General features: G+C 36.7%; 1 protein-coding gene across 1 annotated transcript; it reads right to left on the bottom strand.

Moving 5' to 3' along the window:
• Positions 1–31,752: 31,752 nt before the first annotated feature.
• Positions 31,753–32,631, bottom strand: LOC111894392 (uncharacterized). The gene is made up of 4 exons (XM_023890465.1): positions 32,519–32,631; positions 32,340–32,413; positions 32,015–32,264; positions 31,753–31,855 (listed from the first exon to the last, which is right to left on the bottom strand). Exons 1-4 carry the CDS (start codon positions 32,629–32,631, stop codon positions 31,753–31,755), a joined length of 540 nt encoding a protein of 179 aa, XP_023746233.1.
• Positions 32,632–72,089: the final 39,458 nt, after the last annotated feature.

Below are 72,089 nucleotides of genomic sequence, written 5' to 3'. Positions count from 1 at the left end.
TTTATAAAAGGAACATTGTTAAAATGTGATTTTTTCATAAAATAAGATTTTTAAAAGGTATACCATGGTTTATTAAATTCATGCAGTAACCATGATATAACATGTTTTTTTTTAAAAAAACTAGAAATATGAAAACATAAAAGACCCCTTACAAACCTCAAATCTATGCAATCATTTTTAAAGAACACTCGCACGTCTCTTGTATACACTAATGGGATAAAGGATACCTAACCGCTTGGTGTTATCTTTTGATGGTCAGGGTGTTTTCGCGATTTCTATAACCAAGTTATAGGCCGATTACACAAGTTTTTCAAATTGGATAATTTGATAGTAAATCTTTTGTGATAAAGGATACCTAAGCAAGAGAGTTCCGAGGCATAGATAGGATCAAACATGCCTAATTAAATTTGTTATTAGCGATCCCATAAATCTAGGAATTATATGGTAAGATATAATTGATAATCGATATCTACCGGTTTGAATTCGGATGGATGTGATAAAGGATACCTAACTATTTATATGTTTTGCAACTTGGATCCAAGAAATTGATAATTAATGTTTTTAGAAACTAAAAAGGTATTAATTATTAAAGATTAAATATTGAAAATACTAAATGAATTTTGTTAAAATTTTGTAGATATATAATCCACTCTCATAACCATGAATTGTCATTTCTCTTTAAATGACTTAATGAAAACAATAACATTCAATAGATACAACTTCAGTGAATGAGTTCATGTCTTAAGAGACAATCTCGTGAGAGATGTGTAATTGTATACACTTAAATAACCTATTCCTAAATAAATTGCTTTGAGCAATAACCTAAATATGATCCTAGTAAATGCATCATAGTGATGTTCAAGATGCTTCTAACATCATACTTGGTACTTGAATGTTAATCTAATATTTGTAACTTGATCGCAAATATTTACAAAAGAGTAACTAGTTGAGCACAAGCAAGTTGGAACTACACTCTCGAAGTTTAGTTTATTATTTATGCTTAGAACATAAATTGCTTATAATATAAAACAATGTTTGTTTTGGAATAATGTATGTTTTAAATTTAGCATGTCTAAATATTTATGTCTCAGTTATTTGTTTAAATGTTTGATTATTTACTAGATCGTTTTTCATAACGATAATACTCATATTCTGAAACGGTTGACTTCTATTTTTGATACTAGATCTCGTAATAGAATTATAAAGTAAATATCAACATTTTATAAATAAAATTAAGTTCTATATACAAGCACTTTTGACTTAAACTTGTTTTAAATCAAACTTATCCATGACATTGTTATCTTTATTGTATAAATGAAATCCACATATTCCGACTTCAAGAAATGGATCTTTAAAGGAAAATAATGTAGTTTATTTGACATATGTGAATCTTATTTATATATAAAAGAATCCTAATAATATTCACTAAAGTGTAGAGAAAATAATTATTAAGGAACTATACACTTTGGTGTATGACTTCCTTTCTAATGAATGTCTATGATTAATCACAAGATACAACCCAGTAGTACCATCTAAAGCCTTTGTGATGATAAATGATGAATTAAACTTTACTTGATATAGTTTATTTTCTAATCGGTAGAAATGTCCTCCTTTTTAATCTTTTTGGGATTATACTTCAATCACTATTAATTGTATCTAGAATACAAACACCAACTAATTACATAATTGTAGAATATTATAAAAGGGCATTTAGATTATTATATAAAAACCCGCCAAGAATAAGTTCATTTATTCCTCTAAAGGATGAGTTAGTAGGAAGCAAGCTTCTAATGACAAAGCAATTGGGAGGCACATGGAAGTTGAAGTAGTTCAAGAATCATAGCCTGATGTAACAATTGTTGGCACTAGTTGTAACAAGAGATTGTTAAACATGAATAATAGCTATTCATAAACATAAATTGTTCACAATAATGGTAGAAATCATCTATAACTTGAGAAATGTGGAATCTCACGTTGATGAGTTCTTGATGGTTTCTAGTTAAACCATCAACTACCAAAATGTTATATCAGATCTTGAATCTAACAAATGACTTAGAGTCATGAACATTGAGATGTAATCCATGTCTAATAATCAAGTATGTTCTTAATTAATCTTTCTCTCTATAGAAAGGCTAGAAGGAGTAAGAGATTCCTCTAGAAAGAATATATACATGGATATATATATATATATATATATATATATATATATATATATACACACACACACACACACATTTAGTAATACTTGTTGTATAAGGATTTTCTGATACTCATGTCATTGACTATAGTCCTTATCATACTCATGACATTGACTATGATCAAACCTTTTCACAAGTAGATATGATTAGATCAACAAGGATATTATTTACTATATCTTCATATTCTTAATATGAGATATAGCAAATAGATTTCAAGAAATACTGCTTTTCTAATAGACATATACTAGAAGATATCTATATAACTTTAGCCTGGAGGTTTTCTTAATCCATGTTAATCCTAAAAAAATGTGTAAGGCTTAAGATCCACTTGTGGATATAAGGTAAACATATCAAGGTTGGAATAGTCATTTTAATATAAAGATACAATGTATGCTTTTATATCAAAATGAAAAGAACATGCATGTTTACTAAGAACTAGTGGGAGGATAGTGATATTCCTAATCTTGTATGAAAGAGACATACTTAATCATTTGAATTGACATTTCGACTATGCAAGGTGGTTTTCACCTTGACTTGGAAAATATTTCTAAAATGAAGGACTTAGGAATGACAAGATACATTATTGGAATTTAAAATCTATAAGAGATATATAAAGATGAATGTTAAAGGTTTTAAAATTCTGTTTACATGAAATGACAATATCTTGAAAGAGGTCAAGATACAAGATTCCTTTGGATGATTATTTACATTGTTAAATGACACCTTTTGAGTCTGTCTCAAAGGACCTAGCACATAGGTTGAGCTAGATGAAATGATTTATAATCTATGTGCTTGGCAAATGAATCTATCATTTATGTCATATCATGAGATACAAAATTGAATACATGGTTAAGTCACTAGATGACTGTGAGAACATTCTAAGAGTATTTAAGAAGAGCTAAGAGAACGTATATAATTAGTTTAGAAAAAAATCTTAATGTAAAGAGCTACACATGATTTTGATTTCTAAATAAATATAGATAATTATGAATTATAATTGGATTATGACTTCATTATGAAATGAAGAGTAAGTTTAGGTGGAATGAGGTCCAAGCAAAACAAAATAGCACAATCTACTAAATAAGAATACACTACTTTTGAAATCAAATATAATTGGATGAACTAGATCATTGAAAAACTAGGCTGAATCCTTACATTTAGGGATAACCTAGAAATCTTTCGTGAGTAATAGAGTGTACTTAATCAAGCTAAGAAACTCTATGTCACATAAGAGCACCAATTATATTCTCCAAAATATTTAAGTATAATTAGAGTAATGTCAAATATGGAGATGATTGTATTCGTAGAATTCACACAAATTAAATTTAGTCGAACCCAATAATAAATTCTTTCCTTTTAAGGTAAGTATGAGTGGTCACACTTCATCCATAAGATTTTTATTATTCTAGTAATGGGATTTTCATTTGAATTTAGTATTTGGATATTGGAACATTGTAACAACAACTATTACATAATGTTTTGATATACTGGTATATGATCATTACATTAATACTTGTTGTGTTCTATATTAACATGTTTAATCCATGGATTATCTTATTATTCTAAAGGTTCATAGTCGGTCATAATTGTGGGAGCAATTATGAAGTAAGACTAATATGAAATGGATTGGTTGATTCTCACTAGATGAAAGTAGGCAAGAAGTTGTAACCAAGTTTCATAAGTATTTGTTAGAGAACTAGTACTGAACGGACCTACATCAAGATCAACTCATAGATCGCAGTCGTGAGTGACACTTGATTAAAAGGTGCTACCTTTGTATCCTTAACAACTGAGATACATAGTGGGACTTAAGTGTAGGGAGTGTTGTGCTTTGATATGGTCAAATGTTGTTCCTTAACCGGACAATTATAAAAGTCATTTTTGGGTATGTTATAAACTATGCAAGAGGCTTATGTAGTCAAGATGGGATTTGTTCCTCTTATGTGTTGAGAGTTAGACATCTAACGCGCGTTACCCACCGTTCAATTACAAATGAGATTGATTGCGATCCAAGGCTCATTTTCAACATGATGTCTATAAAAAAGGGATAATTGATAAACTTACATTAATACATCAATTGAAGCTTAGAGCTTTTGGGAATTGGATGTTGATGAATGGTATTCTTCGTCATATGTTATTGGGGGCAGTGAAATGTTGCTAGACGTTCACCACTATCTATATCAATCTATGACGAGTCTTGTGCAAGTGGGAGATTGAAAGATATAGTATGCCCAAGAGTCATTATATAGAATGATATTGATAATAATATATGATCCTATAGGGTCACACCATATAGCAAGTTACCGTCAACTGATTATTTATTAGTATAATTTGATTATTAATAAATATGTCAACATTTGTATTTAATTGGAAAATTATTATTTCATGGAAATAATATTTTACAAATTGAGAATTTATTATTTGTGGAAATAATATTTATTGGAGAAATAACAACTTAAGAAATATATCATAAAGTATGATTATTTATAAGTTATATTTACATCTTAATAAACTAGTTCAATTTATATAGAAAGTAGTTCTATATAAAATAAGCTTGTTACAATTTATATAAAAGATAGTTTTATATGAAATAAGATATTTATATATGACTAGTGATATATATATATATATATATATATATATATATATATATATGTTGGGAATTCTTTATAAAAATGATTGATTTTTATAAAGATAACATGTATGTATATATAAACTAGCCATGAGACAACTTTTGTCTTCATTTGTGCATGATTTTCTCGAAAATATGAAGGAGACCAAGCATGGTACTTTTGAATTGTTTAATGGTGCATGCCATGCTTGGAAGAGTGTTGTCCATGCTTTTGATTTATGGTCTCCATTTACTTTTTGGCCATTATATAAGGAAGGGCATGGAAGGTTGGATTAAGTGCTCGTGCAAGTCTTCTTCTTCCTCTTCTTAGAGCCAAAACCGAGAGCACATACTCTCTAAGAGTTCTGCCAAATTTTCGAGATTTAGCATCTCCCTTCTCTTCTATTCTCTGTATTTTGATGCTAGACAAAGTCCCTTTGTTGCTTAACCTTTGAACATATATTTGGTATATATTTCAAAGGTGTATGAACAACGAATCACAAGTGTATACTAGCATATTTTGATGGTTCTATTCTTTCCTGGTGGATACTTCTAGAGAACTCTTGTTTTAGAGTTTCATGCCACACTTCATTAACTTCCAACCTCCAATGAGGATCAAATTCTTCAAAGGTTGTTATGCTTTCACTTCTATGGTTGCTTTAATCTTTCTAACTCTTGCAAAATGATCATTGGTGGGTAAAATAGTTTTAGTTTTATTCAACATTTTTAAAGCTTCCGTTGTCATTTTTACCGGTTGTGAAACCAGATTTTTGAATAAAAACCCAACAGATGCTCCACTATGGCACAAGGTGCTCCATCATGTATGTTACTAATGCTCATGGGTTTTTGAAATGGATGAATGTTTCAGAAGATGATGCATGGAGGATTGTGATTGGTTGACACCTTTCATAGGCCTATGGGCCTATAGGCTTGGTGCACTAGGGTTTTAGGTCTGATCCCTCACGTATAAATAGGGATGCATGCTAGGTCATTTTGTATCCTGAATTCTAGAGTGATAGGCGAATCTATGTGTAATTGTACTTGTAACCTCTGTTTGAGAGCTCCGAAATAAAATAATACCCCTTTCTGCCCGTGGACATAGGTCACCTTGATCGAACCACGTAAATACTATGTATTGTGTCCTTATAGTGTTGCTAGTTGTCTACTTTACTTCCTAACATGTGGTATCAAAGCTGCAGTTTGTATTCCTGAGATTGAAGATGTCTACTCACAAGTTTGATATGTAGAAATTCAATGGTTCAAATAAATTCACATTGTGGAAGGTGAAGATGAAGGCTCTTCTGGTTTAACAAGGGTGGGCAACGACACTGGAAGGAGAGGCAAAACTGCAAAAGGACATGGCGGCTGAGAAGAAAGTTTGCATTTTGACGAAGGCACATTATGCCATTCTATTGAGCTTGACATATGAAGTAATAAGAGAGGTCGTGGATCAAACAAATGCTTCTCAGATTTTGGATAAACTTTATGACAAGTACCATAACAACTCACTGATAAACATGTTGTATCAGAAGCAAAGGTTGTACACTCTCAGAATGTTTGAAAGTACCCAAGTGAAAGATCATCTCGATAACTTCAATTGCATCATCTTGGATCTACAAGGGGTTGATGTGAAGATTGAAGATGAAGACTAGACACTCATTCTCCTATGTTCTATTTCGAAATCATATGAGAATTTCGTTGATACCATGCTCTATAGTATTATAACGATCACTGTGAATGATGTGAAGGACTCTCTGGTGTCCAAGGAACTGAAAAGAGAAGTTTTAGTTGGAGTGGAGGTGTCCAGTTCTGGTTTGTTCACAGGGAGAGGAAGGACAGAAGAGAGGAAAAAGGGAAACATAGGGAGATTACCTTCAAAATCGAAGTCTAAAGGTTCATCGAACGCAAAATGTTATAAATGTAAGGAGAAGGGACACTTCAAGCGAAATTATCCACAACTACAGAACGTGAAGTTCAAGAGTGAATCAAGAAGCAATAACACTGTTGTTGTGGTTCAGGAAAGTTCTGATGAATGTAACGATGGTAATGTATAAACTGTTAGTACATTAAGTTTTGTTGATGCTTGGGTCTTGGATTTTGGAGCATCCTATCACATGATGTATAATCGTGACTGGTTCGACTCCTTTAAAGTGTGGGTTGGCATAGTAAAAATGGATGATGATTGGGTGAAAATTATCAAAGGTAGTGCCATAGTACATATTAAGATGCACGATGGCATGGTCAGGAAGTTAGATTGCTAGTACGTTCCAGAAATTTGGAAGAATTTAATTTCTCTTGGCACATTGGCTAAGAATGGGATGAGGTACGCTGGTGAAGGTGACTGGGTCAAAGTGACCAAAGGTTCTCTTGTTATAATGAAATGGGAGATGAATCGTGGAGGGATCCATATCTTAGAAGGCAGTACGGTTATGGGAACGGAGGCTATCTCCTAATCCTTGAATGAAGGTGATGATAAGAAGGAGTTGTGGCATCGTAGATTGGGGCACATGCGTGAGAATGGAACGTCAGTTCTAAGTAAACAAGGATTGCTTGGTGGAGAAGCTACTGGAAAGATAAAGTTTTGTGAAGCTTGAATTGTAACATTCTAGTTTTGGTAAGTTTCTCTTTTAGCCCTTAATGTAAATTTGTTAATTTTTTGGTCCTTGGCTAGTATACGGGGTCTACTCTATGAGTACGCTTAGCATACTAGCCCATTTGATGTTCGTGGGTTGCATCCATGTACACAGGGCATACGTGGAGTACACATGGCATAAATAATGCAAGGGTAAACCCTAATTTTTAGGGTTTGCACCCTATTTAAATGACTTAAACCCCTTCTTGGACCTTTACTGACTAACCTCCATCTCCATTTACTGTGAAAATGAAACTTAAGAGCTTTTGGTGAGATTTGAGCTTGTAAAGTGATTTGTTGGTATTTTGTGGTGAAGAAGAAGAGGAACACTTGGAGGAGTAGCTTGAGCTTGTAGATCCAGGATCACCTTCTCATCTGTAAGATTTTTGAAGTAAAAGCTCACACCATGATGATCATTTATGTTAGATCTACTTTATGGTGTTTCTTGGGCATTTTGAGTCTTTTGAAGTAAAGATAAGCTTTTAATCTACTCTAGAAGCAATAGATGCTAGATCTTAGCTCCATTTAGGCCTTATGTTCATAAAAATGCAAAATTTTTGGATGTTTTTGGTTCATGAAAGTATTAAGACCTTTATTAATCTCTCTTTGAGCCTTGAGTCGCATTAATCCATGCATTAGTGTAAACTTGCTAGCTTTAGATGATAAGGCACCCTTAGGGACCAGATCTGAGAGTTTGGCTTGAGGTCTCAACCGATTAAGTACTTAATGGAGTGGGTTGGCAATCTCGGGGTACGTTGGGCGTACTGGACCCGGATGGAGTACGTTAAGCGTACGAGCAGAGTACGCACCGCGTACTCAACAGATGGGCTATTGGGCTTGACGTTCTCGGTTTTGGTCCATGTATTGGACTTTGTGAGTTTGGACCTTGATTGGGCCATTAGATTTCTATTTTGGACTTGGGGCTAGTATGTTGGCCTTCTTTAGATTTAGGCCCATGATGGGTTTTAGGCGCAATTTGGAAGATTAGGCCATAAATTAGGTTTTGGGTTGCCATTTAGGATTTGGGCCTTGTAAGTGGCTGAGTTGGGCCTTGGATTTGGGCCAAGTTAGATAAAGGGTAAAATGGTCTTTTACCCTGGTTATGGGCTAAGTAGCTTAGATTCTTGGTTATGGGTTGAAATCTAATTAATAATTGGATATTATTTTGATGATGACAACACATGGATTTTTCAGACCAGCATGCAGAGATTTATTTACGTATTTCAATAGCTAGAGGTGAGTTTCCTCATTGTGTTTAGTGAGTGGAAGGAACCAATTTCGGGTCATGGTTTGTTATGTTAGGTTGCTAGGTGTCTGTGTGACTCTTGCATGTATCATATGCTTGTATGCTTACCGGTGGGGCCCGATGGCAGGAACTATATTCTGGAGATGCTGATCTAGAACACTCTTTACAAACAACTCTTTTGTCTGAGTTTGGTTCATTTGTTCAGAAACTTGGTGAGAAGCTGGATCAAACTTTCAATCGCTTCAACCACTTGCTGAGTAGAATGATCAAATATAATCTTGAGTGACGAGTCATTGAACAGAAAGTGATGTTCATGAATGGTCTAGGTCAGAATGGAAAGCTGTTGTGCCCACTGTGAAGGAACATGAACAATTTGAAACTTATTCCTTGGCCAAACTCGTGGATATTATGAGATCACACGAAGAAGAAGTAACTAAGGAAGTAAAGCTTGTTTCTGGCATGGGATCTTTGACATTGGTGGCGAAGGGAAAGAAGGCAACAGAAAATGACTCGGAATCTGACATTTCAGATAGTGAAATCTCTAATGAAGACATGGCTATGTTGGTTTCCAATCCTAAAAAGTTCTTTAAGAAACTCTCTTTACAAGATAAAATACAGGCAGGGTGGTAATTCCAGTTCCGAAAAGACCAGAGATGAGAGTTTCAAGAACTCTCAAAATGATGAAGAGAAAAAGGAGAAAAAGGGTCTGGGTGATTCAAGTTATGATCGCAATTACTGTCACGGTAGAAACCACTTTGCGAAAGAATGCAGAAAGAGGATATCGTGTGTTGATATCTCTGGAGCTGATTCAAAGACTGGACGAACTTAAGCTTGATCAATTCAGATGGGTCAAGCCTGAAGTCCTAAAAAAGTTGAGAAATTCTACAATGGCTCTCCCGATGACTCTAAAGAAGATTATTTTTTACATCATCGGAAAGGGGGAGATTGTAAGGTCACACCTTATGATCTGATGAGTCAAACACGTGACACGTTGATCTATTAGTGTCAGCTTCTACACGTCGACAACACCAACATATCAAGTTCACCAGCGTTATCACTTAGTACAAATATTATGTGTAATCTTTATATATTAGTTAATAGATATATAGAATAGATCATAGATCCAATATATTTGTGATAAGAGCGGTTCTTAGTATAGATTAGATACAATCTCGTCAATCATGGTAAATACATGTATATATTAGTATATATGCAACATTATGGAAAACCCTAATGTTGTAGAACACGGCTTTGTGTCAAGTGTCTTTGTGACCGTCTTATTTATGAAGACAAGACCTCTTTTATTTGTGAAAGGAACAATTTGGAGAACTTATGTGTCATTTACTTTCTGTTAATTATTTTGGTTAGACTAGTTTTATGTTTCATATTCATACTTGAAGTGTATCCGATCATCACAAACCTTCAAATTCTCTTTGATCACTTTGATTCCTAAAGTGGATAATCCTATAGAGATTAAGGATTACATGTTGAATAGTTTAATTGGCTTACAATATAAAATCATTACAAATTTTCTTGCTAACAGATTGGAAAAGGTGGTTGGTTCTATTGTTAATCCAGTTCGATCTGCTTATACTAAACGTAGGCACATTTTAGACGGGTTGCTTATAGTTAATGAGATTATTTGGTGGGCGAATTTCAAAGGAAGAAAATGATGCTCTGTAAAGTGGATTTTGAAAAGGCATATGACTCTGTATCATGTGATTACCTAGATCGTATAATGGAGGTGACGGGGTTCTGGGTGGGGTGGTGTTCTTTGATCTGTGGTTGCCTTGTGTCAGATAGCTCTTTAGTTTTATTGAATTGGAATCCTAGATAAGCATTTCATCTTTATAGAGGGTTAAGATAAGGTGATCCTTTTGATGGTTTTTAGTCATAAGACATCCTATGTGCTCATACAAACCCTAATGCTTGGATCTAGGTTTCTCTATTGTACATGCTTTGAATCCAAGACTATAAACCCTAATTCTAGCATATGGAAATCGATATTAACATATAATTAGGTTTATGATATTACCTTGATTGTTATGTAGCAATAACAATCCCAATTCCTCCTTGAATTGACTTTGGAAGGCTTAGAGTCACAAGTGTCACTCCTCTAATGGCTTACAAACACCATAAGCAAGTGGAGAAGGTATAAAGAGAGAGGAGAGAGGTAGAAATTCGTCCTTAGATGCTCTAGGGATCAAGTGCACGAAATCCTAAGGCCTTAGGGGTCTTTATATAGGGTTGGGATTAGGGTTTCAGTCCTTATCCTTATCTAGTTACTTGCCCATCAAGCAACCATAAGATAAGCCTTGAAAATCCCTATCTCTTGGACCTTGGACGATTTTAAGGATATCCTTATCCTTGAATTCGTCCATCCTTTAACAAGGATAACCATTGCCCTATTTTGCAACTATCACATAATTACAATTCAGCCCCTCTAGTTTAATTAATTACACTTTATCACAAAATTAATTCTTAATTAATTATTGACCAATATTAATTAAACAAGCATGATTTCTCCTTTAATATATTATTCTTATAACATATTAATAAATCATAATAACCTCTCTCTTTATTTATTTCTCCAATCAAGTTGCTTTGGTGAAGGCAACCCAAAAGGACCATGCACCATCGGGTCAAGTACATACCAAAATAGTTATGGACTTAGACACTAATCCAACAGTCTCCCACTTGGATAAGTCTAACAACTATTTTGCGTATGACTTCAGATCCTGATCTGCAATCGTAGCTTTCCAAGCCGCTGTCAACTCTGATCATATAAGATACGCGTGTCCTTAGATAAGGGATCATATATTCCTTCATTCTAGATATCATATGAGATATGATTTCAAATCATTCTCTTTGTACTATATCTCGATTCCCGATTTATGACGACTGACTAATTTAACAAATCAAATTAGCCCTAGCCCGGCCGAGCATTTACGTTTGTCATCACAAAATCATCGAGGGGCCCAAAGATATCGCTTTTATCCTACTTTGGATAAAAGGAATGGATAAACCTTGATACAATGCTTGCTTGCATTCACTCACCGAATCACACACAACAATATATTTTATAACACCAAGTTACTAGTGCGTTTACATATTATCAATGTGCAACCGATTCGCAAGATACAACTCACACATCTTGGTTTCAAGAATATAAGATGTTATCGTCTCACCAATCACTCGTGATACAATTCATGGAGTGATCCAAGTGAGCGTGGGTTTAATCCAATGCTCAAATTCATATTCATAAGCACTCACGAACGTTGCAGCAAACATTTGCTTATGTCTAATACTCTTTTAGACAATCCACACACCAATTCATGACAGTCTTCATTCATATCTACTTCCAACATATGAACGACTGTGGCCCGTTCGAATAAGTCGATTATTCTTAATAAATTCAATTATTCTGGAAGTCAAAACATGAAAAATGTGAAACACAAGAATAATAATAATCCCATATGGCCTCAAACCTTTGAGTATAAATAAAAATGTCTTTTATTTATCACCATATTGATTACTCATTATTTGTCGTTTCGGGTAATCAACTTCTTACTTGAATTACAACACTTGTCCCATGCTCCTAGCATGCACACAATGTTTACCTATGGTTCTTACTTTGTGGAATAGATCACATTGAACACATTTCCAATTATTCTTATTTCACAACTCCAAATCCTTGTCATAAGTGAAAGAATATCAAATTCTTGCTACTTGTAGAATATGCTAGATTCTAACATTTTATGCAATGATCCTTTCGTAATGTCACTGCACCAAAGTCACAAAGACTATTGCCAATGATATTACAAAGTCTTCTATCGGAGATTGTTACAAGACAATTCGTTATATATGATGTCTCTCACTCAAAGTACATTCCTTTTGCATAAAAGTTTCTAATCTTAGACATAGATTTTTTCAATATTCAATTCCTAATATGGACACGCTTCCATATTTTCCATATGACAACTTATTCTTAATAGAATATTTTCTATTCATAATAATGTCGATATGGTCCATTCAATACCATGCTTCCAACTACTCACAAGCAACCAATCCTCGTCGAACTTTGGATTGTTCTTTGATAGTTGTTTAATTATTTTAGTCAAAACCAATTCTAGTCCCTTTTCCCTCTAAATGCGCTCGACATTTGGAAAATTTTAGAATGGTCAAACATTAAAGCATTTGCAATCGATTCTATACCCGAAGCGTATGGGACACGAGGCATAATGTTTTATTTGCTATGTTCTCAGAATTCTAATTGTGAAGAGGAATGCCGTAATCATAATCGAAATTTTTAAGAACACACTATGTACTCTTGACTAAATTTATTAACATTTCTCAACCTAATCCTTTAGATTTGAAATGAAGCATAATATTCTCTCCCTTAATTATAGCAAAACAACTTTACAACCCTTACAACTTTGCAAGGTATAACTCTTGTTTTCTATAATTAATATTGCCAACTTGCAATACGTGCCTTAATAATCATACAATCATAAATTTTATGCTCCCAATATCATGATGATTATTATAAAACATAACACTTATGCTCCCACTAGCTTCGACATGTATTCAGAAACAGCTTAACTTTCAGAAAAACAATGCTTATTGAATTTCTTAAGTTCATGTTTCTAATGCTTAGTGCTTTGATAATCTTTTATCAAGGCTTCTTAAACTTATACACCTTTGCCTTAGATAGTTCATATGTGTGTGTAAACACTTAAGACTAATTGCCAAACCTCACAATTTCAAATCATGGAAAGGGATACAGTAACCATAATCGAATTCGAGAATGCAATTTTACAATCATTATTTTCCTAAAATCTTTCTTAGTGAAAGTATTTCCTCACAATCATTTTCATGAAGGAGGAAATCTTATGACACTTAGATTTGAGCGGTGTATGTGTTCCTGTCCATGTGAATTTGTTAAAACCAAAGTTTACGACAAATTCAAACTCATATGGACCGAACTTTCTTAATCTTGATTTCTTGCCTTATGGTAGCACAGCTGCCCACCACGTCTTCCAAGTAGTTAAGCAGCTCACCTTTTCCTATCAATGTACCTTTCATTGATTAAGGTGCTTTGCCTTTTATGCGTTCAAAATGAGAACTCATAGAACTCACATGCATAATTAACTCGATTGGATTGGCACGGAAACAAAATAATGTCATCACGATAGGTTTTAAACCTCAACTCATGTGCTAGTGATGATTGATAAGGTTTATTTGATTTGTTCTTGAAACCTTTCAAGACCATTAAGGCTCCCACTGACTCCTTGACATATAAGATTCTCTTGTCAAAACATTTCTTGACAAGTAAATATTCAAGAGTTAGTGTAGCTCATATCAAAGCACTTCATGAATTGGTCCTAGTTGGTCTTTGTCTTATCCAAGACATCACAACTTTCCACATTTGATGAATGTTATAAACCTTACTTTTTCACTCGATTTCACAATCTTAACTTTAATACTTGTTATTGGAACGAAGTATGATTGACTTATTGATTTAACCATTTCTTCAATTCTTGATTTCTCTTCTTAAACATACAACTGTACTTAGAGGATCAATTGAAATATGGTTCTTAATCATTAAGACCTATCATGAAGCATAAAAGCTACTCTCCCTTCTTCTTAGAATGGAGAAACTTTTATCTTTCTGCCTACATGATTCTTCTTATTCGTTTTGCTATTGATTTAAACTTTTCAATAAATTCATAATTACGCTTAATCTTGTAAGTATAATCAGATTTACTAAACCTTTAGTAAATCATGACGAATATCATTGTTACTCTTATGGTGGACTTGATCAACACACAACTTTGTGTGCTCGATCTCCTAGTCCTTCACTTGACACTTTGTCAATGAATTAGTCTAATTTCCAAAATATGAAATTTCTCATTCATCGTGCAACCAAGTTGCATGATTCCAAGTTTCTGTCCAATTGAAACTTGGGCGATGAGAAACTCTCCCTATTTGGTAAATTCTCGACTTTTCTATAAACACCATAAATAAGAATCATATCCATTTGTTGTAAAAATATGCAAACACCAATTTTCATAACGATTTCATTTCAAGGAAATAAACAAATAAATAAATAAGTCAAACGAAAATTTATTTTATTTATAAAAGCAGCGGAAAACATTTGTCCTTGCAAAATCCATCGAAAACTATGTATTTCAAAAGAAATAAATTTTTAACAACTCTATCATAACTATCTAAGCTCAAAATCTAATCTTCAAGTCCATGCGATCAAGATCCATTCCTTGTGATTAGATTCATCTTGCTCTTTCACCAAGCTTCCTTTCTTTTCACCGATCCTGTAAAACATTCAAATGCAATCTTATTACATTATGTATTAAGAATTAATGAATAGGAACTTAATGGAGTTAGATAGTGGATTTTACCTGAAGCGCAACCATACTCTTTGACTCTCCCATCTTCTGGACTCTTCAGGCTCTTTGGGCAGACTTGTATACAACGCCCTTTCTTTTGGCAGTAAACGCAGGTCGGTTCTCCTAGAACGTCCTCGGAAGCATGGTCGGTTGACTTTTCCAACAAATACGCTCCATTGCTTCGCCAAATCATTTCTGATTCAGCAACAATGAGCATGTAAGTTAGGTCAATGAGGTTGTCGTCATGATCCATCATATAATACTTTCTTTTGAACTCATTATATGATTTAGGAAGTGACTGCAAAACCCAATTTACAGCGAACTCATCTGGGAATGACACATCCAACATTATTAACCTATCAATGTGTGATTTCATTCCTAGAACGTGGGCACACACGGGTTTACCATCTTCATGTTTCATTTCCAATAGGGCCTTAGTGATATTGAACCTTTCAATTCTTCGATCTTGTGGGTTGGGGAGAACAATAGGAGGAGGAGGAGGAAGTGAAGCATGATTTCTCATTCCTCGATTGAATCGTGGAATACCATCTTCATGTGGAATGCTTGTTCCACGGGATTTGGGAAAACCATAGTTGTCGAACTTTGACATCTACAATACGGGAGAAAACGAATTCAAGTTAGTTGATTGAATGAGTCCTTAGCAAATCACCCAAATGAGATACTAAGGCTAGGACCCAACACAAGATTCTACAACTCGGGAGAGGGATGCCGTAACCCTAATTGCAGAATATTTGAAGGTAAGTGAATGACGATTCACTAATTTCCACCACGAAAAATGAAAAAGAATTGAAGTTTTAAATCTATGAAAACTCCTAGATCCTTTGAGATTCATTGGACTTTCAATGGCAAGTTTAAATCTCGATATGCCCCTCTTGTTTGTGACTGGGATGTCGAGGATCACAAAGCGGGTGTGAATAACCATGAAAACTTACATGGTGCCCGCACATGTTACAGTCACCTATTCGATGTGCCGGTAAACCACACACGCTCTACCGAACTATGACAAACATTGAGTCACCCTTTGCTACCTTTGCTTAGAACCATTTAGTGTGCCGGTAAACCACAAACGCTCCACTAACGTCTTTGCAAGGGCACAAAGTGTAATTTCATGGAATTGCATCGATTCACTTTTGCCTAAGTAACTAAGATTTGGAATTTTATGAAAACATTTAGTTACTTTAATAATTCATTATACTTATAATGGAAGGTTTCGTCCTATCCTACCCGTTCGGCTAACGGCCCTCCACTAGTCAAGAGTGCGGTGGGTAAGAGTGGATACCCATTCAATCGCCATTTTATAGGCAATTTCCTTAAACACCCCTTATAGACCAGCTTCGTGAATGAGGCCTACTAACGGTAAGACTGACTTTTACTCATACATATATATAATGTTAGACTTTTAACGCTATATATATAGTATAGGGTGTATTTTACACTTTTAAAATATTAGGTGGGCTAATTTAACAATTATACTTTTAATTCAATTAAATTATAAACATAAACTTTTATGGATTTATTAAACCTCTTTTAATTATACACCTTAAATAATTAATAAAACCATAAGGGTGTGATTTGAACTTTTTCAAAACTATACGAGAGTTTTAGAATTTAACATTCCTAATTAAACTTTTAATCAACTTTTAAATTCCAAAACTTGAGGCAAGTTTTGAAACCTTTTTCAAAACATTAGGGTTTCAACTATTTAAATTTCAAAACAACAAAACCTTTGGGTTCAAATTTAAACTATAAAACCTAAAGGTGAAAATATGAAACTTTTCAAAGCACAAGGATCAAATAACAAATAATCTAAATTAAAATTTAATTACATAATTATCCATATTTGATTTATTTAATGATTTCTTGCAAAACAATTTATCAATTTAGTCAAAATAATTAAACAATTATCACATAAGGAAACAATTATCTTACTAATTGATAAATATATTCAATTAGATCAATAATATAGTCAAATATATCATAAAATCGGATTTATATTGATCTAACATGATAAGGTAACTATCCATAAGCAAAAACAGCAAGAAATCGTGAAGATATCCCCATCTGACGAGTTGACTCGTCGAGTCAGGCTTGGACTCGTCGAGTCTGCATGGACTCGACGAGTTCAACTATGGACTCGGCAAGTCCAGCCTCCAGAACATCAAAAATCGAATTTTTTTGAACATGTAATGCATCAATACAATTGAAACCAGTCTAGGCTCTGATACCACTTATGGGTTTTAGTCATAAGACATCCTATGTGCTCATACAAACCCTAATGCTTGGATCTAGGTTTCTCTATTGTACATGCTTTGAATCCAAGACTATAAACCCCAATTCTAGCATATGGAAATAGATATTAACATATAATTAGGTTTATGATATTACCTTGATTGTTATGTAGCAATAACAATCCCAATTCCTCCTTGAATTGACTTTGGAAGGCTTAGAGTCACAAGTGTCACTCTAATGGCTTACAAACACCATAAGCAAGTGGAGAAGGTATAAAGAGAGAAGAGAGAGGTAGAAATTCGTCCTTAGATGCTCTAGGGATCAAGTGCACGAAATCCTAAGGCCTTAGGGGTCTTTATATAGGGTTGGGATTAGGGTTTCAGTCCTTATCCTTATCTAGTTACTTGCCCATCAAGCAACCATAAGATAAGCCTTGAAAATCCCTATCTCTTGGACCTTGGATGATTTTAAGGATATCCTTATCCTTGAATTCGTCCATCCTTTAACAAGGATAACCATTGCCCTATTTTGCAACTATCACATAATTATAATTCAGCCCCTCTAGTTTAATTAATTACACTTGATCACAAAATTAATTCTTAATTAATTATTGACCAATATTAATTAAACAAGCATGATTTCTCATTTAATATATTATTCTTATAACATATTAATAAATCATAATAACCTCTCTCTTTATTTATTTCTCCAATCAAGTTGCTTTGGTGAAGGCAACCCAAAAGGACCATGCACTATCGGGTCAAGTACATACCAAAATAGTTATGGACTTAGACACTAATCCAACACCTTTGTCTCCTTTTTTGTTCATTTTGGTGATGGAAGGCCTTCATGCGTGCATGGAGGATGGTACTCATAACTCTTTGTTCAAAGGTGTGACTATTGGTGCTCAGCAGCTCCAAATTTCTCATTTATTTTATGATGATGATGTGGTTTTTTGGGAGAATGAGTTGTGGAGAATATTAGGGTGCTTATTAAAATTCTCATATTCTTTTATATGGATTCCACATTGCAGGTTAATCTATATAAGTCCAAGTTCTATCGTATTGGGGTAAGTTCTGATGTGATTGAGCAAGTAGCTACCTGTACTGGGTGTGGCCCAAATTAGTTACCTTTCATGTATCTTGGCTTGCCTGTTAGTCAACAGATGCATCAGATTTCGGCTTGGGATGTGTAGATTTCAGAAAAAAAAAATTCAGTTTGGAAATCCATAATGCTTTCTTTTGGTGGTCATCTAACATTGGTGAATTTTATGCTTTGAAATTTAGGTATTTATAATTTCTCCCTTTTTTGCATGCTTTTGTAGATAGGTAACACTTTAGAGCGGATGAGATTGAGATTTTTCTAGGGAGCAGATGAGCAAGATCGGATTATCCAGTGGGTTAGACGGGAGTTGATGTTTAATGACAAAGAAATTGAGGGTTGTCTACTGAGAGTTTGAAAGCATGTAACCAGGTGTTGATATACAAGTGTAGGTGGCGTTTTTTGAATGATTATAATTTGCATTGGGTTAAAGTGATTAAAAGTTGCTATTGTAATGATGGTGGGTTTCTTATGGCGGCTCCATATAAGGAAAATCAGGGAGTTTGGATGGGTATTGTCAAGCTAGTTTGGGACTTGCATGTTAAATGCTTAATTCCTTTTGATTCCATGTGTAAGAAAGTGGGAAATGGTGCTAATACGAGTTTTTGGTTAGATTTTTAGTGTAGAGACATGTTTTTGGTTAGATTATGTGTAATCAAGTGGAAATGGTGCCGATATGAGCTTTTGGTTAGATGTTTGGTGTTTAGAGCATGTTTTCATCGTCTTTATGCTATTGCTTATAATAGAGACACAAGTGTTAGTGACTATTGGAATGGGTCGACTTGGAATATTCGATGGATTTGTATTAGAAATGGTGGAGGGTTATCCACTCAACTTGATTAGTTAATGACTTTGTTGGATTCTATTCATTTGTCTTATTCCTCAGATTCTTAGCGGTGGTATATTGGTGTAGATAATGTGTTCGTGGCTAAGGAGGCTAGCGTACATTTGGATAACTACTTGCTCGTGTCAATTGGCCTTGTTACAAGGTAGAATTGATTTCTCCCTATTATTTAACATTTTTATTTGGCCGATGCTTCTTAATATGCTCCTTACGAGATGCAATTTGGAAAGAAGGGGTTAGATCTTGAGACTTTGTTTTACCCTTGTTGTGAAATGTACAAGATGATGTAAATCACATTACTCTCAAGTGTTATTTAGCCTGTCAAATTTGGATTAAAGTGGCATGATGGGTTAATCAACCAATTCCTTTTTTTTTTTTTTTCGGTGACATACTTAATGCGTTGGACTGACGACCTTAATTCAACTCTTTTTCATATGGTGATTACATAATCGGGGTGTGTGATTATGATTTGGGTTCTTTGGATGTATGAGAATGTGTTACAATTTGGCACCGTGAAGTACAAGAAAGATTTTTTTATTTGATTCTATTGTTTATTTCTCATTTAGTTGGTATTGTAGTAGGAATTGTAAGTCTAGAAAGAATTGAAATGAGTGGAAGCAAAATCCCCTCATAAACAAATTATTTTTTTATGATAGCTCTTCACTAGCTTTTTTCAATACATATAGCCATTAAAAAAAAATTTATGATGTATTTATATAAAGCATCATAATCATAATAAAACATAAAAAACATAAAAAAAATCATATAATTCCCTAATTACTCGTATAACATATTAACATGTAATATATAAAGAATACCTATAAGCATGCAATTCAACATTATATATATATATATATATATATATATATATATATATATATATCTTTACTATATTATTAAACATATTGTCCGTTTCTTGAAAATTAAGAGGTACAATACCTATTACCTCATGTACAATAATATTAAGCTTATATTAGCATTGTATACGTATACACGGTATTACCTTATCTCTTCTATGTTACCCTAATCTTCTCTACACACAACAACCGTCATCAGAAGGAAATTGAACCCCTCTTCTTTGCGTCTCCTTCCTAATTGCTTCAAATCGATCAATACTCACCAAAAAATTGCAGTGTCTCCTTTTCTCAATTGACACCCTGGAAGTCCACCAACCATTCACAGCCCAAACACGTTCATGGATCAGATCTTTGTGTACCGTATCCCAACAACAGAAGGAAATCGAACCCCTCTTCCTTGCGTCTCCTTCGTATCGCTTCAGAATCGATCGATACTCACCAAAAAATTGTAGTGTCTCCTTTTCTCAATTGATCTCTATCCTTTTCCCTTTCTTCTCAAAATCGATTGTAAGTTCTAAGTTCCGATCGACAGAAGTCAAGAAATGCTCCGATCGATCATCAAAACCTTCACTGTTTGATTCCGATTGCACGCTTCTTCTTTCTCCCTCTCTCGAAATCGATTGTTGATGTATGTTTTTCCATCACCATTGTCCGCCACTTCTACCTGACAACAACCAGTTAATCTGACGATGGTGACCATTTTTTTGATCTCACTACAGGACGATTTTGAAGTCAATTAGACCACGGGTGATAGTCAATACTCTTTCTTTCTAACAACTTTCAGGTATAATCTACATACCCCATTTGTCTATTGTTAGTGTTTGAGTGCTTTTAGTTATGTTGATTAGCTATTAAAGGTTTTTGTATGAAAGATGTTGTTCAGTGCTTGTGTTGATGGGCTATTTTCGTTCAAAGTATTTTGCTGTTCTAATTCAGAGGGAAAAATTTATTGTTTATGGAATATGTTGTTAGTTTTCTTATGTTTTGAGATTGTTCACAACTTTGTTGTGGTCTGTTAGTTTGGGAAATTATGATAAGGTGTAGCCGTATTAAACATTCTAGCTTCCCAGAGAAAATATGCTTATACCTAGATTGCTTCTACACATACTAGGGAAAATTGGGTTTATTATTTTAATTTAAGCCAAATATATAGTTTTGCAATTGCCACTTAATAAAGCATTCTAACCTCTACATACTAGCATTATCAAATACTCATTTTGGAAGGAATGTTCCCATAATTTGAAGCTTGTAGTGTAGTGTCATATTACTCATACACCAAGAAGTTTTATCTCAATGTTTCACCTAACTGAGTTATTAAGCCACTAAATGCTTGTTTGAACATTTAACTTTAATCCCAATGGCATGCTTAATTCCGTTTATACAAAAAAACTCATATGCTAAATGCATTGATTTTTAAGGAAATTGGATTTGCTTGAACTTGGCTTCCCTTGACAGTTATTAATCTCTTGACTTTCCAACTGAAGTTCATGCTTATTTGTATTAATGTTTTGACCACATGTACCAATCGTCAGACTTAATAGTGTTGCAATCATGGTGGGGGTTGTGGTGCAATCTACCATCTTACGACCTTTTGAATCTATGCATTGATTTCTGGAAGAACACGGTAGTAATAAATTAATAATACCTTATTAATATTATCTTAAATTATAATTTCTTGTACTTTTTAATATACAAACTTGATGTTTTTAAGGTGCAACTTCAACAAATTCAAGTACTATTTGGGAAAGAATATATAAACATAAGCTACCAGTTGTGGAACCTAGACAATCTTCACTTTTTCCTCAAGAAATCGATATAAGAGTAAATTATTTATTCGCTTTCAGCTAAAAAAAATTATTTTCTTTAATTCATTTTAAAATTTGAACAGGGCTACATGGCTAAGCTAAGAGACAACTCAACTACTGGTGCAATGTTTTTTGCTGTATGTCGTGGAAAGGTAATCTATAATTTTGTATAGTATTTGACTATTTTCTCCTAATGACATTTATTAAACAGTTTAATTTTTTTTATATAAATAGGTAAGTGAAGGATTAGATTTTGCTGATCAAGCTGGAAGAGCTGTGATTGTGATTGGAATTCCATTTGCAATGAGGAATGATCCAAAAATCCATTTAAAATGTGAGTTTTTAGACCAACAGGCACTCTCCCAAAAAGGATCCAAGGTAATTAATTTTGGTCAACAAAGTCTAACTCACTTAAATTTATATATATATATATATATATATATATATATATATATGTATATATATATATATATATATATATATATATATATTTTAATTTTAACTTTCTACTGCAATTTAGTAACTTCAGTTGATGGATCTCATTTAGCTCAGCTACATAGTTAAATCCATATAAACTACATCAATTTTATGGCTTAGATTACTATTATTTTAAGTTTCTTCTGGATTTGAATGCAACATGACTTAGTTAACCTATCTAAAACCTCAGCCAGTTGGAAAAGAAGACTCATGTAATTTTAATCCTCCAAGCAAGCTACCAACAAATGAACAACTATCAATTAGACTTATGAGGGATGTAATCTTTGTTATATTACATATTTACAGTCTGTTTTTCTCATCAGATACATTCTCAAAGCCAGTATCTTGTTCATCAGAACCACAACAAAGAAGTGGTTGGTTCAAGGCATTCACAGTTGCTGCTTACCATCCATACTTTGATGTTGACACATCCGATGTTTTAGAACGAATCAAAGATTCCCTCTTGCCCTTTGGATGAAGGTTCAATGATAAAACGGCTAGCAACCCAGACTCGTAAGCTTTTAATCTATCCATTTCTTACTAATCTTCAAACCTTTACCCCTTAAATTACAGCCTTGATCTTGAATTGCTTTTATTATTCTCAGGTATGGACCTTTTTGGATATGCACTACCTTAATCTTTGTTGCAACTTCTATTGGGAAATTTGTGACTTATTTGGCTCATAAGCTACAACATAAAGAATGGAACTTTGATATTAATCTTGTAACATGGTCTGCTGGAGTGTTCTATGCCTCTTTGTTTGTACATTATTCTCAAGTACTTTTCTGCACCTTTTGGCCTTGTTCAACTCTTCTGTCTATACAGATACTCCCTGTTTATCTTCATTCCAGCCATGGTAAGTAACCTTTTCTTTCTCAAATTCTTTCATAAGGATAAAATCGTCTTTTTTACTTTTAGACGCACTTAGGGGGTGTTATTGTCATCGAGAAAAAACTTGCAATTTTTTGTCCCACCCAAACAGGTGAAACAATGTAGGACAGAGACTCGCTCTCGATCTCTTGTTTGTGAAAAAAACGTAAATGCCCTCCTCATTCTCATAATCAAAACTAGGTTTAGAAAGCTTTTCCAATCCCATTCCATCCTATCCCTGTTACATGGGATTAGACTGAACTAAATTCTTGCAAGTAGCCTTTTCTTTCTCAAATTCTCAGGAAATGCAACTGAAAAACCAGAATTAGAGCACTAGGTGTGGTTAAACATTTTATAATTAAAAATGTTTGATTCTAATTTTGTTAAAGTGTGATGTCTATTGATTCTTTAAAATTAAACTTATTGTAACCTATTGATCCAAAATGTTAGATTGTGTTAAAATTGATTTTTGAATAAAATGTTTGATCATGTTAAAATTGATTTTTGAATAAACAAATTTGTTATACATCTTATTCTTAAATATAATGAAGAGCTCTATTTAACTAATTCCAAATTTGAATCATATGATGAATTACTAAAAACTGAATGAGATTTTTATCACGTTGATAGATATGTGGTATCCATTCGAGATTAATGTAAAGACAAACATGTCATGTTGAAATATGGTCGAGGTAGTTCCTATCCAGATAGATTGTGTATTAAAGATAAAAGAAATAAACACATTGGATCTCATTTGATCAATACCTCTTCCCGGTTGAATGTAAAAAGAAAATGATGGTGCTTGTGCTTGTGTGCGTGTGTGTCTATATATATATATATATATATATATATATATATATATATATATATATATATATATGTTCAGGTTCATTTGAGACCATGCTAATTTTATGAGACCGTGAGACCAAATCTAAAAATAATTTTAAAATGCAAAATAAAAGGAAAATTCCAAAAATTCTTTTTTTAATTATTATTTTCGGAACTTTATTTAACTAAAAAAAATAAAAAAAATTACCATTTTTTTTTTGAAAAATACGTGAAATATTCTAATATAATAATTCACTGTACATACTCTTATATGATTTTTAGAATGTTTAGAATATTCTATTAGATTTTCCAGATATGTAGAATATTCTAAATATTCTACTAAAATATGTAAAAAATGTATTTTTTTGTATTTATTTTTTATTTATTTTGGTATTTTTTTTTTTTACTTTTTTGGAAAATATATATTCCAAAAATAATATTGGAAAAAAAAATTTCGAAAATTTTCAATTTATTTTGCATTTTAAAAATGTTTTTGCTTTATCAAATAAATGAGTGGTTAGGATTGCGTCTCACGGTCTCACAAAATTAGGCCGTCTCACATGAACCGAACCCTATATATATATATATATATATATATATATATATATATATATATATATATATATATATATATATATATATATATATATATATATATATATAGGTTCAAATGTTTTCAACAAATATTGTGTGCCTAAATGCACCATTGAGAATTCAAGAAATAATAAATAATTAAATAAATCAATAAATGGTATTTTGGACCTTTTGTACTTTTAATTAAGGAAATCATTTAATTAAAATCCTACAATTATGGAAATAAAGTAAATATATTGACCTAGTTCTTTACCTTCGTTTCATGTTATCATTTCCGTCTGCTGTCATCGATTTGAAGAGGAAGGGGTTCGATTTGAAGACAGGGGATGATTTAGTATCATTTATATGTTAATTACATTTTGTAGATCATCTTTCCCCTTTCGTCTCCTCCTCCCTTTTCTCCCACAATGTCTCTTTCACCACCACACAATTCTCCAATCCTAATCTTAAATCCTACAAACTAAACAATCGAAGAACCCTAACTATATCCGCTCTAGGAGCTGACACATTTGACAGAACAACACTGGCAGTCATCGGAGGCGGCTCGATCGCAGCAATCGTCGCCGTAATTTAACTCGCAGACCCCGAGAAGCGCCGACAGTTGCAGGCGGAGGAGGTTGGCGGTCAGGTTCACGTTTCATCGAGATCGGGATCTTTCTTTCCAGGCTATTTGTTGAAGAAGTCCATCAGGTTCACTTTTCCTCATTTACCCTTCGTTATCTCCTGTTGCATATAACTGTAAACGAAATATTGTATCTCTACTTGCTGTTTGTAGATCTTGTAACAAATTGGAAGCATTTCTGAAAAAGATATACATTCATTACTTGTTCTCTGTTGATTCATTGAATCTAAATTTCAACAACTTTTAATTGTTTTAACCGAGTGTACGCAATCAATTTTTTTTAGTTATCGGTGTTTTAATCGGCGACGCGATGTTGTAGATATGTTACTGTAATTAGATATGTGTATGTATATTTGGTTCATATTGAATAATTCCATCACATTTTGAGCTTGATAATTTGTTGAAGTACATGACAATATTTTCTTCTAGATCTTAATACGGTTGTAGATTTGATTAATGTTTTTGAGCTCTCGTATTATTACTTCTTTTATCTGAATTTGAAGCTTATTGATGCTTCTTCAAAGCTACAAGAAAAAAAATTGACGCTGGTTTCTTTATCTCTTGTTTATAGTAAGCAATGGCGATTCCAAAGCTTGATAAGAAGATCGTCAAGAAAAGGGTCAAGAAGTTCAAGAGGCCACACAGTGATTGGAAAATCTGTGTCAAGGTACATAATCTATCTCTATAATCTTCTCATTATCATTGAATCAACCTGTTTATTTGCTCAAATCGTGTTTATAGTAGAATTGGTTTCCATTCTTGTTATTGGTCTCGATTCTAGAATGGAATATCGAATTCTAATTTTATAAGAGAATTGGTTTCCATTCTTGCTTATAATAGAATTGGTTTCCATTCATGTTTATAATAGAATTGGTTTCCATTCTAGAATGGAATATCGAATTCTAATTTTGTCAAAATAGAATGTTGAATTCCTTGTCAACTTAAGAAGTGAATTTCCGTAACCAATTCTATCAGAATAAAATTGGTTTCCATTCTTGTTATTGGTCTCGATTATTATAGAATGACATCCTAAATAATGAAACATTACATTCTTTCAGAATAATAAACATTGCAAGTTTAGAGATGATTGTTAATGTTGGTTTGTAGAAATTATAGTTATATTCTATTTGAATGTATATCACATTCTATCAGAATTTATTGTTTTATTCTATTTAATGCACAAAAATTTTTAATATTTGAAAGTTGATTATGTTTTCTTTGTGAATTTAGGTTTTGAAGAGGTTGTTATTAACGTGGAAAATGAAGAAAACATGGAGAACAACATGTTTATTTGCTCAAATCGTGTTTATAATAGAATTGGTTTCCATTCTTGTTATTGGTCTCGATTCTAGAATGGAATATCGAATTCTAATTTTATAATAGAATTGGTTTCCATTCTTGTTTATAATAGAATTGGTTTCCATTCATCTTTATAATAGAATTGGTTTCCATTCTAGAATGGAATATCAAATTCTAATTTTGTCAAAATAGAATGTTGAATTCCTTGTCAACTTAAGCAGTGAATTACCGTAACCAATTCTGTCAGAATAAAATTGGTTTCCATTCTTGTTATTGGTCTCGATTCTTATAGAATGACATCCTAAATAATGTAACATTACATTCTTTCAGAATAATATACATTGCAAGTTTAAGGATGATTGTTAATGTTGGTTTGTAGAAATTATAGTTATATTCTATTTGAATGTATATCACATTCTATCAGAATTTATTGTTTTATTCTATTTAATGCACTAAAATTTTTCATATTTGAAAGTTGATTATGTTTTCTTTGTGAATTTAGGTTTTGAAGAGGTTGTTATTAACGTGGAAAATGAAGAAAACATGGAGAACAATATTGTATTCTAGCAGAATGTATTCTGTCAGAATTTATAAATTGTTATTCTTTCGGAATGTATTAGTGTTTTTGTTAGATTTTGTGGGTTTTTTTTTTTCTTTTTTAACCATTTTTAGTTTTAATCTTTAAGAATAAATGTAATCCTTAAACCATTATTAGTCATAATTTTTTTAGAATGAATGTAATATTTGTTTATAGTTTTTTTTCTTTACGGATGAATGTAAATAGTGATTCGTAAAGAATAAAATTTGTATTCTTTAGAAAATGTTATTCTTAATAATATGTTGTATAATTGTTTAAGCATGTTTAATATAAAAAATATCTTGAATTAAACAATATTCTGCCAGAATAAAACCGCAAATTTATTTATTAGTTTATTGTTGCCTTTTTGTTATTCTGACAGAATAAAGTCGGTTATTATTAAAAATAATATTAAAATTTAATTAGAATTAATTTAAAAAATTCAGATTTTTTAAAAATAAGGGAATTAATGATCCCTTAAAATCTGAAAATTTCCTTTTTTAAAGTAGGTTAATTGACCAAAATACCATTTTGCTGAAATTTGTGTGATTATATGATACATGCTATCCTATTGTAATATCATAGACCCTCAGAGCATGACTGTTGATTCTATTCATCCGGTGGTCCAAATCTGTGCATTCTGGCACACAATAGTTAGTAAAAACAAAATAACCTAAGCCTATATATATATATATATATATATATATATATATATATATATATATATATATATATATATATATATACTCGCCTTATCACATAAATATATAAATATACTCTAAATCATTAGATAGAGATTTGTTAAACATTACGAGACGCTAACTCTGATATCATGTACATAATTTGCGAAGTATTATTATTGTTCCTCATTTATCCTATTACTGCATTCATTACATATTGTATACATATATGATCCATGAAATAATGTGTATATAAGCCACGGTATATGTACATCATCTCTAAGATACATCGCCTACAACAATATAAGTGTCTAGACCGCAAATGACGTAATAAAGTATATGAGGAGCTAAAATACTACATTGCGGATGGTGTATGGATAAAATACCTTAGAGGTGGTGTACCAAGGTTTCAAGCCAAGGATGGAGCCACAATTTTCTCCGACCCATCTTCATCCCCCCCCATAAATAGAGTAAAAAATGGAATAAATAGTGTTTCATCTCCAAACCTATTCCATATTTTACCCCAAAAAGTATATTCCTAAAATATTTCATTTTTATAACTTATATATATTGTCAAATATACTTCTTTACTAATTAAGTTTTATATTTATGATTAATTAATATAAATTAGTATATAATATGATATTATAAATATTAAATATTATATTTAAATTATAATTAGTAGATAAAATAAACTAGAAATGTATAAAATAAAAATGACAGGGATTAAAATTAGCAACCAAACTTCACCTCAATTTTTGGAAACATGAATAATATTACTCCATATAAAATGGGGTAGGGTTGGAGAAGAATGAGGGAAGAAATGGGGAAAGAAATGGAGTTTGGTGGTGGGTTGAAGATGCCCTAAACGGCCTTAGATCATAATATCTAATATGCTCCTACAATTTCTTCCTACCATCCTCCTACCTATTTCAAATGATGACATGTGTCATATTTCATTTCCTTTAATAATATTTTAATCCACTTGTCATCATTTAACATGGGTATGAAGATAAATAGGAGAAAATTAACATTTCCTTAATGTACGTTAACTGTTTCAAATATACAACAACAATTTCAGTTTAAAATATCTTCATCAATAATCCAAACCAATTCCACTTAAATAACATCATATATCTCCTTCGTATATACCCCAAATCATCTCTAGAATTTGTTAGTTTGTTATTAACTCGAGTCAATAAATTCTAATTTTATTAACAAAATTATGAAGAAGAAAAATAAACGGTCGATTGATCTGGTTAGATTGTCATACTTTGCCTTTCAAATAGATTGTGTTTATTTTTGTTGCTTCTTTTTTGTACTTCCTCCCACATAACGACTTGCTAGGCGTGGCTTTTTTAATATATTTGTAAAAAAGAATATCATTATTGAGCTTATTTTATAAATAGAAATAAATTATGTCATTTGTTTTTAACTTTAATAAACACAAAATGTAGTAATCTACTTCATTGTATTTATTAAAAAAAATTATTTTAAGACCCTTATTGTGGCCTAGAAAGTGGACAATCTCCTTATATTAATGTCATACAACTTGTTACTATTGATTTTTCATTTTAAATTTTAAATTTTTCACTCTAATTATATTAAATCCTCTCTAATAAATGAAGATTTATTTATTTATTTATTTATTTTGCCATTTGTCACACTCTCATTGAATTTGTCAGATGTTATTTTGTGGTTATTTTGAATTAATTTTTTTTTCTACATAGTTTTTCTATTTTATTAATGAGATTTTATGTAATGATTGCAATAAATATAGTAATAAATTGATATTAATTTTATTAATAAACTTATCTTTTAATTTTAAAGTTACAAAAATTAAAACTCATTAGTTTCTCTTTTTTATTTAAATTATTTGTTTAAATTTAAAATATAAAAAATATATTCACTATAATAACTCATTATTTTTCTTATTTTCTTATAAATTCAAAGTTCTCAAATATTTTAACTTTTATATTTAACTTTTTCCTTTTCAAAATTAACTCATATAATACATAAGTGTCACAACTAGTTAATAACATTATACTAAAAAATAAAAAAAATTAATATAGATTATAAGTTGATATAATTTCACGTATTTATTTTAATCAATGATTTATAATTTTATATAATTAAAAAAATATATGTTAATTAATAATTTATTTAAATTAATTGATTAATAATTTTATGTTTATTATGAAAACGTAATTAATTTTGTAACTGTAATTCTCATAGATCATAAACCAGTGTGGATCTCATAGATCATAAACTAGTGTGGATATAGAGATGTATAGTCTACAATGGTGATGACTTTATATATTGTTTGAGTAGGATTATGGTTTAATAATTTTTTTTTTCTATTAAGTCTTTGTTTTTCAGAAAAATGCTAGTGTCTTTCAGTGTTACGATATAAATTATCCAATCGTGGTTTACATACATATTCACTTACCCACACAGAAAGATACATTAAGCAATTCGAAGACATATAGAATTAGTCTTCTATTTTTTTCTTATTATAAATACTATATTTTTTTTAAATTCCAACAACATCTATAATCGGATCAGTCCGATATGTTTTATTTTTGTATCATGAAAATTATATAAATCTAATAACGTTAAAAGGCCATTGAAGAAACATAAAGCAACCACACGTGGACGTAAACCAACTAAAGTGAAAGGAACCAGCATGCATTTTTTTTTGTCAAAGAAAAAGATGCGTCAAAGGTTTGAAACCTCTCAGAAATTACATGACAATAATGACATAACCCCACTTGTAATCATTTGCAAGAATCTTTTTTTTTCCGACTCAATCTAAAAACTTAAACAACATAAAACATAGCCGTATACAGAGTTGCTATTTATGGATGGCGTCTTGGTAGTTTTGTTGATATACAAATACTATATACGAACTAAAAATCTTGAAATATTATGGGTTATGCATACGAAAGTTAGAATCTTCTCTCACATTATATACTATATAGTTATTCTGTTAGTTATTGATTATTAGCATTTTTGTGTGTGGTAGAACTTGTAAATTAGTGAACAAAATACTATTGTCGTTTTACTTTTGAATAAAGAGAGTACAATTACAATGAAAAGGAAAGATAATATTCATTGTTCAACTCTTTAACAACACGGAAAAAAAACTATTGTTCAACTCTTTGATAACATGAAAAATCAAAAGCTCTAGCCTCCCTTTATCTATCGAAGGGATGAAAGGGTAGAGTCCTTTGGTTTCCCCCTAGTGAATAATTAGGGCATCACAATCACTATTTTATCATATCCCTTTCTTCCTTCATGGTTCAAATTTATGGTGTCCTAGGCATAGAGGAATCACACCAATCCATCTTGAACTTGGTAGTTAAACTTTACTGCGGTGACGATACTGTAAAGGAGGTCCTGCGGAAAAATAGTTCGACATTAGGATGATAAAAAAAACTTCACATGAAGCTAATAGACCTAGAGGGCCAAACACAACCCAAACCAAAAAAGGGCCCAAATAACTTTATTATGCAAACATCACCCCTCAAACTCATAATACAAAAACAATAAACACTGAGAGTTTGTCAGACATAAAATACAACCGAGGAGCAGTCAAGGCTTTTGTAAATATGTTAGCAATCTACATTATGGATGGAACATGAGGATGAGAAATAGTCCCCTGCTGAAAGTAGTGATGAGCAAAATGACAATTAATCTCAATATGTTTGTTCGCTCATGAAACACCGAATTCTTAGCAATCATTATCACACTCTCGTTGTCATAGTGCAAACTGGTAGGATGAAAATATGAACACTCATGTTTGCAAGAAACAATCGCAACCACACAATCTTACAAGTAGCAACAACCATAACTCAATACTCGGATTCTGTAGATGAACAAGAGACAACATCTTGTTGCTTACTCTTCCATGAAATCAACAAATATCCAAGAAAGATACAATACCTAGTAGTAGCCCTGCGATCATAAATAACATTATCCTAATCAGCATCACTATAGGCACACAACTCAAGAGAGGAAGTGGAAGGAAACACCAGACTGCAAAACTGAGTACCATAGAGATATCTCAAAATATAAAGAACTCCTCTATGAAACATGGAAGGAGAAATAACAAACTTGTGAACCACATGAATTGCATGAGCAACATCTGCCCTCGTGACTATAAGATAGATCAAATTCCCCATAAGGGTACGATAAAGGGTCGGGTCTGACAATGGAATACCGTTAGTTGGAGAAAACATGTCATTACTTTCTAGACGTGTATCAGTTGTTTTGTTATCAGAAAGTCGTGCGTGTTCAAAAAAATATGAGATATACTTCATATGAGATAAAAGATAACCTTTTGGAGATTCTGCAACTTCAATCGCTAAGAAATAACACAGTATGCCCAAGTCTTTCATAGAAAAACGGTTAGCCAAATCATGTTTCAAGGACTATATACTATCATGATCATCACAAGTAAAAATCATATCATTAACATATAATGAAAGAAGGATCCGACATATAGTTGTACGTCTAAAAAACAAATAAAAGTCATGAAAAATAGATTGAAAACAAAGATAAGTAATTAATGTAAAATTTTCCACAAACCAACTATGAGGAGCTTGTTTGAGACCATACAATGTTTTTTGAAGCTGATAAACTTCACCTGGTCGGTGAGCAATACGTGGTGGAGGAGACATGTAAACATCCTCATGAAGATCACTATTCAAGAATGCATTCTTGACATTCATAAATAAATCCACGATTTTTGAATAATAGAAATAGCAATCAGAGTGCAAACAATTATCATTTTCCTAATTGGAGAAAATGTCTCTTCATAATCCATACCATATTCTTGCGAGTATCCTTTTGCAATAAGTCTGGTTTTATAATGTTCAATAGAATCATCAAAATTTGCTTTGATCTTATATACCTAACGACAACTAATTGTGTGTTTTTCAAGTAGAAGCGGAACCAAATCCCATGTATAAGTCTGATAAAGAGCTGCAATTTCTTCAGCCATATCATTTTACCAAAGAGGATCAAATACAAACTCTTTGTAGGATTTTGGTTAGAGAGACGATATATATTCCCACTAAAGGAGGCAAAAGCTGGTGAGTAAGAGGAATATACGGATTTTGGAAGTTTGGTGGACTTTTGAGTATGAGTAGGTGTTGATGGTGGGGGTTCTTGATCAATAATGTATGTGGGATATGTAGTTGGATGACTATATAAAATAGCAGAAGCATATGAAGACACGTCATCACTGTCAATACTAAATGGATCAGTAGCTCGAAGTTTCGACTGAGTCACGTTGTATGATTGAACAAGAATGCTAGAAAAAGGAATGTGTTCTAGAAAGGTGGTATGTCGTGAAAAATACACTTTTTGTTTTGTCAAATCATAACATTGATATCCTTTTTGACAAATACCGCACCCCAAGAATAGACATAGAGAAGATTTTGGAGACATTTTAGCTTGCTCATCATGAGGTTGTAAAACAAAGCATACACACCCAAAAACAAGAAATAAGGAATAATTAGGAATTTTTCGATATAGTTTTTCATAGAGAGACATCGTAGAGTTATGTGCAGTGGGAATGTGATTAATGACATATGTAGCGGTAAGAACAACTTCTTCCCAAAAGGTGCTAGGGACCTAGGAGGATAAGAGCAGGGAAAGTGCAATTTCAACAAGGTAATGATGTTTTCTTTATTCAATACCATTTTGATGAGGAGTATCTATACATGATGATTGGTGCATAATGTCATCAAATAAAAGTAACTGAGTAAAAGCATCTTAAGTGTATTCCCCTTGCAAATCAAAATCATTTTATAACAGCAGAGTGTTGAGTCTTAACAAGGGCTCCAAATTCGCTATGTATGGTGAAAAAATCAGACATATGCCTATAAAACATACCAATGTATAACAAGTGTAATCATTTATAAAAGAAACATAGTAAGATGATTCTCCCTTAGAGGAAATCGGTGAGGGACCCCAAACACGAGAATACACAAGATATCTAATCTCGTATGGTCCAATCAACTGACGTTCACGATAGTCTTAAATTCCAATACTCACTCCTAAGAGTATGAGCGACTGTGGAGTTTTGAACATAATTAAATATTCTAGAAGTAGGTTCAAAACAAGAAAAAGTGAAACACAGTAATGGATAACATAACTTTGATAACAAGAAATGCTCTTTATTAAGTCTCTACAAAATAAACATCAAAACAGTTACAATTCATACTATTATACGTTTTGAAAATAAATAAAACAAAGTTAAGTGGTTAAGCCAATTCATTTGTAGATCTAATGTCTCAAGAATTGGTATAAGTAACAGACTTGGTCGGTAGAATTGGCTTAGTGAATGGATCGACAAGAATATATTCTGATATGATCCTATTTATAATGATGTCTTCACATTTGAACAACAATGTAATGATACTTCTTTAGTGTATGGCATGTGATCTTTTGTAACCGGGGATCTATTGTGACAACCGTCAAAATTTGAGATAGTTCTAGATATGAATAAACTTATTTGCACATATAGGCACGATACATACTAGACTTAGTAACTAGGAGCTATGTTATAACCTACTAGAAACTTGGAAACAAGTAGAATATAGTGTACTTAGATTTCACATTGGTATGTGAATTCTATAACTACTTAACTGTAATGACTATCCATATCCGAGTCATTCCTTGAATTAAACATCTTTGCATGAATCATATAGACACATCATGCACCTGACATAGAAGTGGAAATTAGGTCAAATTCTCATAGAAACTTAAGTCAACGTTGAAACTAGGACTAGTATACTTTATTCATTAAATTCACTTGAATCTCGCAACCACCACATAGAATGCCAATAAACCGATAAAAATAAATTACAAACATTATTTCTAACTTGAATAAGAGTTAGGAAACACAAAATAATTTAAAGTCTCAAAATTCAATTAATTTTGATATCCAAGGATTTACAAAATTCCTTAAAACTCTAAAAGTCATAAAAACTTAAATTTATGAAGTTTTATATTAAAATCCCATAAAAGTTTTTATAACCACTATAATATCAAACTAATATATTTAAAATGTGGAAATATAATCAAGGAAATTAATTTAATTCATTAACATTAACCTTACATTTATAAGCTAAAAATCCAAGAGTAATGAACAAAATTTATCTAAAATGCACATTTTATATAAATTGATTTTTTTTTATAAAAATTAAGGAATTAATTAAAAAAGAAAATCAAATCAAATATCCTCTGTCCTCTTCAAAATTCAGAATCCCGCTCTCTCCCCTCATTTCTCTTCCAAAGTCAATCATTTTCACTTCCCATTCACTCCACCTTTCTCTTTCTCTTTCTAAAAACTTCTCTCTCTCTCTCTCTCTCTCTCTCTCTCTCTCTCTCTCTCTCTCTCTCTTCTCTCTAAAGTTGGCAAACATAGAAGCCCAATCTATAGGAGAGATTTAGCCAGTCAATTCTTCATGAGTTCATAAGCGTCTCTGTATTTTGGTGTAGTATAACCATAAAGAGATGACGAGAGAGATGAGCTATCCAGAGTGATAAAATCTCTATTTTCTCTTTTTTCTTCTCTCTAAAATCCCCACTCTTTACCTCTATGAATTAGCTTCAAAACTCATGAAATTTCCAGAAAATATCCCTCATTTTACTCAAGAATATTTTGATGGGTTATGAGCATAACTACAACCTATGTGTTCATGTAACCCTAATTGCTTTGGATCTAATTTTTTCACTAGTTGAACATGCAAATTGAACAACAAAGAAAAAAAAAACTAGATCTAGCATATAATTTTGAAAAATTACAAACAAAAAGGGTTTTCATGTTTACCTTAACTTGTTATATAGTAACAACAAGAAACCTTGTAGATTCGTGACTCTTGAAAGCTTAGTGCCTCAAATGTTGCACCTCTAATGGATCATAAACACTCTTTGCAAGAGGATGAGAGGAGAGAGAGAGGAGGGAATACTCTAAGAATTTCAGCTAGAGTTTGTAGCAACAAGAATTGGCCAAAAATCCAAAGGGTTAAATCCCTTTTATATGTGAGGTAGCTTAGTCCAAAGCTAGGGTTTGCAGGTGGAAACTCTAATTCCCTGCTTAAGGCCTAAGTAGCCCATGGACTCCTCTTTGGAAGGCCTTGGACAAAAATCTTATAGGGCCACCCTATAATTTTTGTCCAATCCTATCCAAGGAGTCCAAGTGCCCACTTTCACAACTATCAATGATTTAAAAAACAACCTCTATTCTTTTAATCAGTTCCTTTAATCCCAAAATTAATTTCTGATTAAATACTAATTAAATAACATGATTTCTAATTAATATGTTATTTTCATAAAACATTAATAAATCAATTTATTATTCCAAATAATAAATTCAACCTCACTCTCCAAAAGTCATCCTGTCAAGTTGCTAGAGTGAAGGCAACACAAAAAATACCATGTTACTATTAAATCAAGTACATACCAATTATAGTTATGGGCTTAGATACCTAATCCAACATATTCATCATTTGAAGTTGATCGTCAAGGTAAAATCAATTTCTTTACATTTTGTTCAATTTTCTTTCAAAAATATTAAGTTTTCTTGCATTTTTCTTATCCATAAACACTATTCTTAGAGATTATTCACATGTATGTTCATGTATGTCGAATTTGATGATAATGGTGGTCGGATTTCACCCAAAAAGAACATGCATGTAGTTAGAAGGTGAAATCCAATGATCAAAACCTAAATCAAATCAATCAACTTGATTTTTACAAGTTTTAAAGATCCAAAACCACTTGTATTCAAGTTTTTCATTTAGAAACATAATTTTGAACAAAATAAGTTCATTCATGGTCTTCAAATCATAATGCATGTGATGAACATCAAGCTTAAAGGCTTGATTATCAAAGTATATTGTTAAGAATGCTCATAAAGGATTTATTCATAAATAAATATCTAAAACTTCTTTTCTGCTCAAATTCGATATTTCTTAGAATCCAAACAACAAAATAAGATGATCTATAAATTTTCAGAAAATAACTCGTTTTTCTCGATTTATTGTAGTTTTTGAAAGAAAATAGAGCAATAATTAATATAAAACACTTTTGATGGTTAATAAATTATGGTAAAATTCGGATATCACTTATGCATAGGGTAAAGACTTTTCATGAAGTTGTATGCATTTGTAAGGCTGGTTTCTGTTGATTTCTAATTTATTTTTGTTGAAGAGAAATAAATAGCAAAGTACAATTATGAATGTCCAAAACCATATTTCATAAGTTTCGCATCTTCCATACATGATAAAGAATGCATATATACATATATAAATCTACTTACACTATTTTAGGTATGGAAAATACTTATGCATTTCGGATTTTTGGAACTTTTAAAACTACTATTCATTTATGGAAAATATTGGATTTTCTAGGAACAAACTCAGTTGCTTTATACAAAAAGTCATACAATTCTTACACAAAAACGCTTATGAACTCACCAACTTAATTGTTGACACTTTTTTTTCAAAACTACTTGTATTTCTCAAGGATTCAATAATACAGGTAAACATCAGCTTTTGTAGAAGGGATGCTAAGACATCAGTTTCAAAACTTATTAAATCATCATTTTGTAATTTATTTTGAGACATGTATTGTATTCAACAATGTAACTTTTAAATTATATTTATGATGGTTGTGTTTACTTTCTTTACAAATATTCAACTGTTATGATACTACATGAAGTCATCTGCCCTCGAACGATTCCGCCTTTCTGGTTTGGGGGTGTGACAATAATGTAATGGTATTTCTAAAAGGAGAATCAAGTGTTATATGGTTAGATCTATGCTGAGTCATGCTTCGTTACCATTCACAAAATTTTGGGAATATCACATTAAATAGTAGAGCATATTTTGAACCTTATAACCAATTAAGTAGGTTTTTTAAAACACCTCATGAAATATGGAGTTGGAAAGTTCCTTCACATTTGGATATGGTGTTGTGACGTATTTTTTTAGATGAGTGATATTGCCATATTTACACTTATTTTTAGGCAGTATTTAAGTACATTTTTATTAATAAATTGATAATATGTTTAGAATAATGATACTTATGAGTTTAAATTGTTATTTTCAGTCAATACAAAGAATTTTCGAAGAAAGGGACCAAAGGTGACAAAATGGGGAACATGGGAGGCTTGGAAGACAAGAAAATAATAAATTCACGATAAGAGCTAAATTCACGACGTGGCGACGAAGCCCACGACGTGGCATGGGTGTTCCAGAAGATAAGCATCGCGACGCGGAGGATTTCCTTGAAGAATACGGATTTCTTGAAGCCCACGACGTGGCGAGATTTGGCCACGACGTGGCGCGAGTTTTTAAGGCTTATATAAGTTATCCTGATTATTACGAAAAGAGAGACTTTTGGCAGAAGAAAAAGAGTTCCAGAAGACGAATAAGAACGAAAGAAAGGCTCTGGAAGAGGGTTTTCAACACCAAAAGAAGTAAAGGTTATTTTTAGAACATGTCTTTCATTAGTTTTAGCTGTGTTAGTTTAATTACTATGATGAGCAGCTGAATCTAGCTACTCTTGTTTAGCTAGATGAAGCTTTGAACTTATGAATAGTTATATGATTATGGATTTAGCTTAGTTGGTGAAAATTTGTTTGTGTTTGATTTGTATGACCTAGCATGTTAATATTTGTTTATCTAATTGTTTAATTACATGTTCTGTGTAGCTTAGTGACCATTAAACTGCATGAACCTGTTTACCTAATAATTTAGTGAACATTGAATTGTTAGAGCTAGGATTGACTAATCTTAGTTAATAATTAGAATAAATAAAGTTTAGCTGTGTTAGAGAACGAGAATTGTGATCATAATTGCGTTTACACAACAAATCTTATATAGCATATTTTCAACTATAATTGGTTCTGTGTTTAATTATGTGTGAACATACATGGTTTGACATGAATTAGTTAAATATTGGTAAGATAGAACTAAATTACTAATATAATTAAAAACCAACTTAGTAATCCGTAATTGTTAGCTAGCCATAAGGGAAAAGTGGATTCAATCTAAACAAGAGTGTGTGTTTTTACTTATTAAATTGGATTTAAGTTCATCTGATCTTGTAAAATCAGATAAAACCCTTTATTAAATTTGTTAATAAATTAGGTTAATTTAATAGTAAGTAAATTAATTAGAACACCGTTCCCTGTGATCGACACCCGACTTACCTAAGCTATACTGTAATCTGACTAGGTACACTGCCTATAAGTGCATAGATAGTTAAGTTTGTTAGGTTATAAATATTAAAATTAGTGGGTACTTTTGTGCACATCAATGAGAACCCAATGACCAACTTGAATCGACAATTGTGAACTGTTTCATTATCAGGTATTTACTTAAGACTTTTGATATATGTGATGCTTATAGCTCAAAAGGGATTCTCCTTGAGAGAAAGAAAATATAGCTATCAAGAAGTCGGTGGGAGTCATATTGAACTTGAAGAAATTCAAGATATGACTGATAACGAAATTATAGTTGGCACTAGCTCTAGAGTGTGATTTTTATATATATAATTTAAATGCTCAAGTTTTAAATTTATAAAACTGAATTTATCGCAACCGGACTAACGCACACACTAGGCAGTGAACCTAATCGTGTAATATCATAGCTGTGGTAAGAACAAGTGTCGAACACAAGGGGAACGGTAATGAATTAACTTGGAGTTTTTGATTATAGGTTACACTAGAAACAAGAAAGCAATAAAGAAATGTTTTATTAAATACTTTAAATACCACTTAACATTAATTCGGCATTATGCTGGGCGTAGTGGGCTGCCTTCAGCCAATTTCTTCCTTTTTTTCTTCTAAGCCCAACTCCCGTCTTCTTTTGCTTCTCTTCCGCTCTGGCAACAATATACCTATAAAATATAAATTAAACAATAAGTACCTTTTAGTTCTAAATAATAATAATAAAGGCTAAAATATTAAGATATATATATATATATATATATATATATATATATATATATATATATATATCAAAATACCCCACACTTAGCCTTTACTTGCCCCAAGCAATACCAATATCGCATAAAACAATCCATTTTAAACCCAACCATTATCCCAAGACCGCAATGCATGTGTCTGTGTCTATAATTCCTAAAAACTCCCCATTATTAAATACTCACAATCCTTATGAACCTTCACCCCTTAGTTTGTACGACACTCATTTTTGCAACCCTCCGAATCCATTCTCAGAAATCTTTATTAACCACAAGCTATTTTTGTTCAAGCTTCCTAAGCATACATAATCAAGAAAAATTACAACTTTGATACCAAAATGGAGCTCTTGGAATTCTTCACTTCTTTGATATTTGCTTTTTGATTTTTTTGAATTCACCACCTTTTTGTTTAATTTTTTGCATTTTCAACTTTTGATTCTTCAAATTTTTTGATCTTTTGATCTTCATAGTTTAACAGCTCCAAAATCCTTACAACTTATTGGTAATTTCTCTTTCTCTCTCTTTCTCTCTCTCCGTCTCTCTCCCTCTAATATATATATCTCTCTTTTTTCGCTCAACTTCTACATGCTTAGGTAAGGGAGCTTAACTTCAACCTTTATTGGTTAGAGGTATTAGTCTAAGTGCAATGACTACATAAGCTCTCATGGATAAATTTCAAGTACAGGCTACAAAACATATTATGCCATATAAACTACAAGATTACCTTTCATATCTCATGACTTTTCACTAGGAATGGGAAGCCACAGATACACTATAACATGTGTTGGCTCGAGTAAACATTTGGGCTTTAATCGGATCATCCCACACAATACTAGCAAAAAAAATTAATTACCACTAGATTTTCCTAAATTAAACTATTATTTCAAGTTTAAAAAATTTTAAATTTTCCTGATCTAGCAATTTTTAATTTTCCAATTTAAATTCCTTTTTCGACCCCTACCCCACACTTATTTCATACAATGCCCTCATTGTATGCATAAAAGTATTTAAGCACATAAAACAGTAAAAAGGGAGAAAAAGGAACAGACTCCCTTGGGGTTGTAGCGGCGAGATCTAATGGGGCTGCTAAAAGTTGTTCCAAAATTGTTGGATGACTGGAAACTGGAATTGCTGCTTCTGAATATGCTGGAAAATAAAACCAAGAACACCGTCTTTTGTGTTGTCGAATGGGGAAAATTCCATAACGCGAATAATATTATGGCCACGTCATGGTAAGTAGTGGCCATGTCGTGGTATCTAGAATGGCAACCTCCTTTCGCGATGAAAAACTCCCTCATGACATAGGAAAGTGTCAACCATGTCGTGGCAGTTGGGATGATACTTCTGCTTCGCGTCAAAATAAAACTCCATGGTGTGGGAACAACTCATCCATGCCATAGGAATCAATGTATAGGTAGAAACACAACTCTTCTAAATAATAATCTCTCATGAAATCGACGTGTACCCCACACTTATTAAAATTCGTGGCTCTCGATTATAAACTTCAAACTATCATAAAACAACAGTCGGTCCTGGCGGCTGAACTTACTGCCAGCTTTCTATGTGCAAAAATTCTACAAAGATCTAAAAAAATCAAAGAGCATCAACATGGAAAAAAAATTACATAAACCATAAATAAAACATCCTAATTAAACAAATTAAAAACAAACCAAAATAAAAATAAAAACTAAGACTAAGAAACCAAAAATAAAAATAATATAAAAATAAAAAGGATAACATAGTCACTCATCATCCTCGTCTTCATGTTGCTGCGCGCCCCAGATGTGCCTGCTCCATCACCCCTCTGGCTATATGGTGGAGGAAAGGGAACTGGATAATGAAACCCCTAATGGGCAAAGAATGTAGTCATCGCATTCCCATTCCATTGTTGTCTAGTATCCATCTAATCAAGCCGATCACCCACATGCAAGGAAAGGACATCCATGCATTGAGATAAGTAACTAAGATCAATCTCCTGTTGTAGTCCCTGCTAGGCTCCTCGTGGAGCAGGTCTACGCCTCCCCTGTCTCTCAGGTGCTGGCTCAACTGCACCCTCCTCGCCGAACACATCATCTGGTCATATCTGTAATATACCATCCTTGCCAAGCTGAAGTATTCGCATCGACTCCGTCAACTGTAAACCCATCGGCCTCATATGAATAAACACCATAGATCTCATGATCTACCCCCGTCAACAACTGATATGATCAAGCTAAACGTGTGAGGAAGTGCCCACCACAAATTGGTATATCCTCGTGGAGCGACCTGGTCCTCCTCCCCATGTAAGTGGCTAAAGCAATTGGGTGGTTCAGATGCCTCCCTAGTGTAACAAGGGTCCACATGAAAAACAAATCCGTATAAGGTGCTCTCTCACTATTTTTATGATGTGTGAGAGACATAGAAATCAAACTATGCAATAATCTATAAGTGGTGAGCTGAATCATCTTCCCCTGAGCAGTGGATGGTATGTAAACTCCCTCAGTAATCTCAGCCCAAAAAGTATTTTCGTTGTAGTCATCTGGTCGTCTCGTAACATAATCAGCAAGGAATGTCGGGAAGTTGTCATTCCTTGTCTCATCTTTAGTATAAACCCCCCACTCTAATGGCAAGCTCAATCGCGATGCATTCACTACTCACACCACCAAGTCTAAAGGAAAAAGTTATCCTGTCATCGGGGCCTTCCTAGGGTCATAGGAAACTGTAGAATAGAATTCCAGCAAAAATTCCAGATAAATAGGTTCCTCAATCCTGAACAGTCTTTCCCATCCTCGGCATACAAACAATGACACACCACTCACGTCCAAGTAAGTGTAAAAAATTTCAAATCAATTCATCCAGTCTAGTTCGGGACGCCAATCCCCAATCTAATGAAGGCGCAATATCAATTTATTTGGTGAGAAGTAAACTAAGGTTGTTCAAATATTTGCCTTGAGTTTCATCATTAAGAATTTGTGGGAAATTCAAGAAACGATGATCGGTTACATCCTTAGGTGGGTTCCTTCTTTGAATTCTTCTAGCCATAATCTGAAAAAAATAAGCACAAAACACAACCACAACTAAAGAAAAATCACAACATTAAACAGAAAAAAATATGAGCTAGGCATGAACGGTTATCAAAAAAGAAAATAACAGTAGAGCTGGGTCTGTAATTACGCTAGGCGTATATCCATCGTACACAGGGCGTACGTACAAAAGTGGCAATCGCTGATTCGTTCGTGGTGTTATAAATTACAATAAGTCCAAGGGTGTAGTTCTTAGGGTCTTAACCAGTCTATTAAGGCATAATCGAGAAAAAATTCATGTGAAATCGACCCTAAGTCAAGAATTGTATAAACCCTAGATTTCTATTTAAGCACAATGCAGCAAATTTCCAGATATTAAACACAATTTAAAGAAAAAAGGTAATTGAAATAGCAATTAAACCAATAATTCGAAGATTCATTCAATCATAAAAATAGAGAAGAGGTTCTAACACCTAAATCAGAAAGTAAAACATAATGGCATCATAATGGAATGCTAGCATGGTGACGATTACAAACCATATGATTACCGACATGAATCCGCTCTCCAACCCCTTAGATCTTCGCTCCTGTCAGCTTAACGGCCTTCTGTCCGCCTTCTAGACCCTCAAAAAGGCAAAATATAAGTTACTTGTCGACTAAGGATCGATGGTATTCCAGTTCTCCCTTCTGGTTGGCCGAAAATCACTTTTTATAAGCTTTGGAACCAACTTACATATGTTGGGTGTAATTCGGTGTACGCGGGGCATACTAAGAAACTCTTCTTGATCAGGATTCTGGACACCAAGCCGAGTACGCTAGTCGTAAGGGTATCTACACTGGGCATAGTCTTGATCTCGGCATTACGTTGGGCATAAGTCCCGCTATGTTAGGCGTAGCGGGCTGCCTTCAGCCAAGTTCTTCCTTTTTTGCTTTTAAGCCCAACTTCCGTCTTTTTTTTCCTTCTCTTCCGCTCTAGCAACAATATACCTATAAAATATAAATTTAAACATTATAAGTACCTTTTAGTTCTAATAATAATAATAAAGGCTAAAATATTAACATATATATATATATATATATATATATATATATATATATATATATATATATATATATATATATATATATATATATATATATATGGACATATATCAAGCTTTCAACTTGAGGTTGAAATACCAGTTAAGTCAAATGACATTACCTCTTCACAAGATATAGTATATTTTGAACACCTCCCAAGGTTTATGAGTATCATCTAACTATGGAAAGAGATACATTGATTAGTGATAAAACATTGATCAATTTGGATAATTCGAATAGCTACTGGGAAGCAATGGTGAGCACTATGGATACCCTTAGAAGAGTCTAAGGGTAGCGAATTCAATACATGAAGGATAACGAATTTTGAAACATGTTGATCAAAAGCTTAGTCTTATGACAATGGGTTGCAATTATATCTTCAGTGTCAAGACTAACATGGATACAAATGTACACACATTCAAAGCTAGATTGGTGGAAATAAGTTTTGCTCAGACTCAAGAAATTGATTATGAGGAAACATTCTCACGAGTAGCTAAGAAAAGTATATTTGGTTATTTGTTACCATTGTTGCCTTCTTTGATATAGGATGTGGTAAAGTACATGTTTAAACAACTTTCCTCAATCGAAAACTTTCAAAGGATATATGAAATATTCTGAAAGTATTTAAACATAAAAATTATCCAAATACGATGTGTATGCTTGAGAAACTTATTCATAGATTTAGACAAGCATCGCGTAGCAAAAAATTGCTCTTCCATGAGAAAGTGAAAGACTGCTGTCTTTCTAGAAGTTCATATTAGTCTTGAGTACATGTCAAAGCAAGTGTTGGTGTCGTTTTCTTTCTGGTATTGCATGTTGATGACAATACTGTTGGATTAGGTGTCTAAGCCCATAACTATAATTGGTATGTACTTGACCCGATAGTAGCATGGTCCTTTTGGGTTACATTCACGAGAGCAATTTTATTTTTGATTTATTAATATATTATAAGAATAATATATTAATTGAGAAATCATATTATTTAATTGGTATTGGTCAAGAATTAATTTGTAATTAATTTAGTGATCAAAAGAGACTGATTAAATTAACAGGGACTGATTAAGTAAATCAACAATACATATAGTTTGGGCTAATGATCCATGTTGATGAGGATGGACTAATTTTATGTGGGAGTCCATGAAGAGTTAGTCCAAAGGGCTTATCATATGGATTATTGCACTAAAGGCTCGAGGTTGTGAATTAGGGTTTACAAGTGAAACCCTAGGAATTCCACACTATAAATGTAACCCCTAGCATCACCAAAAAGGCCCCTAAGATTTCCAAGAAGAACCCTAGCCGTTTTGTGTGCCTCCTAGCCTCTTAATTTCATTATCCTCCATTTTGCTTTTGGTGTTTTGTGACTCCATTAGAGGCATCACATTTGAGGTGCCAAGCTCTTGAAGGGTCAAGTTCTACAAACCTCAACAAAGAGGTAGTCATCTTACTTGTTTTTTATGTTTCAATTATCAATGTTGTATGCTAGTTAGGCTTCATGCTTTGGAAAATGAAAATTGCATTTATAACTAGAGAAAACTTAGATCCAAAGAATTAGGGTTTTATGTGCACCATAAGGATGTAATAGTTCTCAAAACCCATCGGTGGTATCAAAGCCTAGGGTGTTTCTGTTATATTGATGCAATTGTTTGATTCTCAAATCTAAAAAAATGTCATTTCTTGGCCACTAACTCCTGGACTCGTCGAGTCCCATAAGGGAACTCGACGAGTTGGATCATATGTGATGAACTCGTCGAGTCCATGCCATGAACTCGACGAGTAAGATCCCCTGTTTGTAGATTTTCGAGTTTTTTGGGCCATAATTGGATTTGGATCATTACCACAAACTGTTTTGTATCATAAAGTCTGATTTTTCTGATAAGGTAATGATTATCCTCATCCAAATTGAATGACGATTGTTAATTTTTAAGATAATTATTTGATTTTGTGAAATGTTAATTATTTGAAGAATTTGATTTGATTCATCTTGCTATATTAGATTAGTTCAATTTTGTGATATAGTTAATTATATGATTAATTTAATTGTTATCAAAATTGATCCAAGAGAGCTTTGAAAGGTTTCAAAACTTGCCCTCAAGTTTTGGAATTTGATAAGTCTCATTTGTGGATCTTTAAATTCTAAGTTATGGAATTCAAAAGATTTTGAATAGTTTCAAAAGTTGCCCTCAAGTTTTGGAACTTGAAAAGTCTCATTTATGAAACATTAAAATTCCAAAATCCCTAGTAATCTGAAAAGGTTCAAAAAATTGCACCTCTTGGTTTTATAACTTAAAATTTAATTAAATGACCTTAATTTTGAAATCTTAAATTTAGAACCTTGACGTTTCTGAATAGTTCAAATTACATCTTTATGAATTTTATTAAATTAATTAAATGTTTAATTAAAAGAGAAAATTAATAAATCCATAATCATATGGTTTAAGTTTAATTTATTAATAGATTAAACCACTTAGCATTTTAAATGTGTAAAATACACCCTTATACTATATTAAATAAAAACTCTAATATATTATATATGTATAAGTTAAAGCCAGTCTTACCATTAGTAGGCCTCATTCATGAAGCTGGTCTATAAGGGGCGTTTAGGAAAGCGACCTGTAAAATGACCATCATTGGGTATCCACTCTTACCCACTGTACCCTTGACTAGTGGAGGGTCGTTAGCCGAACGGGTAAGATAGGACAAAAACTTTCATCAAAATTTAAATGAAATACCAAGTAACTAAACCTTATAAATTCCCAATCTTAGTTACTTTAGGAAAAATGTGGAATTGATGCTAACCTATGAAATTGCACATTGCACTTTATTAGTCGTTAGTGGAGCGTGTGTGGTTAACCGACACACTAATATGGGACTAATGAAGGATGGCAATGGGTAGCTCGTAGTTTGTCATAGATCAATGGAGCGTGTGTAGTTAACCGACACATTGATTAGGTGATAAATGACTTCGAGAGTACCAAGCTAATTTGCATGGTTATTCACACCTTGTTTGTGATCCTCGGTATCCTAGTCACAAAATTGAAGGGCATAATAGAGATTAAACATGTCATTGAAAAATTCAATGAATCTTAAAATATCTAGGAGTTCCATTTAAAAACTTAATTCGTTTAAAAAATTTCGTTTTCGTGGTGGAATTGGTAAATCATCATTTACCTACCGACAAATAGTTTGCAATTGGATTACGACATCCCTCTTCCGAATTGTAAATTATTATGTCGGGTCCTAGCCTTAATATATCATTTGGGTGTTATATTAAGTATTAAATCAACTTACTTGAATTTATCCCTTGTACATGTCTAGTTTTAACAACTATGATCTTCCCAAATCTTTTGGAAAAAGCTTTCCTCATGAAGATGATGTTTGACGTTTTGATCAAGGAACTAGAAATTATACTTCACTTCCTCCACCTCCTCAAATAATTCTCTCTGATCCACATGTTCATCAACTTGAAAAGTTCAAGGTCACTCAAGCCCTATTGGCCAGTAAACACGAAGATGGAAAGTCTATATGTGCTCGCGTCTTGGAAATGAAGTTGCATATTGACAAGCTAGGAATGTTGGGTGATGTTTCCCAAGGAAGCTAGTTGTTGACTTGGTTCTTCAGTCACTTACCGAGTTATATAGTCAGTTTGTTGAAGATTACTATATGACAGATCACGACATGACGCTTATCGATCTAACCTATTTGCTAATTGTTGCTGAATCAGCAATGATTTGGCGCACTGGTCAAGAAATTTTTATTGGAAGATCAATCTCTCAAACTACCGTAGACATTGACAATGGCGACATTGGAAGTCCAGAAAAGTTTTCTCTTCCCAATGGAAAGGGATTGGCCAAGGTCAAATCGTTTTACCAAATGGTAAAGAGAAATGCTAAGTCTGAGTCCCATGTATCATTCCAAAAGAGTCTGTTTGTTTCTATTGCCAAGAGAAGGGGCATTGGATGAGAAGTTGTCGTATCTACCTGAAGGATCATAAGGATAGTAAAGTCAAAATGTATGACTCTGCTTCAGGTAAGTCCACTATCTAACTCTATTAAGTTCCTATTTGTAGATTTTTAATACATGATGTGATAAGATTGCATTTTGATGTTTTGTAGGATCGAAGAAAGGAAAGGAATCTTAAAGAAGTGTGAGTTGAGTCTAATCGCGAAGAAATGGATTTCGATCGTATGGTTCGATGATCAGATTTTTGAGCTGCTGCTTAGGAGTTATGATAGATTGCTTAGGAATATTTCGTAACATAGTTTTCATTTGAATTTGCATTATAAGGACAGGTTTTCTGCATTTTTATAAATAAAGAAAATTTTGATTTTATCTTATTTATGTTTCCTTGCAATTACATTTGTGAAAATTGTTGTTTGTATGTTTCTATTAATAGCAATGTTGAAAATGGTTTGATTCTTAGACATATTGACTGTAGTAGTGTCGTGATTTTCTAAGTAAGGAAAGATTCCCATCGTCCAAGTTTCAATTGGATAGAAACCTGGAATCATGTGATTTGAATTATATGATGTATGAAAATCTTGGTACTTGGGAAAATTGAGGCTAATTCCTTGTTTACATATGTATGTAAGTCGAGTGAAGGAATAAAGGATCTAGTACACATTGATGTGCACAGGTCAGATCCACCATAAAGGACGATAAAGTCTATTCATCATGATTTACTGGAAGTCCAGTAAATATGGTTGTGCTTACAAGATTGAGTGTACTTCTGAATCATTGAAAAAGTTTCAATGTATAGCAAAACGAATAAGAATAATCAATTAGGCAGAAAGATAAAAGTTTTCTCCAATCTGAAAGGAAAGGAGAATACTTTAGTATCGTGCTTTATTATCATTCTAATGATTATGGAACCATGTCACAATTGATCCTCAAAGTACACCTTAGTTCATTTATATGACTAAGGAGAGGTATCGAGAATTGTTAAAATGGTTAAGATCAAAAGGATGAGTCATACTTCATTCCAAAATCGAGTCTTAGAGTTATGTGTAGCACCTGGTTCTTGGTACGTATTCTTATATTTAATTCTTTTAATGATTTACAATTTTGGCCTTGGACTCGGCGAGTCGAAGGACTGACTCGCCGAGTAGAAGCGGGATGAGACGCGGAGTTTAAGTTGTGGACTCGGCGAGTCGGGTCCTGGACTCGGCGACTAGCCGCTGTCTGGACAAAAAACCCTAATCCAGGGATTTGCACCCTATTTAAACGACCTTAAGTAGCCTCCATCACCCCTTTATGCTCCCAAACACCCCTCACTGAAACCCTAGCCGTTTTTGAAGCAATCTAAGCCTTTTTGGTGGATTTTGGTGTTTGTGATCTTAAGAAGGAAGGAGAGAAACTTGAGGTAGCAAGTAGAGATCAAGGGAACCTGAGTTTGTGCACCTTCTTCAGCTCATTGAAGGTAAAAAGCTGTGATCTTGCTCATTCATTTGTTAGATCCCTCTTTGGGGAGGTTTAGGGCTTTTATGAGCCATTTTTGGTGGACAACCATGTTTGCAAACATGGTTGGGGGTTTAAGCTTCTGAATCACATCATGAAAGGAGTCACTAGGTAGATTTGGGTTGCTTTTGCACCCATGAAAGGTCGCATGTGCCATATGAGCTTGTTTTATGTCCTTTTGAGCTCAAAGTCCCATGCAAGCACGTAAAGTTTGTAACTTTACGTGCTAGATCCATTGTAGAAGCTTGGATCTATCTTTTGATCAAAGGATGTTCATCAGAAAGCAAGGATTTAGGGAATGGACGTGATCAACTTGGCGAGTCCATTCTTGGACTCGGCGAGTCTAGGGGGTTCTGTCCCATTCTGTTGAGGGTCGAAAGGACCCAGTTGAGTGTGGAAAGGTTTAAGGGGGTCTCCGGGGAGTGACCCAATGTTCTGGACTAAGCCATTGATCTGAAAGTTCATGGGACTCAGCGAGTGCACGAAGGTGCTTGGCGAGTCCAAGGCAATCTTCATAGAACTCGACGAGTTGTTCATACAACTCGGCGAGTCGAGGTCAGAACGTGTTCATCTGATGAAGATTAACTCGACGAGTTGTTCATACAACTCAGCGAGTCGGATGAAGGACCATTGAGTATCAGTTAGGAAGTGAACTCGTCGAGTCAATGACTAACTCGATGAGTAGAGACGGGAGTAAGGTCAATCGACTGGAGATGGACTCAGCGAGTTGGCAAGCCAACTCGGCGAGCCGGGTCAACTGGAAGTTGACTTGACTTTGGTTTGGAATCGGTCAGGGCTAAAATAGTCATTTTACCCTGGGAATAGTATCAATGTCTGATTAAGTGTTTTATGGAAATATAGCCGGGGGATCACCGGAGCAGCTGTCAGACATTCGCGGATCCGTTTTTCAGCAGCCAACCTTTTGAGGTGAGTTACCTTCCAGTAGGGGTGGGTCTAAGGCCACAATGCCGGCCCACCAAGTAGGAGTACTTTAGAAGATGATTGTCTTTGTGATAATTATCTTGGTATGGATACGTGTTTGGTTATGAGATATATCTGTATGATATGTTACGTGTATGATAGGGATAGTTTTCCCCTGACAGTGGTCCTTAAGACCGAAGGGTAGTTCAGTACTTGGATATGCCTGATTGTAGGCTTATTCTTTGTTGTTGTATGCTAGTAGTAGGGGGTGGAATAGACCCTGGTTACCGGTTGAAAGATACCGATGATGATTACCGGTTGAAAGATACCGATGATGATTACCGGTTGTAAGATACCGATGATGACTACCGGTTGAAAGATACCGATGATGATTACTAGTTGAAAGATACCGATGATATTGTATGGTATGTGGTATGATGGGGGAACTCACTAAGCTTTGTGCTTACGGTTTCAGTTTTTGGTTTCAGGTACCTCTTCGTCTAAAGGGAAGGAGCTGGCGGCGTAGCATGACATCACACACACATATGATTTTCCGCACGAAGTTTTCTGGGATTGTACTCTGATATGAAATGTGTTTATGACGTGGGTTTTGAACATGATACATTGTTTTATGAAATGACGTGTTGGCACAGTATTTTCTAATGAATGCTTTTATGAAATAAATAATTAAAAATGTAATTTTTGGGCTTGAATTTTGGGATGTTATAAGTTGGTATCAGAGCCCTGGTTTGAGGGATTCGAACACACCCTCGGAGGTGTCTGAACTCAAACCAAGGGACTAAAAGATTTTTACAAGGAAAATGATTTTCTAAAATCTAAAATGGAAGTTTTAAGAAAGACGAAGTGTGTGATGAGTGCGACCGGCCGGGCTCAAGTAAGATTTTCCCAAGATACCCATACTTGTTATGTTATGTTGTCTGGTTTTGATTCAGAAAACTGCATGCTAAAATAGGACTAAGGATCTAGGAGGATGCCTTGTTTGCCTGATATATGATTCTGAGAATTGCATGCTAGTTAGGGCTAAGGATCTAGGAAGGATGCCTTATATGCCTGTTGTATGAGTTGTATGCTAGGAGTGTTTAGTCAGTTGTAGGATGGCATGTGTAGGTTATGCCTGGTTTGGTTACTCAACGCACGAATGCTGCTTGCTTGTGCTATGGGGGTTTTGGCCAACTTTGACTAACTAGTGAATGGATATGTAACTGTGTCCGCAAGCTAGTTAGGGGGGACGCGGTAAGGACTCCTAATGCAGCTGATGGCGAGGAGTATCTCGGAGAGTGCCCTAGGGAAACCTAGGATGTGATCAGTGAGGAGAGCATCGGTGAAAAGGGACTTGGTGAAGTCAAGGAAATTCTTGAGGAAAGTACGGATAGATGTGGAAGGTAGTATGGGCCCGTACTACTGAATGCAGAGGATCCGTACTCGATTCAAGGAGGGCCGAGATGGAACCTGGAAACTTGGAGAGTGTGTGAGACCTTTCAGGGGTATAGGTGATCCTGACAATTGTGTTATTATTTTCAGAATGGTGGTCACACGTCATGGAGTACAGGGATTAGGATCTGGTTCAGGATCGGGTTCGGGAGCGGGCTCCGAGCATGTCGATGATGGGTTACATGATTTCATCGTGTCTGAGATTACGTGAGGTGTCCTTGAGGCGACCCCGATCGTTTTCGGGTTGATCAAGGAAGGGATTATCGAGCTGACGGAGGATCGCCTCCGGGCATTCAGGAGTGATCTGGCATCTAGCCAGGTGGGTGCACACACACTGTCCTTTAAGGACTTCCGTGGGAGTGGTGCGCCGGATTTTCATGGGGTGTAGGACCCCATTACTGCTAGGAGATGGATCGCAGACATCGAGTCTGCTCAGATGACGAGCTTCTGCCCGGAAGGGTCGAAGGTCTGTTTCACTGCAGGTTGTTTGAGGGATAGAGCTAGAGAATTGGTAGGAGTTGATTGGCGATACGTTGGGAGCCCCAGCTATTGAGGCTATGTCATGGTCAGATTTTGTGACCCGTCAGGGATGAGTTTGCACCAGTTGTGGAGCTTCAGCAGCTGGCCAGAGAGTTCATGGATATGAGACAGACCACAGAGACTGTGGCAGAGATCACCGCCAAGTTCCGGGAGAGGGCCTTGTTGGTACCCCAGTATGCGGGGGATGAGGATATGAGGAGGACCAGATACCATGACATGCTACAGGCTTATATTCAGGAGGATGTTAGTTTCTCTACTTGCCCTACCCTGGAGTCCATGATTACCAGGGCTAGGGAGAGAGAGATTGATTTGGAGCACATACGAAAGAGTAAGGCCGCTGAGGGGTAGGAAATGGGGGCTTCGGGGAAGAAGCCCAAGGGATCCGATGGTAGGCCGAAAGGCCAGTCAGGACGGGACCGCTGTGGGAAATACGACCGGTCACATGAGGGAGTTTGTCGTACTGGGTCAGGTTCAGGCTGCTATAAGTGCGGAAAGGTGGGGCAATTTGGAAGAGATTGTACTGCCCCTGCTTCTGCGATTCAGACATCAGACGTGATTTGCTTCCATTGGAATTAGAGGGGCCATAAAAAGGCCAATTGTCCCAGGTTGACAGCAGCAACAGCAGCGCCGGCAGTGGCGCCAGCATCGGCGACAACACGGGTTATGGATGGCCAGAAGGTCAAGTCGGAGGCTCTAGTTGTTCGGAGCCAAGCATTTTTGCTGACAACCGAGGAGGCACACGCTGCACCCAATGTGGTGACGGGTATGATTCTTTTCCTCTGATTTATTTTTATGATGTTATGATATTGATATGTGCTCTGTGTATATGCGTTTAGGATCGTTCCATGTGAACGGTATCCTAGTTCAGGTGTTGTTTGATTCAGGTGCTACCCGATCATTTGTCTCTCTTGCGCTTAGCAAGAAGTTTCCTGAGTCTTCGGGCATGTTGGACTGCCCTCTAGAGGTCGACATTGTAGACGACCAATCAGTGCGAGCATTGGAGGTCTAACGAGATTGTGTTTTGCGGCTGTTCGAGGAATGTTACCTGGTAGACATGGTTCCCATACCGTTGCGGGGGAACAAGGTTATTAGAGGAATGGATTGGTTGAGCCCCAATGGGGCAGTGATAGATTGTGCACATCAGCTGGTACGGATCAGGACCCCAAGTGGGGGAGTTGGTAGTTCAGGGCGAGAGGCCACAACGAGGACCAGCTGTATGTTCAGCAGCGAGAGCTAGGCGCTACCTTCAGCAGGGTTGCCCTGGGTATATCGCATATGTTATGGACACCCGGGAGGCGGGTAAGGCGACAGTGGGTGATGTACCCCTGGTGCAGGAGTTTTTGGATGTATTCCCCGAGGAGTTGCCTGGGATACCTCCGGAGAGGCAGGTGGAGTTTTTGATCGACTTAGTCCCTGGTGCAGCTCCGATAGCCAAGGCGCCGTATCGGTTGGCTCCTCTTGAGATGTAGGAGTTGTCTACATAGCTGCAGGAGCTGTTAGACAAGTGATTCATTAGACCGAGAAGTTCATCCTGGGGAGCCCCGATTCTGTTTGTGAAAAAGAAGAACGGGTCGCATCGGATGTGTATAGACTAAGGTAACGGTGAAGAACCGTTACCCACTCCCGAGGATTGATGACCTCTTCGGCCAGCTTCAGGGAGCATCTTGGCTCTCCAAGATTGATTTGCGATCAGGGTATCATCAGATGAGGGTCAGAGAGGAGGATATGCAGAAGACTGCTTTTCGGACACGCTATGGTCATTACGAGTTTGTGGTGATGCCTTTCGGGCTCACCAACGCTCCTGCCGCGTTCATGGATCTCATGAATCGCGTGAGTCGGCCGATGTTGGATCAGTCTGTGATTGTTTTCATTAACGATATCTTGGTTTATTCCAAGACGCGAGAGCAACATGAGGAGCACTTGCGTGAGGTTCTAAGTATGTTGATGTAACATCCGAATTTTCAGGTATTATATTTTATTCTTTATTGTTGGAAGTTGTGAGGAGACTCGGCGAGTTGGTGCTTAAACTCGCCGAGTATGGTCGCGGATTCATATCCAAGTTCACAGCTGGACTCGGCGAGTTCATGAGTGGACTCGGCGAGTCCACGCTATTTAATGAAACCCTAATTTCCAGGGTTTGAGACCTATTTCAAGGCCCTTAGGGCCGTCATTTGCGGCCACCAAACCCCAGAGAGAAACCCTAAGAGATCTAGAGCGTTTGTGTGGAAGGAGAGGCCATTCTTGATCCTTTTGTTGGTGTTTTTGGAAGAGGGAGGTGACCAAGGCAAGAGGAGGCTGAAGGAGGTGCGATTTTGGTGATTTCTGAGTTCTTAGAGACCATATTGAGGTATTTTGCTCGGACCTTCTTCAGTTTTGGTGTTGATTGTTAGTGTTAGGGTTTTCTAACCCTTTTAGGGGTTGGATAAGTGGAGCATTTGGTCCCTTCTCGAGTCAATGTCTTGGATCTGGACCCAAAGAGGTCCAGAGACCTTAACCCTTGGAGCTTTATGAGTCATTTTGGGAGCCATGAGCTTGGGATGTCATTTTTGGGGCTAAATCACCAAGTTAGACCATTGAGATGTTATATGAGTGTCAAGGTCTGAACTTTACGTGATTATCATGCTTGGGAAGGCCAGATCTATGAATGTATGGAACATATCTGACCTTAGGAGGTCTATGGAGTTTGTGCATGGCATGAACTCGCCGAGTCCAAAGAACAGACTCGGCGAGTAGGATGAGGGTTTCCCGTAAATCACTTAGTGAGTATACTTGTCGAGTTGGGGAATAACTCGGTGAGTCAGGGAGAGTTAGGGGGACTGGAGTTCAAGGCGGAACTCGCCGAGTTGTTCTTGAGACTCGGCGAGTTGAGTCGGGGTGGCCCTGCGATTCATGCCAGGTGTGACTCGTCGATTCAGGGGAAGTACTCGACGTGCCAAGAGAGGGACTAAGAGAGTCAGTGGACACGTGTAGACTCGTCGAGTCGCCCAAGTGCACTCGACGAGTCGGGTCAAACTTTTAGGGTTGAGTATAGTGGTATTTATGAGAGTCTTTACTTTGTGTGATTAGGCGGAGGCTAGATCACATTTCTACTGAGTCAGAGACTTACCGAGACACCTGAGGTGAGGCTTCTCACTATACGTTACCTAGAGTGCTATTATGTGTGGACCAAAGGGTCTTATGTGTTATGTTTGAGATTATGGGCTATGTGTTATATGTATGTTATATGATGTTATAGACCGGACCGAAGGGTCCAACGATACAAACCAGGCCGGAGGGCCCAACGAGCTATGACCGGACCAGAGGGTCCAACGAGCTACGGGACTGGAGGGTCCCGCTGAGACACATCGACCGGAGGGTCGTATTATAGCCTCGAGTGGCGTATGTGCCGTATGCGGTATTTTGGGGAACTCACTAAGCATTTATGCTTACAGTTGTTATGTTATGTGTTTTAGGTACCAGTGATGAGCGCGGGAAGGCGCCGACATGATTCGTACACACGCACATTGGAGTTTATATATTCTGATCTTGGGGTTTTGTACTGATACAATGTTGATACAATGTTTTTAAAATGATTGTGAATGATATTTTATGGTTTTTCAAAAGTGAAAATTTGTTCAAATTTTACGGTGTTACAAGTTGGTATCAGAGCCTTGGTTTGAGGGATTCGGATGCATCTTTGGGTGTATCTGAACTCAAACTGAGGATTTGAGGAAAATTTTGATAATGAAGTAAAATTTTTGAAAAGAGTAAAAAGAGTTTTGAGATAAACAGAGCAGAGCCGTGTGTACGATCAGCCAGCGCCCGAACGGTGAATCGCCAAAAGTACCCTTACATTATGTGTTATGAGATATGTTACATTATGCATGCTAGAGTAGGCTAGGTATACATATTAGGACTAGAGTGGCCTGATTTGTGATGCCTTAGCCTAGGAGATTTCTGCTGCTGAGATGCTTTGAGAGCGAGTAGATAGCAGTTAGGAGCTCATGAGAATAGAGTACTTGTAATCCAAGATCCAAGGAGGAGGACTTGGAGTGAATGCTGATGCGGTGTGGTCAGTAGTATTTGGCCCATACTACTGAAGACACCGGATCAGTGGGCATTCCAAGTTAGAATCTTTTGGAAAACGGAGGACAAGTAGGGTTGCGTCATCGAGTATGAGTATGCTCGATCGAGTCTCTGATAGTTTTTGTTGTATTTCAGAGGCATCATGGTTGGGACTCGACACACACCTGAGAGCAGTGGTGTCAGCGACGAGGAGATCCGTCGATTGATTCACGAGGAGGTGGTTGCTGCCATCTGGGCTGAGATTCCTGAGATGTTTAGGGACATCAAGAACACATTGATTGAGACTTTTGATGAGCGGTATGCAGCGCTGACTGAGGCTGCTGCAGCTGCAGCTACTGCTGCTGTTGCTGTTGCCAGACCTCAGGGAGGTAACTCGTTGTTGTTTCGGGAGTTTAGCAACACGAAGCCACCAGAGTTCGACGGGACGCATGACCTGATTGCCGCTATGAGATGGATCTCTGACATCGAGGGATGTTTCTATACGTATTCTTGTCCAGAGCACTTGAGGGTTCGGTTCGCCCTGAACCAGCTCCGCTTAGGAGCGAAGGATTGGTGGAAGTTGGTGACGGCAAACTTCACTTTGGCTGAGATTTCCGAGGTGACCTGGGAGAGGTTCACCGCTATGTTCAGAGAGGAGTATGTTCCCCCGGTGGAGAGGGAACGGTTGATTCAGGAGTTCTTGACCCTCAAGCAGGGTACTGATTCTGTGGCAGTGATCACCAGGAAGTTTTCATGAGAGGGCGATGTTTTTCCCTGAGTAGGTGTCTTCTGAGCAGGCTCATATGAGCCATTATCTGAGTGTTTTGAGGAGAGATATTCCGGAGTTCGTGGCGAACTCGACTTACCGGACATTTGCTGAGTTCCAGGCAAATTCCCGGAAGAGGGACATTGAGTTGGAGACTCAGGCTTGGGAGGAGGCCGAGTTACAGAGGGCGGATCGGCGACTGGCTCAGTCTCAGCCGGCAGCCAAGCGGGCTAGACCCGCTGATTCGAGATCTGGGGGCGCGAAGGGCCGCACTTGTGGGAAGTGCGGTAAGAGTCATGATGGGTCATGTAGGGCTGGAGTATGCTACAAGTGCGGGAAGGAGGGGAATATCGCGAGGGATTGCCCCAAGGGATTTTCGGTTTGCTTTCATTGCAACCAGACCAGCCATCGGAAGGCTGAGTGCCCTCAGATTCTTCAGGGGTCAGCGCAGGGATCTGCGCCTGCTGCTAGGGCTACCGAGGTTCAGCCGGTGAAGGCCGAGGCCTCGAAGGCTCGTGGGAGAGCATTTCAGTTGACTGCGGAGGAGGTCCGCGCGTCGCCCGATATTGTGGTTGGTATGTATTCTCTATTCATCTTTTATTTGAGTTGAGTTTTTATGCTTATATGATGATGTGCGTAGGTACTTTTCTTGTGAGTTCTGTGCCTGCTTTGGTATTATTTGACTCGGGTGCGAGTCGGTCGTTTGTTTCCATAGCATTTAGTCAGCTCATTGGTATCCGTCGAGAGGCGTTGGATCGACCTCTACAAGTTTCCATAGCTGATGAGCGAGCAGTATATGCTTCTGATGTGATTCGAGGATGTGTCCTTAAGATCTTCGATGTGGAGTTTCCGATAGATCTGGTTCCGATCGCGATGGGGAACGTGTGTGTTATAGTGGGTATGGATTGGTTAAGTCAATATGGAGCGGTGATAGACTGCGAGCGTTAATTGGTGACGATTCGAGACCCTAGTGAGGGAGTTCTTAGGGTGTACGGCGAGGGTACACGTACGGGGTCAACATTTTGCTAGGCTGCCATAGCGAGACAGAGTCTACAGCAGGGCTGTAAGGGATTTGTGGCATATGTGATGGATGCGAGGGTTGATTCAGAGAGACCGAAGTCAGTGGATGAGGTCCCAATAGTGCGTGAGTTTTCGGATGTGTTTCCAGAGGAGTTTCCGGGTGTGCCTCTGGAGAGGCAAGTAGAGTTCGGTATTGTATTGGTTCCGGGAGCTGCGCCTATCGGAGTCGTTATGGGCATTACGAGTTCATGGTGATGCCTTTTGGACTCACCAACGCACCAGCGGTGTTCATGGATCTCATGAATAGAGTGTGCAGACCGATTTTGGATTGCTCAGTGATCGTGTTCATCGATGACATGTTGGTGTATTCGAGATCCAGAGAGCAGCATGAGGAGCATTTGAGGGAGATCCTCGGAGTTTTGAGATCGGAGAGGATTTATGCCAAGTTCTCCAAATGTGAGTTGTGGCTACGAGAGGTTCAATTTTTGGGGCATCTCGTTAACCAGAATGGGATATTGGTCGATCCGGCCAAGATTGAGGCGGTCATGAGGTGGGAGGTGCCGAGATCACCCACCGAGATCAGGAGCTTTTTGGGTTTGGCCGGCTATTAACAGAGATTTATTAAGGATTTCTCCAAGATCTCCGTGCCACTCACCAAGTTGAACCAGAAGGGTGTTGCATTTTCTTGGGGTCCGGAGCAGCAGACCTCGTTCAAGACACTTCGCCAGAAATTATGCGAAGCCCCAGTGTTAGCCCTTCCGGAAGGGATGGAGGATTTTGTGGTATATTGTGATGCATCGATATCTGGATTAGGAGCGGTGCTTATGCAGAGGGGGCATGTGATAGCATATGCATCGAGGCAGCTTAAGCCTCATGAGTCGAGGTATCCCACTCATGATTTGGAACTAGGAGCGGTAGTGTTCTCCCTCAAGATCTGGCGACATTATCTGTATGGGGTTCGGTGTACGATATACACGGACCATAAGAGATTGAAGTATTTGATGGATCAGCCCAACCTGAATGTGCGCCAGAGGAGGTGGTTGGACGTAGTCAAGGATTATGATTGTGAGATCCTGTCCCACCCAGGCAAGGCTAATGTTGTAGCCGATGCACTGAGCCGTAGGGCAGAGGGCGCTCCAATGCGAGATGTTTGTTTGAGATTGACAGTGATGACCCCGGTGTTGGATGCTATTCATGGGGCTTAGGCTGAGGTTGTGAGGCCAGAAAGCTAGAAGACAGAGCGAGTTGTCGGGCTGGTATCGGAATTCGTTACCGATAGCCAGGGGCTTATGACATTTCAGGATCGGATATGGGTACCGTCCGTGGGCAGAGCGCGTACCATTTTGATGGAAGAGGCTCATCGATCGAAATTCTCGACCATCCTGGGGCCACTAAGATGTATTTGGACCTGAAAAAGGAATATTGATGGCCCTGTATGAAGAGGGATGTCGCATGGTTTGTAGAGAGATGCTTGACCTGTCGCAGGGTTAAGGCCGAGCACCAGTGTCCACATGGTAAGCTGCAACCATTAGAGATTCCCGAGTGGAAATGGGAACAGATTACCATGGATTTCATCACCAAATTGCCAAGGACCGCGAGGGGTGTCGATGCAATTTGAGTGATTGTGGACAGGTTGACGAAGAGTGCTCACTTCGTGGCCATCAATGAGAGCTCTTCCGCGGAGAGGTTGGCAGAGATGTACATGAGAAAGGTGGTATCGCAACATGGAGTGCCGATCTCGATTGTCTCAGATCGAGATGTACGTTTCACTTCCAGATTCCGGAAGATGTTTCATGAGGAATTGGGTATGAAACTGCATTTTAGTACCGCATACCACCCACAGACTGACGGGCAGAGTGAGCGGACGATTTAGACGCTCGAGGACATGCTCCGAGCATGTGTGTTGGATTTCAGTGGGAGTTAGGAAACGTGTTTGCCCTTGGCAGAGTTTTCTTACAGCAACAGCCATCATTCGAGCATTGGCATGCCACCCTTTGAGCTGTTGTATGGGAAGAGGTGTCAGACCCTTATTTGTTGGGGAAAAGTAGCGCAGCGTGTGATAGGTAGTACCGAGATTGTGCTTCAGACGACATAGCAGATCCAGCACGTCAGACAGAGGTTGTTGACCGCTCAGAGTCGTCAGAAGAGTCATGCGGACAGACGCCGGTCCTAGCTTGAGTTTCAGGGCGGCGACTTCGTGCTCCTGAAGGTCTCTCCTTGGAAAGGAGTGATTCGATTCAGGAAGAGGGGCAAGTTGGGGCCCCGATATATTGGTCCTTTCAGGGTGATCGCGAGGGTAGGCAGGGTAGCTTACCGTTTGGAGTTACCAGCAGAGTTGGGTCAGATTCATGACACTTTCCACGTGTCACAGCTGCAAAAGTGTATAGCCGACGAGTCGGCAGTGGTGCCATTAGAAGATATTTAGGTGGATGCGAGCCTGAATTATGTTGAGAGACCGGTGGCGATTAGAGATCGGAAGATCAAGGTTTTGAGGAATAAGGAGGTGCCTCTAGTCCAGGTCCAGTGGCCGCATCGGAAAGGGTCAGAGTTAACTTGGGAACCGGAGCGTGAGATGCGGGAGCAGCATCCATAGTTGTTTGCAGAGTGAGACTTCGAGGGCGAAGTTTGATTCTAGTGGGGGAGAATTGGAAGTTGTGAGGAGACTCGGCAAGTTGGTGTTTAAAGTCGCCGAGTATGGTCGTGGATTCGTATCTGAGTTCACAGCTGGACTCGGCGAGTTCATGAGTGGACTCAGCGAGTTCATGAGTGGACTCAGCGAGTCCACGCTGTTTAATGAAACCCTAATTTCCAGGGTTTGAGACCTATTTAAAGGCCCTTAGGGCCGTCATTTTCGGCCACCAAACCCCAGAGAGAAACCCTAAGAGATCTAGAGCGTTTGTGAGGAAGGAGAGGCCATTCTTGATCCTTTTGTTGGTGTTTTTGCAAGAGGGAGGTGACCAAGGCAAGAGGAGGCTGAAGGAGGTGCGATTTTGGTGATTTCTAAGTTCTTAGAGACCATATTGAGGTATTTTGCTCGGACCTTCTTCAGTTTTGGTGTTGATTCTTAGTGTTAGGGTTTTCTAACCCTTTTAGGGGTTGGATAAGTAGAGCATTTGGTCCCTTCTCGAGTCTATGTCTTGGATCTGGACCCAAAGAAGTCCAGAGACCTTAACCCTTGGAGCTTTATGAGTCATTTTGGGAGCCATGAGCTTGGGATGTCATTTTTGGGGCTAAATCACCAAGTTAGACCCACTACTAGAAAAACAGCCTTTAATGACGCGCAAACAATGACACTCGCTGATAGAGGACACGCATTGGTGTGTGCCCTAAAAAATAATGTCAATTTTGCAAAATTTGAAGGATAGTGGACACGCATTTGTGCATGCCCTAAAATTAGTGTAAGAAAATAAAAAAAAAAAAAGAAATGCGGAGGGCGCCTTTCATAAAGTGTGCGTCCTCTAAATGTGTCGCTTTATATTTTTTTTGCCTAAACGCGCGTTTTTAAAGGGGGGAAACAAAATTGTCTGAAATTCTAAAATTTTGAAGAACCCCGCTTCTATCCTCTCTTTTCAGTATCTCCCTTTTCATTCACTCCTTCCTTCTCTCTGTAAACCCTAAGCCATCGCCACTGCCACTGCCACCGCCATTGAGCCTTAAAAACTCAATCCACACTAGAATCCTACAATAGAACCCTAATAATCCTTTTGAATCAGCACATCCTTTTGAATCGGCTCGTCTTCCTTTACCTCTATACTCTCTCTCTCTCTAAGCCCTAAGCTGCCACCACCAACATCGAACCCGATAAGCTTTAAGAGTTTGCAGTGCATCTAGAAACCTAAGCACACAATTCCGCCATCTCAAGATACCGGTTCAAGATCGGAACGCCAATCCCTCTATCCCCACTCAGATCCCACGCACCGCTGCCCCTAACCTTCTTCTTCAAAACGAAAGAAACGCTCGATGATTCTTCCTCTACCGATGGTCCCACCTCCGAATCACTCGATATTGAAATTTTCGATGACCGACTCTCGCAGGTACGTCTGCGTAATCAGATTGGCAAAGGAAAGAAAGTCGACCCATGGAAGAGCATGAATTCCGGGAAGAAATCCGGTGGGAGTTCAAGATCTAGGGCAAACATGTACCTCCCACCGGTGCCTCCGAAGGATCCGAATTCCGTTTGAGTTTGGAGTGCGTCTAATGAAATCATCGGCGATGCAATAACGGTTCTCTCTCACACTCGAACCCTAGATCTTGCTTCCTACCCTCCATTTCTATTCTCTCCGTCCGACCACCAGAGCATCCATGAGCACCGCCAATCGATGACGTCATGATGCCTGCAATTCCGACTCCTATCAAACTGACAGTGGCATGACTTCATTTGACAGGTTTGTGTGTTTATTTTGGCTAGTTTTTGTCTTTGCTTCGGTTTTAGAGAACCCTTTATCGTTTTGGATACAAATAACATGTTTATTTTGGCTAGTTTCAGATCTGGGAAGGGTTTGGATGATTATGTTATTTTGATTCAGTCCACAATAAAGTCAAGGTATTATCTTTTAAAAATATTTCTTATGATTTCAGTTTCATAATTTAATCTGCATATAAAGGACCTATATTTGTATCTTCTCAAGTCTAATTTCCATATTGAAAGCTTATTCTGTATCATATTTGATTTTTTATTTAACCAGGGAATGCCTCACAAAGTATCATATGGAGTTGATTTTGATGAAGAGTATGATGCTTAAGATGATTATCATGATGATTATGATTATAATCATGGTAATGGAATAAACGAATATGAAACTGGTAATTAATCTAACTTGCAATCTTCTCTTGAGCTTATTAATAGCTATGTGATTGTACTCTACTTTTCACCCCTTTATATGTAATGTGGTTAAGTGTATAACTTGTTCACTAACTGTTTAAGTAACCCTGTTTAATCATACTTCAGAATATTGTGATAAGTGATAACTACAAGTAAACCTGAGATGTGGATTGATTCTGCCTAAAATGCCTGATATAAAATGCCTAAAATGCCCCTAATACCCCTGTTTAATCATAATTGGGACATCATTAAGTAAAGAGAATCAGGGGCATTTGGGACATCATCAAAGTATCTTACTTTACTTCCTTTTTCTTTCTACATTATAATAGTGATAACTACAATTAAACAAAGTAGCATCCACTTCTCAAGTTTATACTGCCCCTGATTCTGCCTGGTATAAAATGCCTAAGTCTACAAGGTGAGCTTTGTGGTTGGACATGCTTTTACATTGGTGTGGTTGCTGTTGCTTTTGGATGCTCTTATTATCACGTCAAACCAAATGATGGTCACCTTGTTTGGGATCGTTTGCCTGTAAGTTATATCATTCCTCATATTTAACAAATTTCAATATATAAATGATTAAATTCTCATGTTTTCTATACTTTTTTGCTGATAGAAACCGTGAAGCTTCTGTTGGGCCACACATTATTAACCACTTATTTATGTTTCCTCTTAAATCAAGGTAGTCTATGGGTACTTTTTTTGCTGTTGAGGGGTTGAGTAGGGTTGTACTAACAACACAAGGAAAAGGGGACAAAGATGCTGCTCGACAACTTCTTACAAAATACTATGTCATGACACAGCCTTTAAAACTTGCTTTGAAAAAACTAGAAATGGTTCCGGTAAATTACTTAACATGTATTTACTTCTATTTAGTAGTATATAACTTTAATTATCCCTTATATTTACTCCTTATTTTATTTTGATTTGTATTTTGCAGGTTCCAGTGGATATAACACCACCACTACCTTTTGGTAGAAATTATGTTGCCCTAAGTGTCAAGTGGAACTCCCTCCAACATCTTTAGCCAATCAGGTTTGTTTTTCCTACATATATAGTATATAATACATGGAAATCAAAGAAATAAAGTGAGTAAATTGTTGGTGGAATGGAATCAGGTAAAAAGACGAATTGAATTCTTCATATCCACATACTACAAAGGAATTATGACGGTATGCAAACAATGCTATTATGATTTTTATTTTTTAATTTTTTTACTTAAATGGGATGTAAAATTTCAGTGTGATGATGAAACATGCGACTATACAACATGGAGTTTAAACTTGCGTGTTGTTGGTGAATCTGAGAGAGGAACAGTATGCCCAAATTACCTTCGCTGTAATGGTCGTCTCGTGAGACGGGTTGGTTTTCATCTCAAAGTCAAAAACACTATTTTTGTCGTTACCCTTGATCAAAAACTGAAAATTTAATTTTTGACTAGTATACGGAGGCTAATGTGTACAAGCAACTCTCTACTTATGTTATCTCCTGGATGCTGATCGCTGCATTGACAATGTTATTTTTGTCATTAGTTAAAATTTTCAGATATTGATATGAAGTGTTTTATAATTGGTTAATGTATAAAATGAGTTTGGTTTCAGGTTGATGCTAAGTTGAAGGCTGCAGTTGAGAAAGAGGTTGGTAGGATAAGAGGTTTGGTTGGATTAGCTTTTTCCACAGCACAGAAGGTTAGGGACAGGTCTATATTTTTTTTCTCGATTAAGTCTTGTTTTTGTTAAGTAAACAAGAAACATAAACTAAAAGGTCTATATTTTGTTTCTTGATTGGTTTGATGCAACAGCTTCTTTAGCTGGTTCAGTGGGACCCAATGTGAAGATGACATGGATTAAATTCAAGATGGAGTATGTTCAGATTATATATTCGTTTAATTAATCATAAAAAAATAAGCATCTTTTTATTGTTTGCTTGAATAAAACCTTTCTTAAAACCTTTTCTTTTTCTTTTTTTGAAATCCACCTTCCTTCATTATTGTGTTACTGATTTTGTTTTTGAAAATTCTTTTTTTATAGGATGCTGATGAAGAGGACTTTGGTGATGAGGATGATGAAGAGGTAAACAAGTATAACAACCCTTTTATATATCGATCTCTGCTAAAAGGATATCTATTGCTTGATGATCTTTCTGCAAATTGAAGTACAAAATATATTAGGCATATGATCTAATATATTTTGTACTTCAATTTGTAGAAAGATCATCAAGCAATAGATATCCTTTTAGCAGAGATCAATATATATGAGCTTTTTGCTTTCAAACATTGTTAGGGAAGAAGGTTGAAACTTGCTCTTTGTGAAGGTAATTTTTTTTCTTAATGTATTATCCTCTATATTCTTGATATTTTCCCACTTTTAAAATCTTTTATCAAATTCTCACTTTTGGATACAAAGCTTGATGAGAGAATGTGTGACCTAAATCTTTTATCAAATTCTCACTTTTGGAGGTGGCCATAAGAAAAGGTAAGCAAAGGGTAATTTGGTATTTGTTGCTGTTATTGTGTATTACAATACTTCCATGTATATATGTATAAAGTTTGTTCTTATGAGGATTTGCCTTTTACCATTGATTTCCTTATTGAGGCATTGTACTTTGAAAATGTTAATTCTTACCTTTTGTCCATGTAGGATCCACCAGGAACAGGAAAAACACAAACAATTTTTGGGCTTCTTAGTGCCATATTACATACCAACTGAGTATCTAAGTCTCTTAACTTTGTAAGACATTGATTACTTGAGGGTATTTTTAGTAACATTGTAAGAGATTGATTACTTGAGGGTACTTATGGTATATAATGTTATATTCTTTTGTTAACATGGTCCTTAGTGCAATGAATTATCTTTATTGTTTACGGTATTTTATTTTGTATTATGAGACTTTTAATGTGTTATTTAATTTGAAAATTAGTAAATCTATCAAAAAAGTATTTTATTTCTATTATGAGAAATTAAATGCAAATTTAATTTAAAAATTAATAAATATATAATTTTTTTTAAACATTTAAATTTACGTTACGCAAAAATGTGTGTCATCTTCATTTATGACATGGCCTTTCTTGACAGGGGCTTTCTTTATACGCCTTGCGTGTCATTAACACGCGCGTCGTAAGGTTACGACACGCGAATGCGTGTCGTCTTCCTTTATGACAGGGCCTTCCTTGATACGCATTGCGTGTCGTAAACGCGCGTCGTAATTGCGCGTCGTAAATGAGCGTCGTAAATGCGCATCGTCTATAGACGACGCGCAAAAGCGCGTCGTCTCTCTTTATGACAGGGCCTTCCTTGACGCGCATTTGCGCGTCGTTTGAGCCTTTTACGACGCGCAATGAGCGTCGTAAAAGGTTGTTTTTCTAGTAGTGACCATTGAGATGTTATATGAGTGTCAAGGTCTGAACTTTACATGATTATCATGCTTGGGAAGGCCAGATCTATGAATGTATGGAACAGATCTGACCTGAGGAGGCCTATGGAGTTTGTGCATGGCATGAATTCGCCGAGTCCGAAGAACAGACTCGGCGAGTAGGATGAGGGTTTCCCGTAAATCACTCAGTAAGTAGACTTGTCGAGTTGGGGAATAACTCGGTGAGTCAAGGAGAGTTAGGGGGACTGGAGTTCAAGGCGGAACTCGCCGAGTTGTTCTTGAGACTTGGCGAGTTGAGTCGGGGTGGCCCTGCGATTCATGACAGGTGTGACTCGTCGAGTCAGGGGAAGTACTCGACGTGCCAAGAGAGGGACTAAGAGAGTCAGTGGACACGTGTAGACTTGCTGAGTCGCCCAAGTGCACTCGACGAGTCGGGTCAAAGTTTGACCATTGACTTTTGTTGACTTTTAGGGTTGAGTATAGTGGTATTTATGAGAGTATTTACTTTGTGTGATTAGGCAGAGGCTAGATAACATTTCTACCGAGTCAGAGACTTACCGAGACACCTGAGGTGAGTCTTCTCACTATACGTTACCTAGAGTGGTATTATGTGTGGACCAGAGGGTCTTATGTGTTATGTATGAGATTATGTGCTATGTGTTATATGTATGTTTTATGATGTTATAGACCGGACCGAAGGGTCCAACGATACAGACCGGGCCGGAGGGCCCAACGAGCTATGACCTTACCAGAGGGTCCAACGAGCTACGGGACTGAAGGATCCCGCTGAGACACATCGACCGGAGGGTCGTATTATAGCCTCGAGTGGCGTATGTGCCGTATGCGGTATTTTGGGGAACTCACTAAGCATTTATGCTTACAGTTGTTGTGTTATGTGTTTCAGGTACCAGTGATGAGCGTGGGAAGGCGCCGGCATGATTCGTACACACGCACATTGGAGTTTATATATTCTGATCTTGGGGTTTTATACTGATACAATGTTGATACAATGTTTTTAAAATGATTGTGAGTAATATTTTATGGTTCTACAAAAGTGAAAAATTGTTCAAATTTTACGGTGTTACAGTTGAGGAGGGAGAGCTTATATGCTAAGTTCTCCAAGTGTGAGTTTTGGTTGCGCGAGGTGCAGTTTCTGGGGCACCTTGTCAACCAGAACGGGATATCAGTGGATCCGGCCAAGGTAGAGGCCATGATGAGATGGGAGGTCCCGAGGTCTTCATCCGAGATTCAGAGCTTCCTAGGATTGGCGGGCTACTATCGGAGATTCATTCAGGACTTCTCCAAGATAGCCGTACCCTGACCAGGCTGACGAGGAAAGCCGTGGTTTTTCGTTGGGGACCCGAGCAGCAGGCCGCATTCGAGACGTTGAGACAGAGATTGTACGAGGCGCCAATCTTAGCCCTGCCAGAGGGCATGGAGGATTTTGGTGTGTACTGCGATGCGTCCATCTCGGGTTTGGGCACAGTGTTGATGCAAAGAGGGCACGTTATTGCTTATGCTTCGAGGCAGCTGAAGCCTCACGAGGCGAACTATCTGACGCATGATTTGGAGCTGGGGGATGTTGTGTTCGCCCTTAAGATTTGGCGTCATTACCTCTTTGGGGTTTGTTGTACTATCTACACGGACCACAAGAGCCTGAGGTATCTCATGGACCAACCAATTCTGAACATGAGGCAGCGTCGGTGGCTTGATGTGGTAAAGGATTATAATTGTGAGATCCTTTACCATCCGGGGAAAGCCAATGTAGTGGCTGACACGCTTAGCCGCAAGGCAGCGCCGATCCGAGATATCTGCCTAAGGATGACAGTGGTGACTCCGCTGCTGGAGCGGATTCGGGAGGCTCAGCAGGAGGCTACGAAGGATGAACATCGGAAGAGTGAGCAGATTGTGGGGCAGGTTTCGTCCTTCGACTATGATAGCCGAGGGTTATTGACTCTTCACCGTAGGGTATGGGTCCCTTACCATGGAGGCGTGCGCCAGGTTCTGATGGAGGAGGCGCACAAATCCCAGTTCTCCATTCATCCCGGGGAGACGAAGATGTATAGGGATCTTCGTCTGCATTATTGGTGGCCCTGCATGAAGCGGGATGTGGCATGGTACGTGGAGCGGTGCTTGACTTGCAAGGAGGTCAAGGCCGAGCATCAGAGACCGCACGAAAAGATGCAGCCGTTGGATATTCCGCTATGGAAATGGGAAGACATCACAATGGATTTTATCACCAAGGTCCCCAGGAGCGTGCAGGGAGTGGATTCGATCTGGTTCATCGTCGATCGGTTGACCAAGAGCGCCCACTTTATCCCGATTCAGGAGAGCATCTTCGCCGAGAAATTGGCCGATATCTATATTAGGGAGGTGGTGGCGTGGCACGAAGTGCCAGTTTTGGTGATTTCAGATAGGGATGTGCGGTTCACATCTAGGTTTTGGAAGACATTCCACGACGTGTTGGGTACTCGTCTGCATTTCAGCACCGCCTTTCACCCGCAGACAGATGGCCAGAGCGAGCGGACCATCCAGACTCTAGAGGACATGATGTGGGCATGTGTTTTAGACTTCGGAGGTAGCTGGGATACGTACCTTCCGTTGATGGAGTTCTCGTATAATAATAGCTATCATGCGAGTATCGACCGTCCTCCCTTCGAGATGTTGTATGGGAGGAGGTGCAGGACCCTGATATGTTGGAATGAGGTTGGCCAGAGGGTCATGGGGAGCACCGAAGTAGTGCTCAAGATGACAGAGAAGATTCAACAGGTCCGGAGCAGGCTTCAGACTGCTCAGAGTCGGCAGACTAGTTATGTCGATAAGCATCGATCAGACCTGGAGTTCCAGGTCGGGGATATGGTTCTCCTAAAAGTGTCGCCTTGGAAGGGCGTCATCCGATTCAAGAAGCGGGGCAAGTTGGGAGCCAAGTTTATTGGACCATTTAGGGTTGTAGCCCGGGTGGGCAAGGTGGCGTACCGGCTGGATCTTCCAGCCGAACTCAGTCAGATCCACAACACTTTCCACGTCTCCAAGCTGCGGAAGTGCCTGGTGGACGATTCAGCGGTGATACCCTTGGAGGACATTCAGGTTGATGACAGCCTGAATTACATCGAGCGACCTGTAGCGATCCTTGACCGGAAGTCGAAGGATCTGAGGGACAAAAGAGTGGAACTCGTGAAGGTGCAATGGTAGTACCGGAAGGGGTCAGAGTGGACTTAGGAGCCAGTGGATGAAATGATGGAGCATTACCCCGAGCTGTTTCAGGAGCGAGCAGCAGACTTCGAGGACGAAGTCTAAAATAAGTGGGGGAGATTTGTAGCACCTAGTTCTTGGTACGTATTCTTGTATTTAATTCTTTTAATGATTTGCAATTTTGGCCTTGCACTCGGTGAGTCGAAGGACTGATTCGCCGAGTAGAAGCGGGATGAGACGCGGAGTTTAAGTTGTGGACTCGACGAGTCGGGTCATGGACTCGGCGACTAGCCGCTGTCTGGACAAAAAACCCTAATCCAGGGATTTGCACCCTATTTAAACGGCCTTAAGTAGCCTCCATCACCCCTTTATGCTCCCAAACACCCCTCACTGAAACCCTAGCCGTTTTTGAAGCAATCTAAGCCTTGTTGGTGGATTTTGGTGTTTGTGATCTTAAGAAGGAAGGAGAGAAACTTGAGGTAGCAAGTAGAGATCAAGGGAACCGGAGTTTCTGCACCTTCTTCAGCTCATTGAAGGTAAAAAGTTGTGACCTTGCTCATTCATTTGTTAGATCCCTCTTTGGGGAGGTTTAGGGCTTTTATGAGCCATTTTTGGTGGCCAACCATGTTTGCAAACATGGTTGGGGGTTTAAGCGTCTGAATCACATCATGAAAGGAGTCACTAGGTAGATTTGGGTTGCTTTTGCACCCATGAAAGGTCCCATGTGCCATATGAGCTTGTTTTATGTCCTTTTGAGCTAAAAGTCCCATGCAAGCACGTAAAGTTTGTAACTTTACATGCTAGATCCGTTGTAGAATCTTGGATCTATCTTTTGATCAAAGGATGTTCATCAGAAAGCAAGGATATAGGGAATGGACGTGATCAACTCGGCGAGTCGATTCTTGGACTCGGCGAGTCTAGGGGGTTCTGTCCCATTCTGTCGAGGGTCGAAAGGACCCAGTTGAGTGTGGAAAGGTTTAAGGGAGTCTCCAGGGAGTGACCCAGCGTTCTGGACTAAGCAATTGATCTGAAAGTTCATGGGACTCGACGAGTGCACGAAGGTGCTCGACGAGTCCAAGGCAATCTTCATAGAACTCGACGAGTTGTTCATACAACTCGGTGAGTCGAGGTCAGAACGTGTTCATCGAATGAAGATTAACTCAACGAGTTGTTCATACAACTCAGCGAGTCGGATGAAGGACCATTGAGTATCAGTTAGGAAGTGAACTCGTCGAGTCAATGCCTAACTCGACGAGTAGAGATGAGAGTAAGGTCAATCGACTGGAGATGGACTCGGCGAGTTGGCAAGCCAACTCGGTGAGCTGGGTCAACTGGAAGTTGACTTTGAGTTTGACTTGACTTTGGATTGGAATCAGCCAGGGGATCACCGGAGCAGCTGTCAGACATTCGCGGATCAGTTTTTCAGCAGCCAGCCTTTTGAGTTGAGTTACCTTCCAGTAGGGGTGGGTCTAAGGCCACAATGCCGGCCCACCAAGTAGGAGTATTTTAGAAGATGATTGTCTTTGTGATAATTATCTTGGTATGGATACGTGTTTGGTTATGAGATATCTGTATGATATGTTACGTGTATGATAGGGATAGTTTTCCCCTAACAGTGGTCTTTAAGACCGAAGGGTAGTTCAGTACTCGGATATGCCTGATTGTATGCTTATTCTTTGTTGTTGTATGCTAGTAGTAGGGGGTGGAATAGACCCCGGTTACCGGTTGAAAGATACCGATGATGATTACCGGTTGAAAGATATCGATGATGATTACCGGTTGTAAGATACCGATGATGACTACCGGTTGAAAGATACCTATGATGATTATCGGTTGAAAGATACCGATGATATTGTATGGTATGTGGTATGATGGGGGAACTCACTAAGCTTTGTGCTTACGGTTTCAGTTTTTAATGAAACTTAGTCATGGATATATGTGAATGTAGTGTTGAAATGTTTCAACATTTGAAATTCTATATATGAAAATATTATTGCAAGAGACTGGTCTAGTATCATGTCTTTATGTGAGACATTATGAATCGTATCCCATATGCTTCGGATATAGGATCAATTGCATATGCTGTAATATTCGCATGTTCTGATTTTTCCAAATGCCTAGCGCATTAAGAAGGATAAAATACCAGAACTATATATGACTAAATTTGTTAAACAACTGCCAGGGACAATATAAGGTTCATCGAAGATTGGTTGCTTGTGAACAGTTGGAGGTATAGTAATTGATGGACCATATTGATATAATTCGGAATAGATAGGATTCTATTTAGAATGGATAGTCATATGACAATTATGGAAATGTTTCCATAATGAGAGTTGTATATTAAGAATCTAAGTGTAAGTTAGAAACTTTTATGCAGGAAGGATGTTCATATTGTTATAATTCGGAATAGATAGGATTCTATTTAGAATGGATAGTCTTATGAAAATTATGGAAATGTTTCCATAATGAGAGTTGTATATTAAGAATCTAAGTGTAAGTTAGAAACTTTTATGCAGGAAGGAT

This window comes from Lactuca sativa, chromosome 4, assembly GCF_002870075.4.
Source record: "Lactuca sativa cultivar Salinas chromosome 4, Lsat_Salinas_v11, whole genome shotgun sequence".
Classification (NCBI taxonomy): domain Eukaryota; kingdom Viridiplantae; phylum Streptophyta; class Magnoliopsida; order Asterales; family Asteraceae; genus Lactuca; species Lactuca sativa.
The sequence above is the reverse complement of the archived record's forward strand: the minus strand, read 5'-3'. Positions and strand labels throughout refer to the sequence as shown.

Coding starts and splice junctions, on each gene's coding strand:
- LOC111894392 (XM_023890465.1), bottom strand. CDS start 32,631: ATGAATGTCAAGAATGCATTCTTGAATAGTGATCTTCATGAGGATGTT. Junction 32,414..32,518: donor TATCAGCTTCAAAAAACATT/GTATGGTCTCAA, acceptor TTTGTTTTTTAG/ACGTACAACTATATGTCGGA. Junction 31,856..32,014: donor GCAATTCATGTGGTTCACAA/GTTTGTTATTTC, acceptor TTATGATCGCAG/GGCTACTACTAGGTATTGTA.